Source organism: Cheilinus undulatus, linkage group 20 (assembly GCF_018320785.1).
Source record: "Cheilinus undulatus linkage group 20, ASM1832078v1, whole genome shotgun sequence".
In the NCBI taxonomy this organism is placed as follows: Eukaryota; Metazoa; Chordata; class Actinopteri; order Labriformes; family Labridae; genus Cheilinus; species Cheilinus undulatus.
In genome coordinates this window covers 40,977,230-41,049,318 of record NC_054884.1, presented here as the reverse complement: position 1 = coordinate 41,049,318, position 72,089 = coordinate 40,977,230, and the positions used below count along the sequence as shown (strand labels likewise).

Genomic DNA, 72,089 nt, shown 5'->3' with positions numbered 1-72,089 from the left:
CTAGCAAGTAATAAGTTGAAGGGCTGACAAATACATACACACAACCATTCACACTCACACACAAACCAGTTGTCAATTTTGAGATAAGTAATTTATTTGGAACTTTTGGAATTGAATTTGAAAATATCTTTTCCACTCACACTGACAATGTGATTCTCACATATGCGATAGAGCTCCTCGAGAGCTTCGCGGAGCAGTTGGTTTCATCTCTCTCGGCCCTTGCTCCTGAGTTACGACCCAAAATCCCTAGAGGTGAAGGCCCAAACGGGCCTTTCCAGCTACAGTCCCTTTTTGGCTCCTATTTCTTTTGTGCAGCACCTACAGACATGCAACCACCTCTAGGTCAAAGCCTATAACCCCAACAATCATGGGTAATTTTGGGGAGAATTTTGAAGCACAGCAAGTGCCTAAAAATGGAGGTCAAAATGTCAATCCCTATGAATAGACAGGAATTTGGAATCCTATGTGCTAAATAGGAATGTGGAATTTTGGAATTGACCTCATAACTCCTCAACCAATCAAGCTAGAAATTTCAGAAGGGTGCCGTTGTGCTCGGCACAACAAGGGCTACCACCTTCTTAGGATGCGTGCAAATTCGACCATCAGGAAGAGGGCTTAAAGGTCAAAGAGCGCCACCTGGTGGAGCTGACCATGTATGCTGGGCGTATGTCATAGCCCTTCAGCACAGCTTTCCGAAGGTGGGGGGTTCGTGTCCCTGGGTGCTTGCGCTACCAGTTACGGCCCTCAAAATCATGACATTTTCACATTGTGGCGCCCCCTGGCTCCTCACAGAAACACTGCAGGGCCTGGGTTCGGGCACGGCTGCGATCTGCTGATCCAGACCTTTCCGCTGACGCCCTGGTGGAAGCTCTGGGGCCTCAAATAGCAAAATATCGAGTTGGGCAGTTTCAACAGCTCAGGCCCTTAGAGTGTATGAGTCCACATGTCCTTTGGGCCTTGAACCTTCCCTGCTGGCACATCTGAAAAACACAGGCTAGAGAGCTGATTCTCACATATGCGATAGAGCTCCTCGAGAGCTTCGCGGAGCAGTTGGTTTCATCTCTCTCGGCCCTTGCGTTCCTGAGTTACGACCCAAAATCCCTAGAGGTGAAGGCCCAAACGGGCCTTTCCAGCAACAGTCCCTTTGGCTCCTATTTCTTTTGTGCAGCACCTACAGACATGCAACCACCTCTAGGTCAAAGCCTATAACCCCAACAATCATGGGTAATTTTGGGAGAATTTTGAAGCACAGCAAGTGCCTAAAAATGGAGGTCAAAATGTCAATCCCTATGAATAGACAGGAATTTGGAATCCTATGTGCTAAATAGGAATGTGGAATTTTGGAATTGACCTCATAACTCCTCAACCAATCAAGCTAGAAATTTCAGAAGGGTGCCGTTGTGCTCGGCACAACAAGGGCTACCACCTTCTTAGGATGCGTGCAAATTCGACCATCAGGAAGAGGGCTTAAAGGTCAAAGAGCGCCACCTGGTGGAGCTGACCATGTATGCTGGGCGTATGTCATAGCCCTTCAGCACAGCTTTCCGAAGGTGGGGGGTTCGTGTCCCTGGGTGCTTGCGTTTACCAGTTACGGGCCCTCAAAATCATGACATTTTCACATTGTGGCGCCCCCTGGCTCCTCACAGAAACACTGCAGGGCCTGGGTTCGGGCACGGCTGCGATCTGCTGATCCAGACCTTTCCGCTGACGCCCTGGTGGAAGCTCTGGGGCCTCAAATAGGCAAAATATCAAGTTGGGCAGTTTCAACAGCTCAGGCCTTTAGAGTGTATGAGTCCACATGTCCTTTGGGCCTTGAAACCTTCCCTGCTGGCACATCTGAAAAACACAGGCTAGAGAGCTGATTCTCACATATGCGATAGAGCTCCTCGAGAGCTTCATGAGCAGTTGGTTTCATCTCTCTCGGCCCTTGCGTTCCTGAGTTACGACCCAAAATCCCTAGAGGTGAAGGCCCAAACGGGGCCTTTCCAGCAACAGTCCCTTTTTGGCTCCTATTTCTTTTGTGCAGCACCTACAGACATGCAACCACCTCTAGGTCAAAGCCTATAACCCCAACAATCATGGGTAATTTTGGGGAGAATTTTGAAGCACAGCAAGTGCCTAAAAATGGAGGTCAAAATGTCAATCCCTATGAATAGACAGGAATTTGGAATCCTATGTGCTAAATAGGAATGTGGAATTTTGGAATTGACCTCATAACTCCTCAACCAATCAAGCTAGAAATTTCAGAAGGGTGCCGTTGTGCTCGGCACAACAAGGGCTACCACCTTCTTAGGATGCGTGCAAATTCGACCATCAGGAAGAGGGCTTAAAGGTCAAAGAGCGCCACCTGGTGGAGCTGACCATGTATGCTGGGCGTATGTCATAGCCCTTCAGCACAGCTTTCCGAAGGTGGGGGGTTCGTGTCCCTGGGTGCTTGCGTTTACCAGTTACGGGCCCTCAAAATCATGACATTTTCACATTGTGGCGCCCCCTGGCTCCTCACAGAAACACTGCAGGGCCTGGGTTCGGGCACGGCTGCGATCTGCTGATCCAGACCTTTCCGCTGACGCCCTGGTGGAAGCTCTGGGGCCTCAAATAGGCAAAATATCGAGTTGGGCAGTTTCAACAGCTCAGGCCTTTAGAGTGTATGAGTCCACATGTCCTTTGGGCCTTGAAACCTTCCCTGCTGGCACATCTGAAAAACACAGGCTAGAGAGCTGATTCTCACATATGCGATAGAGCTCCTCGAGAGCTTCGAGCAGTTGGTTTCATCTCTCTCGGCCCTTGCGTTCCTGAGTTCGACCCAAAATCCCTAGAGGTGAAGGCCCAAACGGGCCTTTCCAGCAACAGTCCCTTTTGGCTCCTATTTCTTTTGTGCAGCACCTACAGACATGCAACCACCTCTAGGTCAAAGCCTATAACCCCAACAATCATGGGTAATTTTGGGGAGAATTTTGAAGCACAGCAAGTGCCTAAAAATGGAGGTCAAAATGTCAATCCCTATGAATAGACAGGAATTTGGAATCCTATGTGCTAAATAGGAATGTGGAATTTTGGAATTGACCTCATAACTCCTCAACCAATCAAGCTAGAAATTTCAGAAGGGTGCCGTTGTGCTCGGCACAACAAGGGCTACCACCTTCTTAGGATGCGTGCAAATTCGACCATCAGGAAGAGGGCTTAAAGGTCAAAGAGCGCCACCTGGTGGAGCTGACCATGTATGCTGGGCGTATGTCATAGCCCTTCAGCACAGCTTTCGAAGGTGGGGTTCGTGTCCCTGGGTGCTTGCGTTTACCAGTTACGGGCCCTCAAAATCATGACATTTTCACATTGTGGCGCCCCCTGGCTCCTCACAGAAACACTGCAGGGCCTGGGTTCGGGCACGGCTGCGATCTGCTGATCCAGACCTTTCCGCTGACGCCCTGGTGGAAGCTCTGGGGCCTCAAATAGCAAAATATCGAGTTGGGCAGTTTCAACAGCTCAGGCCCTTAGAGTGTATGAGTCCACATGTCCTTTGGGCCTTGAAACCTTCCCTGCTGGCACATCTGAAAAACACAGGCTAGAGAGCTGATTCTCACATATGCGATAGAGCTCCTCGAGAGCTTCAGGAGCAGTTGGTTTCATCTCTCTCGGCCCTTGCGTTCCTGAGTTACGACCCAAAATCCCTAGAGGTGAAGGCCCAAACGGGCCTTTCCAGCAACAGTCCCTTTTTGGCTCCTATTTCTTTTGTGCAGCACCTACAGACATGCAACCACCTCTAGGTCAAAGCCTATAACCCCAACAATCATGGGTAATTTTGGGGAGAATTTTGAAGCACAGCAAGTGCCTAAAAATGGAGGTCAAAATGTCAATCCCTATGAATAGACAGGAATTTGGAATCCTATGTGCTAAATAGGAATGTGGAATTTTGGAATTGACCTCATAACTCCTCAACCAATCAAGCTAGAAATTTCAGAAGGGTGCCGTTGTGCTCGGCACAACAAGGGCTACCACCTTCTTAGGATGCGTGCAAATTCGACCATCAGGAAGAGGGCTTAAAGGTCAAAGAGCGCCACCTGGTGGAGCTGACCATGTATGCTGGGCGTATGTCATAGCCCTTCAGCACAGCTTTCCGAAGGTGGGGGGTTCGTGTCCCTGGGTGCTTGCGTTTACCAGTTACGGGCCCTCAAAATCATGACATTTTCACATTGTGGCGCCCCCTGGCTCCTCACAGAAACACTGCAGGGCCTGGGTTCGGGCACGGCTGCGATCTGCTGATCCAGACCTTTCCGCTGACGCCCTGGTGGAAGCTCTGGGGCCTCAAATAGCAAAATATCGAGTTGGGCAGTTTCAACAGCTCAGGCCCTTAGAGTGTATGAGTCCACATGTCCTTTGGGCCTTGAAACCTTCCCTGCTGGCACATCTGAAAAACACAGGCTAGAGAGCTGATTCTCACATATGCGATAGAGCTCCTCGAGAGCTTCGGAGCAGTTGGTTTCTCTCTCGGCCCTTGCTCCTGAGTTACGACCCAAAATCCCTAGAGGTGAAGGCCCAAACGGGGCCTTTCCAGCAACAGTCCCTTTGGCTCCTATTTCTTTTGTGCAGCACCTACAGACATGCAACCACCTCTAGGTCAAAGCCTATAACCCCAACAATCATGGGTAATTTTGGGAGAATTTTGAAGCACAGCAAGTGCCTAAAAATGGAGGTCAAAATGTCAATCCCTATGAATAGACAGGAATTTGGAATCCTATGTGCTAAATAGGAATGTGGAATTTTGGAATTGACCTCATAACTCCTCAACCAATCAAGCTAGAAATTTCAGAAGGGTGCCGTTGTGCTCGGCACAACAAGGGCTACCACCTTCTTAGGATGCGTGCAAATTCGACCATCAGGAAGAGGGCTTAAAGGTCAAAGAGCGCCACCTGGTGGAGCTGACCATGTATGCTGGGCGTATGTCATAGCCCTTCAGCACAGCTTTCCGAAGGTGGGGGGTTCGTGTCCCTGGGTGCTTGCGCTTTACCAGTTACGGGCCCTCAAAATCATGACATTTTCACATTGTGGCGCCCCCTGGCTCCTCACAGAAACACTGCAGGGCCTGGGTTCGGGCACGGCTGCGATCTGCTGATCCAGACCTTTCCGCTGACGCCCTGGTGGAAGCTCTGGGGCCTCAAATAGCAAAATATCGAGTTGGGCAGTTTCAACAGCTCAGGCCCTTAGAGTGTATGAGTCCACATGTCCTTTGGGCCTTGAAACCTTCCCTGCTGGCACATCTGAAAAACACATGCTAGAGAGCTGATTCTGACATACGCGATAGAGCTCCTCGAGAGCTTCGCGCAGCAGTTGGTTTCATCTCTCTCGGCCCTTGGGTTCCTGAGTTACGACCCAAAATACCTATAGGTGAAGGCCCAAACTGGGCCTTTCCAGCAACAGTACCTTTTTGGCTCCTATTTCTTTTGTGCAGCACCTACAGACATGCAACCACCTCTAGGTCAAAGCCTATAACCCCAACAATCATGGGTAATTTTGGGGAGAATTTTGAAGCACAGCAAGTGCCTAAAAATGGAGGTCAAAATGTCAATCCCTATGAATAGACAGGAATTTGGAATCCTATGTGCTAAATAGGAATGTGGAATTTTGGAATTGACCTCATAACTCCTCAACCAATCAAGCTAGAAATTTCAGAAGGGTGCCGTTGTGCTCGGCACAACAAGGGCTACCACCTTCTTAGGATGCGTGCAAATTCGACCATCAGGAAGAGGGCTTAAAGGTCAAAGAGCGCCACCTGGTGGAGCTGACCATGTATGCTGGGCGTATGTCATAGCCCTTCAGCACAGCTTTCCGAAGGTGGGGGGTTCGTGTCCCTGGGTGCTTGCGTTTACCAGTTACGGGCCCTCAAAATCATGACATTTTCACATTGTGGCGCCCCCTGGCTCCTCACAGAAACACTGCAGGGCCTGGGTTCGGGCACGGCTGCGATCTGCTGATCCAGACCTTTCCGCTGACGCCCTGGTGGAAGCTCTGGGGCCTCAAATAGGCAAAATATCGAGTTGGGCAGTTTCAACAGCTCAGGCCTTTAGAGTGTATGAGTCCACATGTCCTTTGGGCCTTGAAACCTTCCCTGCTGGCACATCTGAAAAACACAGGCTAGAGAGCTGATTCTCACATATGCGATAGAGCTCCTCGAGAGCTTCGCGGAGCAGTTGGTTTCATCTCTCTCGGCCCTTGCGTTCCTGAGTTACGACCCAAAATCCCTAGAGGTGAAGGCCCAAACGGGGCCTTTCCAGCAACAGTCCCTTTTTGGCTCCTATTTCTTTTGTGCAGCACCTACAGACATGCAACCACCTCTAGGTCAAAGCCTATAACCCCAACAATCATGGGTAATTTTGGGGAGAATTTTGAAGCACAGCAAGTGCCTAAAAATGGAGGTCAAAATGTCAATCCCTATGAATAGACAGGAATTTGGAATCCTATGTGCTAAATAGGAATGTGGAATTTTGGAATTGACCTCATAACTCCTCAACCAATCAAGCTAGAAATTTCAGAAGGGTGCCGTTGTGCTCGGCACAACAAGGGCTACCACCTTCTTAGGATGCGTGCAAATTCGACCATCAGGAAGAGGGCTTAAAGGTCAAAGAGCGCCACCTGGTGGAGCTGACCATGTATGCTGGGCGTATGTCATAGCCCTTCAGCACAGCTTTCCGAAGGTGGGGGGTTCGTGTCCCTGGGTGCTTGCGTTTACCAGTTACGGGCCCTCAAAATCATGACATTTTCACATTGTGGCGCCCCCTGGCTCCTCACAGAAACACTGCAGGGCCTGGGTTCGGGCACGGCTGCGATCTGCTGATCCAGACCTTTCCGCTGACGCCCTGGTGGAAGCTCTGGGGCCTCAAATAGCAAAATATCGAGTTGGGCAGTTTCAACAGCTCAGGCCCTTAGAGTGTATGAGTCCACATGTCCTTTGGGCCTTGAAACCTTCCCTGCTGGCACATCTGAAAAACACAGGCTAGAGAGCTGATTCTCACATATGCGATAGAGCTCCTCGAGAGCTTCGCGGAGCAGTTGGTTTCATCTCTCTCGGCCCTTGCGTTCCTGAGTTACGACCCAAAATCCCTAGAGGTGAAGGCCCAAACGGGGCCTTTCCAGCAACAGTCCCTTTTTGGCTCCTATTTCTTTTGTGCAGCACCTACAGACATGCAACCACCTCTAGGTCAAAGCCTATAACCCCAACAATCATGGGTAATTTTGGGAGAATTTTGAAGCACAGCAAGTGCCTAAAAATGGAGGTCAAAATGTCAATCCCTATGAATAGACAGGAATTTGGAATCCTATGTGCTAAATAGGAATGTGGAATTTTGGAATTGACCTCATAACTCCTCAACCAATCAAGCTAGAAATTTCAGAAGGGTGCCGTTGTGCTCGGCACAACAAGGGCTACCACCTTCTTAGGATGCGTGCAAATTCGACCATCAGGAAGAGGGCTTAAAGGTCAAAGAGCGCCACCTGGTGGAGCTGACCATGTATGCTGGGCGTATGTCATAGCCCTTCAGCACAGCTTTCCGAAGGTGGGGGGTTCGTGTCCCTGGGTGCTTGCGTTTACCAGTTACGGGCCCTCAAAATCATGACATTTTCACATTGTGGCGCCCCCTGGCTCCTCACAGAAACACTGCAGGGCCTGGGTTCGCACGGCTGCGATCTGCTGATCCAGACCTTTCCGCTGACGCCCTGGTGGAAGCTCTGGGGCCTCAAATAGCAAAATATCGAGTTGGGCAGTTTCAACAGCTCAGGCCCTTGGAGTGTATGAGTCCACATGTCCTTTGGGCCTTGAAACCTTCCCTGCTGGCACATCTGAAAAACACAGGCTAGAGAGCTGATTCTCACATATGCGATAGAGCTCCTCGAGAGCTTCGTGGAGCAGTTGGTTTCATCTCTCTCGGCCCTTGCGTTCCTGAGTTACGACCCAAAATCCCTAGAGGTGAAGGCCCAAACGGGGCCTTTCCAGCAACAGTCCCTTTTTGGCTCCTATTTCTTTTGTGCAGCACCTACAGACATGCAACCACCTCTAGGTCAAAGCCTATAACCCCAACAATCATGGGTAATTTTGGGGAGAATTTTGAAGCACAGCAAGTGCCTAAAAATGGAGGTCAAAATGTCAATCCCTATGAATAGACAGGAATTTGGAATCCTATGTGCTAAATAGGAATGTGGAATTTTGGAATTGACCTCATAACTCCTCAACCAATCAAGCTAGAAATTTCAGAAGGGTGCCGTTGTGCTCGGCACAACAAGGGCTACCACCTTCTTAGGATGCGTGCAAATTCGACCATCAGGAAGAGGGCTTAAAGGTCAAAGAGCGCCACCTGGTGGAGCTGACCATGTATGCTGGGCGTATGTCATAGCCCTTCAGCACAGCTTTCGAAGGTGGGGGTTCGTGTCCCTGGGTGCTTGCGTTTACCAGTTACGGGCCCTCAAAATCATGACATTTTCACATTGTGGCGCCCCTGGCTCCTCACAGAAACACTGCAGGGCCTGGGTTCGCACGGCTGCGATCTGCTGATCCAGACCTTTCCGCTGACGCCCTGGTGGAAGCTCTGGGGCCTCAAATAGCAAAATATCGAGTTGGGCAGGTTCAACAGCTCAGGCCCTTCGAGTGTATGAGTCCACATGTCCTTTGGGCCTTGAACCTTCCTGCTGGCACATCTGAAAAACACAGGCTAGAGAGCTGATTCTCACATATGCGATAGAGCTCCTCGAGAGCTTCAGCGGAGCAGTTGGTTTCATCTCTCTCGGCCCTTGCGCTCCTGAGTTACGACCCAAAATCCCTAGAGGTGAAGGCCCAAACGGGCCTTTCCAGCAACAGTCCCTTTTGGCTCCTATTTCTTTTGCAGCACCTACAGACATGCAACCACCTCTAGGTCAAAGCCTATAACCCCAACAATCATGGGTAATTTTGGGGAGAATTTTGAAGCACAGCAAGTGCCTAAAAATGGAGGTCAAAATGTCAATCCCTATGAATAGACAGGAATTTGGAATCCTATGTGCTAAATAGGAATGTGGAATTTTGGAATTGACCTCATAACTCCTCAACCAATCAAGCTAGAAATTTCAGAAGGGTGCCGTTGTGCTCGGCACAACAAGGGCTACCACCTTCTTAGGATGCGTGCAAATTCGACCATCAGGAAGAGGGCTTAAAGGTCAAAGAGCGCCACCTGGTGGAGCTGACCATGTATGCTGGGCGTATGTCATAGCCCTTCAGCACAGCTTTCCGAAGGTGGGGGGTTCGTGTCCCTGGGTGCTTGCGTTTACCAGTTACGGGCCCTCAAAATCATGACATTTTCACATTGTGGCGCCCCCTGGCTCCTCACAGAAACACTGCAGGGCCTGGGTTCGGGCACGGCTGCGATCTGCTGATCCAGACCTTTCCGCTGACGCCCTGGTGGAAGCTCTGGGGCCTCAAATAGCAAAATATCGAGTTGGGCAGTTTCAACAGCTCAGGCCCTTAGAGTGTACAAGTCCCCATGTCCTTTGGGCCTTGAAACCTTCCCTGCTGGCACATCTGAAAAACACAGGCTAGAGAGCTGATTCTCACATATGCGATAGAGCTCCTCGAGAGCTTCTCTGTGCAGTTGTTTTCATCTCTCTCGGCCCTTGCGTTCCTGAGTTACGACCCAAAATCCCTAGAGGTGAAGGCCCAAACGGGCCTTTCCAGCAACAGTCCCTTTTGGCTCCTATTTCTTTTGTGCAGCACCTACAGACATGCAACCACCTCTAGGTCAAAGCCTATAACCCCAACAATCATGGGTAATTTTGGGAGAATTTTGAAGCACAGCAAGTGCCTAAAATGGAGGTCAAAATGTCAATCCCTATGAATAGACAGGAATTTGGAATCCTATGTGCTAAATAGGAATGTGGAATTTTGGAATTGACCTCATAACTCCTCAACCAATCAAGCTAGAAATTTCAGAAGGGTGCCGTTGTGCTCGGCACAACAAGGGCTACCACCTTCTTAGGATGCGTGCAAATTCGACCATCAGGAAGAGGGCTTAAAGGTCAAAGAGCGCCACCTGGTGGAGCTGACCATGTATGCTGGGCGTATGTCATAGCCCTTCAGCACAGCTTTCCGAAGGTGGGGGGTTCGTGTCCCTGGGTGCTTGCGTTTACCAGTTACGGGCCCTCAAAATCATGACATTTTCACATTGTGGCGCCCCCTGGCTCCTCACAGAAACACTGCAGGGCCTGGGTTCGGGCACGGCTGCGATCTGCTGATCCAGACCTTTCCGCTGACGCCTGGTGGAAGCTCTGGGGCCTCAAATAGCAAAATATCGAGTTGGGCAGTTTCAACAGCTCAGGCCCTTAGAGTGTATGAGTCCACATGTCCTTTGGGCCTTGAACCTTCCCTGCTGGCACATCTGAAAAACACAGGCTAGAGAGCTGATTCTCACATATGCGATAGAGCTCCTCGAGAGCCAGCGGAGCAGTTGGTTTCATCTCTCTCGGCCCTTGCTCCTGAGTTACGACCCAAAATCCCTAGAGGTGAAGGCCCAAACGGGCCTTTCCAGCAACAGTCCCTTTTGGCTCCTATTTCTTTTGTGCAGCACCTACAGACATGCAACCACCTCTAGGTCAAAGCCTATAACCCCAACAATCATGGGTAATTTTGGGAGAATTTTGAAGCACAGCAAGTGCCTAAAATGGAGGTCAAAATGTCAATCCCTATGAATAGACAGGAATTTGGAATCCTATGTGCTAAATAGGAATGTGGAATTTTGGAATTGACCTCATAACTCCTCAACCAATCAAGCTAGAAATTTCAGAAGGGTGCCGTTGTGCTCGGCACAACAAGGGCTACCACCTTCTTAGGATGCGTGCAAATTCGACCATCAGGAAGAGGGCTTAAAGGTCAAAGAGCGCCACCTGGTGGAGCTGACCATGTATGCTGGGCGTATGTCATAGCCCTTCAGCACAGCTTTCCGAAGGTGGGGGGTTCGTGTCCCTGGGTGCTTGCGTTTACCAGTTACGGGCCCTCAAAATCATGACATTTTCACATTGTGGCGCCCCCTGGCTCCTCACAGAAACACTGCAGGGCCTGGGTTCGGGCACGGCTGCGATCTGCTGATCCAGACCTTTCCGATGATGTGTCTAATTTGGCCGTAGGACAAGAAATTCAAATCTTGACTCTTCTCCATCTCAAATGCCAACATTGTCCTTAACCCTTTGAGACAGTGAGGGCTTTGCCATGCACTTGCTTTCATTAGACATGGGGTTTTTTATTTGCATTCTTGTAGTACTCTTCCAGCCCGATCCAGAGCAGTTGTCCCCATCGTCCCAGGTGCTTCTGTTGCCTAGTTACGGGTCATTTTTCGTTGAAAAAGTTGATCATTTGAGGGGTCAGAACTCAGTCCCGAAGCAACGTAGGGGATCTGTTCAGAAATGTCTGTGCACAGTTTCAGACAGGCTTTCACGTGGCCTGGACCATCTGGGTATAACAGAACATCGTGTCAAAATGTGGGCAGCAGGCTGAAACCCTACTGGTCTGATAGAGGGGGCCAAGACGAGCGTGAAAAGGTCTCCGGTAGCTCCCTGTGTGCCTCGGTGACCGAGCTACAGAGGTTCAAAAGTCAGAAAAATGACATCTTTGATTGGTCAGAACTCGGTCCCGGAGCGACCTAGGGGACCTGTTCAGACATATCTGTGCACAGTTCCAGACAGGCTTTTACGTGGCCTGGGCCATCTGGGTATAACAGAACATTGTGTCAAAAATGTGGCCACAGCCAGCTGAAACCCTACTGGTCTGATAGAGGGGACCGAGACGAGCCGAGAAAGGTCTCCGGTAGCTCCCTGTGTGCCTTGGTGGCCGAGTTACAGAGGTTCAAAAGTGACCAAAATGACACTTTTGACGGGTCCTGACTTGGTAGCTGAGCAACTCCGGAAATCCATTGAGATATATATGTGCACTGTTTTACACAGGCTATTGCCTGACGTGGGTGCCTTTGCTCTGCCAGCACATTTCGCACAAAAGTTACAGCAGGTGGCTAGAACCTTGACCAGCCCTTAGAGGGGGCCGAGCCGAGCGCGACGATCTGCTTGCTGGCTCTCTGCATTGCCCGGTTCCCAAGTTATGCCTGGGCAAAGGTTCAGCTTAGTAATGCCAACGTGGCTCACGCCCCACTACAGGGGGCTAAAGACTTACTATGACAGGGGTGCCCACACAATTCCACAATCAAAATGGCTCAGGGGCCACTCACTGACATATGACGGGCAATAACCCATCAAAGGAATCATTTTGGGGTCATAAAACCACTCAGCAGTAGCTAAGGGCAAAGATAGGGCAGCACCCTAACCCATATTAAAGTTGGAATTTGGAAGTGGAAATTTGTGTTTTTCGACAGGCGGCAGCGCCCCCGGTGGTCATTGTTTGAATTTCATCTTAAAGTTGGAATTATGGAAGAGGAAGTTGCCGTTTTGGAAGAGGAAGTTGGAAATTTCCAAATTCCAACATTTCAAATTTGTATCTATCCCATTCATTTTGGCGACTGAAATCTGGAACCTGGAATCTCAATTCATTTTCAATGGGCTGTCCCTAACCCTAACCCTAACCCTAACCCTAACCCTAACCCTAACCCTAACCCTACCCTAACCCTAACCCTAACCCTAACCCTAACCCTACCCTAACCCTAACCCTAACCCTAACCCTAACCCTAACCCTAACCCTAACCCTAACCCTAACCCTAACCCTAACCCTAACCCTAACCCCTGAAGGGTCTTTGGACTGCATGCCTAACCCTAACCCTGGGACTTAGGGATTTTTGAGATAGGCCCTATCAAAGGGCCATGCCCTAACCTTGACCGCTTAGTGGCGGATGCGGACGGGGGGAGGGGGGGACCCTACTCGCTGGAGCCGCAATACAGTGCCTCAGGCCCAACCTCTGGGGAGGGAGTGTCCCGCTACTGATTACCGAACTATTCGGACCTGTAACCGGGCTTGGATCGTTGGAGGTATTATCTACCCCAAGGGCGTGCTAGCCTTGGGTGGAAAAGGTTGATACCCCAATGGGCTATCGGACTCCTATTAGGGCAGTTCACAGGTTACTCATCCGGAGGACCCTGAACCTGACCTGAGCGGGGTAACCGCTTACTCTGTCTGGGCTTCTGGTTGCATGAGACAAATGCATAGTGTCCGAACACGGGCCCCCCGGGGGGGGTAGGCCAGGAGCCACCAAGCGATGTGCGTTGGCCAGTGCCTTACCTTTGTCCCCTATACCAAACCACACTTGGCGATGGCCAAGGTGGGGGGGATGATTGCAAACTTAGTCCCTAACCCTAACCCTACCCTAACCCTAACCCTAACCCAGGAAGCGTTAAAAACTTAGAAATTAATTTATTTCAGGCCAATCTGGACACTCTTATTAACCTAAGAGGGTTAAAATCATGACTTTTCTTAAATTTTTATACATACACTAATTCAAAAATTCAATTTTTGGGGAAACAAACATTTCTAAATTCATATGGGATGTACAAGGGAAATAATAGGTTTGATTGAGACTAATCGGGACTTTTTAATTAGGTAAAAAGGTTAAAATCATTACAATTTACTTAACATTAATTTGAACAACTAATCCATAAAATTCACATTTTCAATTTTATTAAAAAACAATTTTTTTCTATTTATATGGGAAGTAAAGAATGACAACACACTTGATTAAGACAAATTCGAATATTTTAATGAAGTTAAAAAGTTTAAGATCATCAATTTTATAAAAAATCAATTCATAAAATGATTTATTAGGACACTTAAAATCAGAAACATTTTTTTAAATCAATTCATAGGAGGGTAATAGGGCTAAAAACTGAAAAAGAAACAAAACTGGACATGTCTAGACAAAGTGGCGAAGTCTGAGGGACAAAGTGAAACCTAGAAGGGAAAGTGAAACCTAAGGGGAGTATAAAAGCAGGAGTGGCAAAGAGCAGAGCTCTTTCTTACTTTGACTCTCAACGAGACAACATCTCTCCAGCCAGCGTAAAGACCCAGCTACCCAGCCTTTTTTTTCTTGTTTTTTCGTGTGCCAGGCCTGAGGAAGACCCAGACTGGGTCGAAACGTCACCCGTAGGCACACGTTGTTTAACTTGATTTCATTTAAGTACAATAAAAACACTTTAATTTATTTTATTTTATCTAAAAACACATTTTCATTTCATTTCCTTTCAGTACAGTACATATTTAAGTTTCATCAAACACATTCATAAATAAATACACACAAATTTCATTATATTAGCCATTTAATAAATAATAAAATCATAAATTATTGATTAAATAACAAAGGTGAACCCACAATAAATAAATACACACAAAACCATTATATTAAACCATTTAATAAATAATAAAATCATAAATTATTGTATAAATAACAAAGACAAACCCACAATAAATCAAAGCACCACAAACATGGTGCAATTTGAGGACGGTTGGCAGGAGGTGCGTTACAGGAGGAGGCGTCAACGCACCCGCCAACCAAATTGGGACCGTGTAGTTGAGGCGGGCCAGGGGACAGACCACGCACCTCCCGCACCCTTCAGGGCGCGGGCTCAGTTCCCCTACCCTAACCCTAACTCTAACCCTAAGATATTCAAATTTTTTGAGATGCACTAGTTTATATAAGAAGATGTAGAAATGGGATGTAGAGGGTGGGTTTATTTTGTGTCAAGGCAGAGCATCACAGCAGAAGACGGGCCAGAAAATGAGACACAAGAGAGGACAGGCTCAGATAATTGTGTTTTCTTTATTCAGGAAGATTTAAAATCACCAAAGATCATAAAACATTTTATTCATCAACAGTTTCCTTTAAGAAATTAGACAACTCACAATACCCACAATCCTCTCTGCTCACAAGACATTTTAGCTGATTCAGTTTCACATGTTTCTTCTTTTCAGGTCAATTATGGAGGCAAAGATTTCAAAATATGTCTGTACAAACATCATCAGAATATCTCTGTGGTATAAAAATAACTTCTAAGTGCTTCTCACACTTTAATACTGTCTCTGCTTCGGCGTGTTCACAGCTCAGGATGTCAGCATTGACTAGAACGCTCCAGAAACACTCAAAGAAACTACAAAACCATCTAAATCCAGTCCCACTGGATCCTTTTCTGCAGATGAGGCCACTAGGAGGCGCTGCTAATAAATAATGCAGTGTTTTTCTAATTTAAAGGTCCATTGTGAATTTAGAGTGTTAAAAAATTGTGTTGTTGCTGTAAATTAATGATGATATCTAACTGAAGTATAAAAGTTGCTTTGATTTAAGAAATTTAGTTGCCTTAACATGTTTTAATAATGTAGAAAATGTGAGTTAAATAAAGAGCAATAAAAAGAGACAATAAAGAGACAAAGAATGTAGTCGATTTGTTTCCCTAGATGTGATGAAGATGGTAAACCCTAGACTGGAATTTTACTTTCAATGGATTTTTGTTAGGGATGCATCGATTGATCAAGAATCAATCAGTACTGGTCAATTTTCATCAAGAATATGTGATCAATACATCAGAATTGATGCTTTAAATCACAACCAATCAGCTGTAGTCTGGCCCACAAACAGAACTCTCTTGGCCCCTGATAAACCCAGAAATTGGACCCTGATAATCCCAGAGAATGGACCCTGATAAACCAGAGAATGGACCCTGATAAACCAGAGACTGGACCCTGATAAACCCAGAGAATGGACTCTCCTCAGTTGTGATCTATTGATGATATCCATGTACAGTGCTTAACAAATGTTTTAGACCACCCTAACCCTAACCACAGTCAGGTTTCTGCCACAGCTGCCCTAAATTAACAGCATTGGTAATTACCAAAATCATCTTGATGTTTCTGCAATGGTTAATACACCAATATGTAGAAGCTCTTTAACCTAAATGAAATTTTTAATGCTAAAATACAATTATTATTGTTATCCATGAATTTTCAAATTTACAAATTTACAAAAAAACTGAAAAATAGTAAAGCACATTAATATTTCTGATTAATGTGTCAGATTATAGTTATTTACTGTCATTCCTGAACAGAAAAATGAGTTTTAGTCGTTGAATGTTATGCTTGATTCATTTCTGACTTCTCAGAGAAGCCCAGTGAGCCGGCTCACATTTGGGTGAATTCAGTTTGAAATTCCTCATTCCTGTTCAAAATGGTAAAACGTGGAGAGCTGACTGAAAATGAAAGAGTCCGCATTAAAGCACTTCATGATGCTGGATGGTCTCTGAGACAGAGATGACAGGTGGGCTAATACATTTGTTAAGGACTGTTTGTGTGTTGGATAAGTAACATAGGAGCTAGCATCCTGGCTAACAGGTTTCTCATCTTCAGTGTTGGGGTAACGCATTACAAAGCAATCTGTAGAGTACTCAGATTACTTTTTTGGAGTAACAAGTAACGAGCTACGTAACGTGTTAGTTTTATAATTCAAGTAATCCTGTTATTAGTTACATTTTCACAAAAGTAATCCGTTACTGAAAGAAAAATCCCAAATTTCTGCTCTCTTCCGTGGCTTCAAAAAGGGAGAAAGAAAAAATGAAGCTCCTTGAAGCATCTGCTCCATTCGTCCTTCTCTCTTCCTGTAGTCATGTTGGCACATACCAGCGGAAGGTAAACATTCTGTGCCATTATGCGCGCATTGTTAGCTTGTTGAGCCAGTGAGATGTCAAAGAGGACAGCAGGCCACAGTGGAATTATCCCCATTACGACGGATTTTTGAATGAAAGGGACAAAAACAGCATCCTGGTGAAACAGAAGTTTAAAAGCTCTGTTTGCTTTAATTGAATCAGCTGTTCCAATTACGCGCAGTTATTACGCACAGCATTGGAGTGATTCTGTCTGCCTCTGCTCAGCTTGTTGTCAAATTGTGAGCATGTTAAAGAGCTGTAAAGGTTTTCCTGTCCATTAGCAGTGCTCTCAGGCTTCAGACATACAGATTATGGCTGTAAATTACACTGTACTTTGGCATTACAGTCTGCATATTCAAATGCAGATGTGTAGTCATTTTCTGTCATTTTTACATCCGCCAAGTGGAACGAGTGGCTAAAGGATTTTAATATTTAGTGACGCAAAAGTACTCTAACGCTTTAGTTTTAGAAATAGGTAACGCAACAACGTGACACATTACTTTTCTCAGTATGTAACGCAGTAATCTAACGAGTTAGTTTCAAAAGTAACGCTACCCAACACTGATCATCTTAGAGCTCAAAATTTTGTGAAACTATGGGATGTTTGTGACCTCCAGCACTGGCTGGACTCCATTGTCTGGGCTACCATTGGTTCAGCCCCCACTGGCTGGGCTCTCATTGGCTCAGCGCCACTGTTTAAATCACTAAAAATCACAGCTGCAGCATAACACTGGAGAGAATTGGTATCAGCTGATCTCACTCAATTTAAAAAACAGTGGAGACATCCCTAACTCTTTAACATCCACTGAAATGTGTTTCTCCTTCTGAAAGAGAACTAAAGAGCAAAGATCTGCTATCTGCTGCTGCTTCAGGGCTTTAAAATAATCACAAAATGATGGATTTACCTGCACATCTACCTGTGCACACACTAGCACATGAGATCATGGCAGTATACCTCTTTCTCTGCTGGTTTCTCCACCAGTGCTGACCCAGCCTTTAACATCAAATACACCCGGCTTTAAAAAGACAGAACTAACTGAAAACTTCATTAAAGCATCAGTCTCATATATTAGAGAGAAAGGAAGAACAGTTTAAAAAACCTAAACATCCAGAAAAACTCCACATTTTCCACGTCTTTGTTATTCTCCAGAGCTTTGGAGGCTGACAGGAAAAACGGTTAAAATAACATCACAGTGTAAAACTAAAATGTGCATCTGTACAGCTACAAAAAATTCAGATATCTGAACACAGTTCACACCAAAGAGTTACAGCTCAGGGAGACCTACAGATGTCTGCAGCGCTGCATTCATGCTACACAGCCTGCATCACAATAACAGAGAGCAGAGAGAGCCCGGTACGGGGGAATTGTACTTTATTTTGAAACTGACCAGATCGTCTGCATCTTCATGTCTGTGTAGATCCTGTCTTAGATCTTCTCTGGGTTTATTCTGATGAAACATCCACAGACTCTGATGTCTGGATCCTCTTGTTTCTTTCAAAGTTTTGTGACAAAATAGGAGCTGCAGTCAGACAGAGTATCTTATTATCACTGTTCTCATTCATTTGCTGCAGCAGCAACACAGCTATGAGAGAGGTGTTGCCATGGGAACCCATCATCGTCTGCAGATGCTGTGGTGTGAACTGTGGTGTCTCCTTGAGTATTTATGGTGTGAAATGGGCTTCAGATTAGAAAAGGTCCTCTACCAGAAGAAGATGATTGACTTCATGAATATAGTAAACAACTAGAAACATGCAAACAACCTGAAAAGGCTGTAAAATAGATTTGAAGCATTCATTCACATATTCAGCCAATCACGGGCTGTTCCTTTATCGATCAATGATTTATCACAGAAGTTCAGATAAAAAACAATCACAGAGATACAAGTGACGATTTTGTGTCAGGACACCTGACGAGTCCGGACATTTTCCAGCAGCTTCTTAGAAAGTTTCTATTTGTGATGAGATCAAAATCGTTAACTGTCTATAAAGCTGGCTACACACCGACCATTAACACTCTTCACTGGAGAGAAACACATCTAAGACCACGGAGGAGAGGACGGACAAGCATCAGGGCCACTAGAGAAATATTCTAGACACCAACCTTTAAAAGTTCTCATAAAAACAAGAGGAACAAGAGGGAGGGTACTGAGGTTGAGGTGAGAATTCTGAGATTAAAGTCCAAATTTGGAGATTAAAATCAGAACTCTGAGGTAAAAGTCAGGATTGTGAGACTAAAGTCAGGATTTTGGGATTAATGTCAGGATTCTGAGATTGAAGTCAGGGTTGTGAGACTAAAGTTAAAGAAGCTGTGTTCCAAATGAATGCTTTTAGTGGTCTTAATCTGTTTCTGTTTGAAGGAGGGTTAAAATGATGACAGTCCTCCAATCACATGAGTTTAGAACACAACGGCTCTGTCTGATGAACATCCAGACACGCCTGAACTCGTCACATCAGGTCATTTTCCAGCCCTGGGAATTCTGTCAGAGGCAGATGGATCTGGAATGTTCTGATTCCAGATCAGGAAGGCTCTGACTCAGGCAGACTCTGTGATGGATTGAAGTGTAGAGTTCTCTTCAGCTATAGAGGGGCTGCTGTAAAGGGTCTAGTGTGTAGCCAGCCTTAGACATCCATGGCCAGCAGCATGAAGGCAGTTCAGACTAAACTGTTCCTGTTCCAGAGCGCCATCATCCAGGCTCAGTGATTAATGCTCGATCTAACCAATCAGGAAACACTTCTAACATGATCTCAGTGAAAACAGGCAGTTTAGTGTGAATGTGCCGATGTTCAGTTTTTTTTTCAGCTGCCCTAGAAAACGCCGTACCCGTCAGAGTGGCGTGCGGCCACAGCGAAGGCGGGGTATCCATCATAGGTGGTGTAGGCAGTCAGGTCTTGACCCAGAGACACGGCCTGCTTCAGCTGGGAGGCGACCGCAGACGACGCTGGGCCTGCCAAAGTGTAACCTGAGGAGAGACGAGGAGAGCTCAAAAACACGAGGAGCGACTGTACGACCAGCTGGTCCATGTGACATCACCAAGGTCAGCTCTGTGATGTGTGTGATGAAACCCAGGTGGTTCTGTTCTCTCCCTCTCATTGGACACATCAGTTTGATGACAACCAGCCCACTGAAGCAACCAAGAGTGAGACGTCAAGGAGCCACACTGATAAGAACTACGAGTCTGCTAGCCTCTACCATCGATAGACCGCTCTCTCACAAAGCTCACAACCCCTTTGTTTATTATTATTATTTTCTGTTTCAGCCTGATAATGCAGTCGAAATAAAAATGCATTTTTATTCTGAGTTGTCTACACTCAGTACTCCATCACGACAAGTAAAAGTGAAAACACCATTTTAGAAAATATCAAATATCAAAAATAAAAAAAAAACATAAATATCACATTAACATCAACATTCAGAGCCTTTCAAACAATACCATAGATTTAGCTCAGGTTCCTCCATTTCCCCAGTCTTTCTCTGACCAACCAGGACTCTTCTACAGCTGGTTGCCATTTGGAGAGAAAAAGGCCTTAGTGAGAGAGGAGAACAAGATCCTGATGGTCACTCTGACTGAGCTCCAGAGATCCAGGAGATGGGACAACGTTCGATTTGGAGTAAAGAAAACCATGAAAGACAGACTGTGAGAAACAAGATCCTCTGGTCATATAAAACCAAGATTGAACTGTTTGACCTCAGATATAATCTGCAGGAAACCAGGCACCACTTCACCTGCCCAACACCATCCCAACAGTGAAGCATGGTGGGGGCAGCATCATGCTGTGGGGATGTTTTTAAGTACAGAGATGTCCTCAGTAGAGCTTGTTGGGTCATATTCAAAAAGACTCAAGAATGAAATCACTGCCAGAGGAGATTCAACTAAGTACAGAGTAAAGGGTCTGAATACTGACGTCAGTGAGATATTTCAGTTTTTATTTTTCATACATCTGCAAAAATGTCTAAAATTCAGTTCAGTTCAAATGTCAATCTATTTCTCAGTGAGTTCTGAGACTTTTAATCGTGGACAGACCTCCTGCTGTCATTGATCAGCTGCAGCTGCACCTCTTTAAGATGGCGTCTGCGTGACGCATTCTCTCCAGGGAACTCTAGCAGTATCTATGCATACATATCTATGGTGTCTACAGCCAGTTGGTTGCTAACTGTAGCATGTGGCGTAGGTGTATGAGTATTTAACATGCTGTCACAGAGTCGGGGTTAAATTACCACATCAGAAAGACTTATTTATAAGGCTGTCAAAAGATTAACATTTGTAACTGGTTTTCTGACACTTTTAACATTTTTTGGCCATTTTTATAAAACCTTTTTGAAAAATTTGGCACTTTAACCCATTTTTGGCTCATTTTATGCCATTTTCAATTCCTTTTCTTCCAATTTTAACATTTGTGTTTGCCTTTTCTTAACACTGTTTCACAACTTGTAACACAATTTTTGTGATTTTTTTTTGTATTTTCTGTAATATTCAGCACTAACCCTAACCCTAACCCTAACCAATTGTCTGCCACTTTTTATATGGATCACCACTTTTTTCCTCCTTGACCCATTTTCACATGTTTTTGTCCACTTTAAACCAGCTTCGGTCAATTTTTCCCACTTTTAATTCAATTTCTGCCATATTTAACCTGTTTTTATAGCCACTTTTGCCATTTTCTGTCTCTTTGTATGTTAATGTATTTGCCACTTTTGCCTCTTTAATCCATTTTCACAACTTTTTTCCCACTTTAAGACAAATTTTCCCACTTGTAATTAGGGCTGTCAAAAGATTAAAATTTTTATTGTGATTAATCTCATATTTTCTGTTGTTAATTTTGATTGATCGCACCCTTTCTACTGAATTTTAAAAATTCCACTATTTTGCATTTAAATCAAGCGTAAGTGACTTCCTGTTTGGATACAGAGCTGCTTTTAGAGGTAGATCAACAGGGACTAAGCCATGGAAAGAGGAACTTGTTCTGATTGAAAATGAAATATGAGACTATGAAAAAGGTTCAGATGGCTCTGACTCGTCCTCTGAGCTGTCAGTGGGTTTTAAAACTGAAATGAGACATTAAGATGCAGTAGTGGGCTTATTTTACATTGCTGTAACTGCAGGGAGTTGCTGACACATGATAACTAAGGGGCAATAAAGCCTGTGATTAATTGTGATTTAAAAAATTAGTGCACTAATTTAAGATCTTCATTATCAATTAATCTTGACAGCCCTACTGATTTATGATGTGCTAGTTGAGTTTGGCTCAAATAAGACTGTAACTACTCACACAGGTCATGATGTGGCTTGTTTCTCTGTTTTGGGGTTACGCTTCAGTTCAACAGGAGAAAAACCACCAGGAAGCCACATACTGAGTGTGTGGGGGAGGGGGGTTGTTAGTAGTAGAGTTGTAGAGTGAAGAGTTAGTCGGCTTTGGGTACGGACCTTCACATACCTGGGAAGGCTACTGAGGCCACAGTGGCAGCAGTAGCACAGCCGGCCTCTGCGGCGCCCTCTGCCTGCAGGCCAAGCGTCTGCAGAGTGTGCTCGGCGGCGTGGACTTTGGCTTCATCAACAGCTGCACACAGTTTAGCGGGGGTGAAGGGATGGCTGCAGAGGACGAGACCAAAGAAACAGAACCTCAAAACTCTACCTACTTCTGCTGAAAATATGTAGACATAAAAATATATAAATATATATATAGATATATATAGATATATAGATATATATGAACATTTAAATCAATCAATCAATCAATGAACCTTTACTTTAACTTGAGAAATCATTGAGGGTTTGGATCCTAATTTACAATGATGTCGAGTCAATTACAGAAGAAATTCTGAGACTAAAAAAACAATAGAAACAGAGGAGAGACACGCTAAATACAGAAATACATATAAAAATTAATAAATCTATAAATATCCAAATCTATAAATGAGTTAATATGAAAACATATAGGTATATAAATATATAAATAAATAAACATATATGAATACATTAATATAAACATATGTAAATATATAAATATAAAATAAATCCTGGCTAGATAAAACAATGTAAACAACCATGTGTAGTTTTTAAAAATGAATAGTCAACTCTCTGGGTTTTTTTTTTTTTTCTTTTCTTTCAAAAAATAAACCTCCAGTGTAAATAAATGTGTTCTCTAGTTTATCAGGGTCCATTCTCTGGGTTTATCAGGGTCCATCCTCTGGTTTATCAGGGTCCAGTCTCTGGGTTTATCAGGGTCCATCCTCTGGTTTATCAGGGTCCAGTCTCTGGGTATATCAGGGTCTAGTCTCTGGGTTTATCAGGGTCCATCCTCTGGTTTATCAGGGTCCAGTCTCTGGGTATATCAGGGTCTAGTCTCTGGGTTTATCAGGGTCCATCCTCTGGTTTATCAGGGTCCATTCTCTGGGTTTATCAGGGTCCAGTCTCTGGGTTTATCAGGGTCCAGTCTCTGGGTTTGTCAGGGTCCATTCTCTGGGTTTATCAGGGTCCATTCTCTGGGTTTATCAGGGTCCAGTCTCTGGGTTTATCAGGGTCCAGTCTCTGGGGTTATCAGGGTCCATCCTCTGGTTTATCAGGGTCCAGTCTCTGGGTTTATCAGGGTCCATCCTCTGGTTTATCAGGGTCCATTCTCTGGGTTTATCAGGGTCCAGTCTCTGGGTTTATCAGGGTCCATTATCTGGTTTATCAGGGTCCATACTCTGGTTTATCAGGGTCCATTCTCTGGGTTTATCAGGGTCCAGTCTCTGGATTTATCAGGGTCCAGTGTCTGGGTTTATCAGGGTCCAGTCTCTGGGTTTATCAGGGTCCAGTCTCTGGGTTTATCAGGGTCCATCCTCTGGTTTATCAGGGTCCATCCTCTGGTTTATCAGGGTCCATCCTCTGGTTTATCAGGGTCCAGTCTCGTGGCAGGCCTGTGTTAACGTTGTATCCCAGGAATGTTTTAAAACATTTCTTTCAGGCGCATGTTCACCCTGACCCCAAGGTCAGGTCAAAGGTCACTGTCCCTGTGCCTCACTTCCCCTTTTCTTTTCAGGTGTTTTTTTTTTTTTTTTTTTTTAATTTAAGGGGGGGTATTATACTTTTCCGATTTTTAAAACATAAATATAACATCACAATTATTGGTGTCCATACTCCATGTATGCAAATCTTTAAACCGTGAGATAAACGTATGTGGCAGAAATCTTGGAATTGGCGTGAAAACTGATGAAAACGGTCGAGAGACGAGATTTCGATGGAGTGAACGGGGACCACACTGATGAGGTCATCCCAATATCATCTCCTGACTGGTTCATGGTTTGTCCATGCTGCCGGCAAAGCAGAACAGACCACCCCCACAAGGCCTCTTAGCCATTTAGCCATTGAAACACAGTAATTAAACACTCACCAAACAGATCTGTCCTGCTCTATCCTTCACTGCTGCTGCTTTTCTTCCCCCCCCTCTCCAAACTATCAGGGTCAGACTCCGGGTCTAACACGTACGGACGGATATCAAAATTCGCCATATTTTACTCAGTGAGAGCGGTTCATTCAAAGTTTTCAACTACTAGCAAAAATAACATTAGCCACATTGGAGGGGCGGGCACAAAACATTGAGTCCTGCTGCCGGCCAGCCTCTGGAAAATCGGCCAATTGGAGGAAAGCAGGTCCGTGGAGCGGGAGGTGTCAGACGGAGGTTAAAATAAGGGTTTTTCAGGACGCCATGTGAGAAACATGAGGAGTTTTTTTAAACTGTAAACCATGTAATGCTACTACGTGGGTATCAGAGAGACGGTGTAAAGCCTTGAAAAAAGGCATAATACCCCCACTTCAAACAGATTTTCTCCAAACTTGGTACAGTGTTCATGAAGATTCTGAGTTGAACTAATTAGACTTTGGGGTGAAAGTGTAATGATCACCTTTCGGTGTACTGTTTCTTTAAATGCTTTTGGTTACTAAGGTGACGCACAGCGTTGTGAGGACGTAACCTGTACACTTTGCGGTCAGACTGGAGTTGCTCCCGGAACCAATACTTTGCTTTTGTTGGTAAGTTGGGACTCTCAAACCATTTCTTTTGCTTTTTCCTTCACATACGTGTGCTTATGCAACCCTGCAAACATTAAACGTGCAGTGTGACAGTAAAGAGCTGTTTCGAGTCATGTTTTCAACTCTTGTGACTCGTGGAGACCTCCCTGACCACTACAAAGGTCAAAGGTAAAAATCATGACATTTCTTGGCCAGCCCTTGCTTCTATGATTAGTAGCTGTGTCTTGACCCAGACTCCTCCTTTGGCTGTCCAGTACTCTGAAACCTGTGGCCGTGTTAAATCAGTGGTTGTGTTAGAATCATTGGTTTTCTTACACGTTGGGGTACTGTGTGGCCAGAGCCGGGATGGTAATCTTATAGAGGAAGAGCTGTCTCTGGTCAGGGCCGATGGCAGAGTGGAGCTGATAAAGGGGCTGACCCCAGTTATTCTTCTGACACAGCTCCTCCAGAACCTAAAGGATGGAAATGGACAGAAAAAAAACAGACCTTTTAGTTTGAACCTGAAGAGATAAACACACCTGTATTTAGACTCCTGTGTCTTTGGTTCAGTGTTTCTGATTATAATATTCTATACAAAATAGAAACCAAAGAAATCTAAACAGATTTGGTGTTAGGTTGTGACAGATAAAGAAAGATTGACTAAACGAGGAGAGGGCGATGCAGATGGGAGAAGAAAGACATGCAGAAAAGAGGGGAGAGGACTGAATGGGAGAGAGAAGGGAGAGGAAGCAAATGCAGACAGGGTTAAGAGAAAACAAGATATGGAAGAGAAAAGCAAAGTACAATGCAGAAATGGAGAAGACAGATGTAGAAAGGGAGAAGACAGAGATGCAGGAAGGAAGTAGATGGAGATGGGGAAGAACAGTGGAGGAAGATGGAGACATTGAACAGTGAGAGATGCAAAAAGAGATGAGGCAGATTCAGAGGGAGAGATCTTATTGTTACAATATAGAGATTTTCATCAGGGGCTGCAAACAAACCCTACTTTGCTTGTTTGTTTTTGACATGTTGCATTCTTGGAGGCCCTGGTTTACCCTCCTAATGTCTGTGTTTCTAGCACATCTTTGGATTCTTGGAGGGTGACTGAGTTGTTCTTGAAAAAATGCTGCTGCTGTGTTTTCTTCTCCTGTAGTTCCCCTCCAGAGCAGTTGTAGCAGTAACAACCCCCAAGATGGTTTACCAAACACTCTGAACACTAGAAGAAACAGATGTGCGTGTCGTTTTTGTTACCTGTGGCGCAGGTTTGATGGCGGCAGCCTTGAGGCTCATGGCGGCGGGATTCATCGGGGTCAGCTCCATTCCTGGCAGCAGGTCGTACAGCTTCTCCTCTGCCTGCTTGTCCACCTTAAGGCCGTAGGAGGCGCCACTGCTCCCGCCTCGACCCACCGCTCCGACCCCGGAAGCGTAGGCCAGGTATCCCCGCCCACCCAGCCCCCGCACCCCGGCAGCCCCTACAGGTACAGTCATGTAAATTTCTACAGGAGACCGAAAAGGCAGTGAAATCAATCAAATCACCGGAAATCAACCGGGAAGAAGAATCAGAAAATCAGACAATTAACCAATCAGTGAGCAGGAAGAGTGACCGTTAACAAGGACTGCACAGGTCTGCATCTGTACATAACTCAGACCAGATTTAACTCCTGATTTACTGCACAGGTCAGATTTAACTCTTAATTTACTGCCCAGTTCTTCATCTTTACGCCACTCAGACCAGATTTAGCTCGTCATTTTTCAAAAGTTTCACTTTTGATTCAGTTCTTTATATCTGATTGGGAGTTTCACTAAAACAATTTAAATATTTTCATTTTCATTTGAGAGAACTTCATTCGTAAAAGTTCCCCTGGATTTTATAGGAGCTTAAAGCAGAGCATGATTCATTTCTATAATAATATGAAATGTCTTTTACAGCAAACAGTGAAGGTTTTAATCAGATGATGGCATTTAGCTAGACATTTCTAAAGAAGGAAACAGTTTACAACAGAACATGTGAGAGGAGCTCAGACGTGCACACCAACATATCAACTATCAGCTTAAAAAGTCCATAAAGGAAGCCAGTGTCAGACTGGCTTTAATCAGTGGTTCTTCTTGTCTTTCTCTGATTCATTAAAAACAAACAACTTCAGTTCAACCAAAGTGTCAGTGATCTGTGTCCTCCAAAACTGAGGTAGGACGTGAACCCTGATGTCTGTGAAACTTAAATGTTGGCGTGTGAAAGAACACAGGTGAGCCAAGACTACTGATATTTTTCTGCGGTAGTAAAAGATATATATGGTGCAATTATTACTTTATTATGGCAGCAGAAATTGACCTATAGTCACTGTATATCTATACCTTTAGTGGCTGTAAACATTGGCTTAAATTTGCTGTTAAAGTTGGCCTATATTTAGTGTAAATATCAGCCTAAATTGGCTGATTGGTTTGAATTGAATACATTTTGTAGGAACCAGGTCAAAAAGAGCCCTGGCCCATCCTGACACACCTCTGTCCTCCCTCTGCCTCGCAGTTATAAACACCGTTGAGGCATTAAGGTCACAAGCAGACGTTCTGGTGTGAATCTGAGCTCTCCTCACCTCAGTTTTCATTCAGCCAATGAAGAAGATTCACCGTTATTTTCTACTGTTTTTGATTGGAAGTCAGATAAAGTCTGCATCCCCTTACCTCTGACAGACGGCGTCCTGATAAAACCTCGACCTCCAACATGAGCTTTGGCGGTAGGGAAGCGAAACTGACCTGGTAGAGCAGCGTAGGCCTGGGGGGCGTAGAACACAGGCGCACCCAGATACGCTGCTGAGGGGTCATACACCTGGAGGAACAGGTAATAGAGAGTCAGGAAAAACAGCATTGACTGGCATATCAGCCGTAAATATCGGGGATGTGTAACCCTAAAGACGTTAGTGGAGTCAGAACCAACAGGCCTGCGTCAGCTGACGTCTCCTCTTTTCATCCTATAAGTGACAATAAAATCTGCCAACATCATCCATGACACGCTCAATAAATCACCTGCTCACTCTGAACTTCAGCACGTCGTCTCCACCAAGTCTACATGCGTTGGTTTCTGCCATGTGATTGGCTGATTAGATATTCATGTTAATGAGTAGTTTAGGTGTACCTAAAGAAGTGGCAGTGAGAGAATAGAGAACTGCAGAAATCCCTCCTCTACCTCATTGCAGTGTAATGATGTAAACAGCCCACTAGATGGTCCCATTTGTCCTCTGATGTGTCCTGATTGACTGTCCATGTTTGTTAACGTGATGTTCTTGAATATTCCATCATAACTGATTCAATCAGGAAGTCTCTCCATGTAAACGGACTCTCCCTCCTCCTGCAGGACTCGCCTGAACCAGGGGAAATGGTCGAAGTGCATTAAGGAGCCTACCTGTCCTAGAGTGTAGGCAGCGTAGTCGGTCTGCAGCAGAGACCCTCCCCGCCCCCCCGTCCCTCTGGTGTATCTGACGTAGCTGTCTTTGTCCACCGGCTTGGCTAAAGTCACCTCGATAGGTGAGCCGTCCACCACCTGGAGGGAGGGAGGGGAGAGAAAACATGATAAAACACTTCCTGTCATACTGTATCTCACTGCTGTAATTAGCAGCGTGTCTGTCCGTCTGCTTTGATTTGCACACCAAGCTGTTGCTCTGTTTGTCGTGATCCCCCTCAGAAGACTTCTTGGGTGTACTGGTTAGAAACTGGTGCCATAAAGAGGATGTAACTGGGGGTACTGGGGCTATCTCCAACTTACAGCATTAGAATTCCAAGTTCAGGGTTCAGAATTTCTGAGCTCCAAGATTAGATGGAAAGCACCCTCACCCTGCCAAAGACAACCTTCACTCTCAAACGCACACCAAAAGACAAAAACTACAGCAGACTCGTGACTCTGTTTTTCTTAATAACAGAGAGAAAGTGACAGAGCTGGAAGACAGATGGACTTTCCACCTGCTCCATGATCCCTGATTAAAGTCAGCTCTCTCTGCAGCTCTTATCAACGATAACGCAGGAGAAGAGTCACACATTGGTCTTAGAGATCACCATTTATCTGCTATTTGTCTGTTATTGTTGGTGGTGCTGCATAAACATGTCTGTCTCTGTGCAGCCAAACCATGTGATTCTTTGTTACAGCTCCACAATAAAATGTGAGCTCTAAAACTGTGTAAATAAGTCAGAATGCAGAGCGTTAATGCTCCTCTTATGTTGTTGTTGGTCTATGATTGCACATATGTACTGGTGTGCAGAGACACTGAGGCCATTCTGCAGATATTTGGGGAAAAACACTCCTAGACATTCAAACTGTCCAAGCAGCTAATGCTGAGGTTAGTAACAGCATGGCATAAATAAAGATTATTCTGCTGTCTGTGAAAACAGCTGGAAGTATGTTGCATTTTTTATAATGCCAAACTTTCCAGAGATCAGGAAACAATTCCTCCTCTGTATGGCTTTAAAATAAATGATGATAAATAATTTGTAAATAACATTACAATGACAATGCCACCACTAAGCCACTACCAGTCAGTCTGACGCTCTCAGCTGCTTTTATATCTCTGTTAAAGAAATATTTGGTGACAGGCAAAGAACTGAGAAATGCTTATAAGAACAGAGAAATCCAACATCTTCTGTTTATTTGGAATTTCTTGACAAGCGGAAAGAAGTGAAAATAAAAAAACCCTTTCTGCAAAAACAACAAAAAGTGAAAAAACCAAAAAAATATCGAACACAGAAATGATTCAAGAAGTCCAAATATATTCAACAAAAGGTCTGTGCGCATTTCTTAAAAAAAAAAACAAAAACAAAAAAAAACAATTTTTTTATGAAACACAAAAATCAGAACACACAGAAACATTTTGTGGTATTAGAAAAATCATGAAGGTGGAAAAAAAGGAAATGCAAAATTAATTTTTGAACATTTGGAAGACAATAAGGACCATTGGAAAAAAGAAATTAGAATTCTGACTTTATTGCTAAAATTTAAAAAAGATGCATTAATACATATATGTTTAGTTTTTTTGCATTTCATAAATGTCTCAGATTTCATATATATATATATATATATATATATATACACACACAAACACATATACATATATATGTATTTATATATATGTATAGATGAGTATATATTCATATTTATTTATATATATGTAAATATATATGTATATCATTTATATATATATATATATATATATATATATATATATATATATACAGTGCTAAACAAATGTATTAGCCCACCTGTCATCTCTGTCTCAGAGACCATCCAGCATCATGAAGTGCTTTAATGCGGACTCTTTCATTTTCAGTCAGCTCTCCACGTTTTACCATTTTGAACAGGAATGAGGAATTTCAAACTGAATTCACCCAAATGTGAGCCGGCTCACTGGGCTTCTCTGAGAAGTCAGAAATGAATCAAGCATAACATTCAACCACTAAAACTCATTTTTCTCTTCTGGAATGACAGTAAATAACTATAATCTGACACATTAATCAGAAATAATGTGCTTTACTATTTTTTCAGTTTTTTGTAAATTTGTAAATTTGAAAATTCATGGATAACAATAATAATTGTATTTTAGCATTAAAAATATCATTTGGGTTAAAGAGCTTCTACATATTGGTGTATTAACCATTGCAGAAACATCAAATGATTTTGGTAATTACCAATGCTGTTAATTTAGGGCAGCTGTGGCAGAAACCTGACTTTGGGTCGTGGTCTAATAAATTTGTTAAGCACTGTATATATATATATATATATATATACAGTGCTATATACAGTACATATATGTATATATATATATATATACAGTGCTATATACAGTATATATATATATATATATATATATATATATATATATATATATATATATATGTACATATGAGCATATATTCATATTTATATATATACATATATATACTCTTCCACTATGTGCATGTGTATAATATTAGGGGTGTAACATCATAGATAAATTTTGGTTCGGCACATATTTTGGTTTTGAAGTCACAGTTCGTTACATTTTCAGTACGGTAATTGAAGCTAATAAATAAAATTTAATTTGATTTTTTTTTATTAAATTCTATTACAATAAATACGCTTAATAAATTACATTTAAATTTTTGATAATGCTGCGACCTCCTTCCAAAAGTTCTTCATAATTGAACCTATTCATAAATAAATCCATTTTTGAATTACTAGGTTATTTTAATTGATATATTGACATATTTATACCTATTCTTTAAACACTAAAATTTCCCAGCCAACCTGAACACATCATCATACAACCCCAAGTAAGCTTGTTAAGTATGCTAATTAGCGTCTTTCCTGCTGATTTCAACACAGACTTCAGCACTGGATTATTTTTTTAACCAATGGGACCTACGACAGAGTCTGGGAGAACTTTTCACAGCCTATCTTGGTGGATAAAGAGGTTAGAGCCGTGAAATCTGAGGATAACTTTATCTATGACATAGCTACAGACATGATGGAGACCCCTCTCCCCTTCCTCTGAGGCTGATAGTTGAAGGTAGAATAAATGTGATTCACAGAGCCAGAGCACCAGGGTTAGAATAAAAACGATCTTAAATAACCTTGTTGTTGGTCCTTCTCATTACAGCAACGTTCTTGTTTGAGTGGAGCCTTTTCAAATGCTCTGATTGGTCCACTGGACGACGTGCTGTCAGCGACTCAGCTGCTGAATAATGTCAGCGCTACTGTTGTTGTCTTTGTCCACTGTTGTATTTTACTGGGAAACAAAGAGTTCCTAAACAGGACACTTTTATCAGGGAATATTAAGGTTGTTGCTGTCTGTATGTGAGCTTCTTTCCACATGTATTCATTCGGTACACGTCTGTACCATACACACGTACCTTAACACTCCTTATGTGTTATATATATATATATATAGATAGATAGATAGATAGATAGATAGATATAGATATAGATATATATGACAAAAAATTGTTAATATGCAAGAATGTCAAAAAAAAGCAAAAAGCAAAAATACAGGAAATAATACATTTTAAACAGCAGAGACCAAAATATTAGGTTTTAATGCAACAAATGGCGGCACTGAGTAGAGAGTTTTGTTTGTTCAACAGAGTGTTAGTGTAAATAAAGTTTTGGTCTGTTTTCCTGATTTTAAAATTGAATTCCTTAAAATGACGTCTTTTTCAGTCTTAAGTTTTCCTTTCTTAAATGCTGCTGACAGGTATGATCTGAATGCTGAGTAAATCAATGCTGGCTGAGTTTTACCTTCCCGTTGAGGGTGTTCATGGCTGTGATGGCGTCTTCTCTCTGCTTGAAATGGACAAATGCGTAGTCTCGGATCTTCTTCACCCGCTCCACTGCACCTGAAAGACCAGACACTTGATCTGAGTTTGGATCTTTGTTTGGACTTCTTGAGCCTCGATGTTTAAATTTTTAAAGACATTTCTGCTCCTGGTCATTTCTCTAATGAACAAACAGAACAAACTCATCTGCTAGCAGAGATCATGGAATCAAAGATATCTTTGAGAAAAGTATATAATGTAATAATATGTATGTGATACTTATAAATATGTCATTCAGGAATTAGACTTCAAATGTAATCTTCATGTTGAAAATGCAGTGAGCTGTGGGTAAATGTAATAGAGTTAAAGTTGCGTTCAGTGCAGCACGAAGGAAAACTTTTAAAAAACGAGCTTAGATTTAAAGAATTTGCTTCAGCATGATGGACAAAAACATGAAGTGAACTTTAACAAAGTCTCTGATCCTTCTTCTTCTTCCACTTCATATTTTTACTTTGATTTCAGACCTTGTAGAAGGACTGACCATGTGATCATGTCTGTGGTGGATTACAGTGGTATGACTGAGCAGCACTGACCTGTTCACAGATCTACAGACCAGTGAAAGGAACCAAACAACAAAGGTCCTGAAACCTCTACATGTTCTTTAAACTGCTTTACCCACCCGAACTCATCAAATCCAATAAAACCTGACAAATTATTTTAATCTCCCTGCAGATCTGTAATCATCTGAGTTATTATCCCTGTTGTTGCATTCAAGGACCCTACGACTTTGGGGTTTTCCAGGACTCTAAAGTCACCTGTGCTGCATTCAGGTACCTGGTCTGAGGCTGTTAAACTCCTTCTCGATGGTCTCCTCCGTGGTCTGCAGCATCAGGTTCCTGACATACAGGATCTTGACGGTTGCCATGGTGTCTTCGTCCACCTCCACCTCAGGCTCCGCCCAGTCCACAGCAATGGCGTGACCCCAAAGCTGAATACGACCTTAGAGACACCAGAGGAAGAGTCTTTAAGTTTATTCATGTTCCAGGGTGGTTTCATGGATTTGAGAAACTGGTTAAACTGGTCAGTGATCCCAGTCCACAGCTGTATCAAATCTTCACTGACACACATTGGTCTTTTTTCTAAATCTAAAATTTAAACCCATCACTGACCTACAATCTTACCAATGACATCATGACAGGCCTAACCACAGAGACCTAAACCCAGAGAATGGACCCTGAGAAACCCAGAGAATGGACCCTGATAAACCAGAGACTGGACCCTGATAAACCCAGAGAATGGACCCTGATGAACCAGAGACTGGACCCTGATAAACCCAGAGAATGGACCCTGATGAACCAGAGACTGGACCCTGATAAACCCAGAGAATGGACCCTGATGAACCAGAGACTGGACCCTGATAAACCCAGAGACTAGGCTCTGAAAGAAAAACCAGAGAATGGACCCTGATAAACCCAGAGACTAGGCTCTGAAAGAAAAACCAGAGACTGGACCCTGATAAACCCAGAGAATGGACCCTGATAAACCCAGAGACTGGACCCTGATAAACCCAGAGACTGGACCCTGATAAACCCAGAGACTGGACCCTGATAAACCCAGAGACTGGACTCTGATAAACCCAGAGACTTGACCCTGATAAACCCAGAGACTGGACCCTGATAAACCCAGAGACTGGACCCTGATAAACCCAGAGACTGGACCCTGATAAACCCAGAGACTGGACTCTGATAAACCCAGAGACTGGACCCTGATAAACCCAGAGACTTGACCCTGATAAACCCAGAGACTGGACCCTGATAAACCCAGAGACTGGACCCTGATAAACCCAGAGACTGGACCCTGATAAACCCAGAGACTGGACCCTGATAAACCCAGAGAATGGACCTTGATAAGGGCTAGTGTGATCAATAGAAACCGAGATCATTTTGATCCTGGTCTGATTTAGTTCTCTCTGAGCCACCATGACTCAGCAGGTACAGTTGACTCATCACCAGTCTATGTTATCAATAGCGTGATCAGTAAGAATGATCAGCTCTCAGTCAGACTACTGATCAGCCCGGTTGAGTGACAGTCACCTCCTGAACAACAGAAACACAGAGGTCTAATGGTGTTTATGGTTCTTCCTCTTAGCTGAGGTCACTCCCTCCACACTGACGTTATCTCATCAATCCTCCCATCAGAGCTCCTCTCCTATTGGACGCTGACACAGTGACCTGAAGTGTGATTGGCTGCTGATAACACAGCCTCAAAGTCAGTCATGAGACTTTGACTTATTTTATGGTGTTGTTTTTTCTTTTGTGAGGCGATGATGATTCTTTAAAATACCAGAATCATGACAGCTACATGTGTTTAAGTCATTACTGCAGAAGAGCAATGAATGCTGGGTAATGAAATACCATGAAATACATTAACAAAGCCATGGTCTTTAGCAGAAACAAGACAATTATATAAAGTTCTTTTCAATAATAAGGGTTTGACAAGGATCTATAACTCCACTTCAAGAAAAGTTGGGACGCTGTGTAAAATGAAAATTTAAAAAAATTGTCAAATCTCATGAACCCATATTTAATCAAAACATAATTCAAACATTAAATCAGAGATTAAAACTGAGACATTTTACCATTTCAGGAAAATATTAGCTCATTATGACCTCCATCCATCCATCCATCCATCTATCAATCATCCATTCATCCATCCATGATCCATCCAACATCCATCCATGCATGCATCCATCCATCCATCCACCTATGCATCCATCCATCATCTATCATCCATCCATCCATCCATCATCCATCCACCTATGCATCCATCCTACCTTGTGTTTCACTAAGGGGAGCATAGAGTCTGGTAAGTTTCCATGTTGTCTGTTTAACTCAGAAAGTGAAATACAGAGTGGAATGTTATGAAAAGCGTCTTCCTCTCTTCCATCACTGATAGTCCTGACACCTCCTGGCCCTTGGTCCATCAGTACTCCGTGTTTGTTCCCTACCTGGCAGAAGTTTTCGACGGGCCATAGCAGCAGCTCGATGGCTCTTGTACTCAACGAAGGCGAAGCCTCGGTTCTTTGATTTGTCTGCGGCGCTGGGGTACACGATGACATCCACCACCCCGTCAGTGACCTTCCTCATCTCAGACAGGATCTCCTCACGCTTCTTCGTTTTAGGAATTCCACCCACAAACAGACGGCAGTTATCCACGCTGGCACAGACTCCGAGCAGACGGCCATTTCTGCAGAACGGAGGAGAATGAAAATGAAACACACATATAAAAAAAACAAACCAACGATGCTACAGTGTCAGCTCACAGATAAAATAGAGGAGTGTGCTGTTGACCTGATCTCGTAGTTGTTGAGCTGCTTCATAGCTGCTTTAGCCTCCTGTTTGGTGCTGAAGGTGACAAAGGCATAGCCTCTGTTGTTCCCGTTAAAGTCCATCATCATCCTCACCTCGTAGATCTTACCAAACTGCCGACAGAACGAGAGAAAGGGCCAAACCATGAGACAGAGGTGCAGCTGTGAATAACAGATTTAACCCTTTCTCACTCCCGCTCACCTTTTCACACAGCGGAACCAGTTCATCTTCAAATAAATCTCTCGGTAGTTTACCCACAAAGATCTCGCTGCCTCTCTCTGGCGGTGGGCCTTCCCAGCTGGGCGGAGGGCCACCATAACGCCTCTGACCATTCTCCTGAAAAACATCTCCAAGTCATATGTGAATCTTCCACCGTTACTCTAAAGAAAACGCTAAAGCCTGTTAGCTGGAAGCGTAAAAGTCAATCAGACTTCAGTAAATTTAGTGTATAAAATAAATGATTCATAAATAAATGTTTCAGGTGTGGAGCTCCTTTACCTGTAGCAGTTGGTATCCTGTGCGTTGCGTGAGCGCCCGCAGTGCCGCCTCCTTCTGCGTCCCCGCCAGTCCATCCATGCCTGCTTTCTGATTGGATTCCATTGGGTGTGATTGACAGCGATACAACAATCAGGTAAATTAGGGGTGCTCACTGAAAACGAGGAAAGACAGAAAAGAAAAACAACCCACAAATGGCTTTTAAGCAGCTTTTCTTTGTTTTTGGTAACTTTATATGCAGAAGATATCGTACTGTTTTATGTTTAACAGGATATAGACAGTTGCGTCTCAAGGAGATCTATTAAGAACACTTTGAGCTATTTTCTATAAACTTCGCATATATTTTCACTCTCACTCAAGGATGTACTGATTAGATTTTGGAGGTCAGAGGTCAAAGTCATTGGGCCTGATGGTCAACCCTAGCTTAAAACATTTATATAACAGAAAATACCAAAGCTGTCCTTCCTCAGCCACCACTTTAATAGGGAATAGGGAACCACCACCAGGCTGTACTTCTCATTAAATAATTCACTGGAGAAGATAGACATAAGGTTTCCAGACCACATCAGGCCCAAAATCATCTGGTGTGAGATCATAATTGCCAAAGGGAAATTTGTTCCAATAAATGACCCATTTTCATTCATCCATCTTCTTCCACTTATCTGAGAGAAAAATCATGCGCAGTAAGGTAGCCCAGAAACCCCTCTCCCCGCCACTACCAATTCCTCCTGAGAGACTCTGAGGTCCCAGTTAGACAAGCCCAGAGGACCTCCAAAGGGAAGCGACCAGGAGGCATCCTGACCAGATGCAACCTTAATCTGGCTCCTTTTGATGCAAAGGAGCGGCAGCTCTACTTCTGATCTCCTCACCCTTTCTCCAAGGCTGAGCTGGACTTCCTCCTGAGGAATCTCATTTCAGTGGCTTATATCTGGGATCTCATTCCCAGTACAGAGTAAGATCCCCTAAGGAGATCGCAGCAGAGCTCAAAAGGGTTTAAAACAAAGTCTGAGTCTTTTAACTATTGCATCAGAATAATAGGAGTTTTAAACCCAGTGGTGTTGGTACCTGTGGGTCTGCCTTGCTTCATTGTCAGAAGAAGCTTGGACCAGCAGAAACTAATGTGTACTTTCTGATGCATAGAAACAGGCAGAGGGTCGATGGAGCCTTATCACACTACTGAATGGACTCAAATGTGGCGGAGGGTTTATAACTTCTGTTTTTCTCCAAATGCAGAGATCTGGTGAGTTTATCTGAAGTCCGAATACCTATCCAGCACGGTGAGTCTGTGTGATCATGCATTAAAGCTGACAGTAGGTCTGAGAGTGTTTAGAAGCTGCAGCAGTGAGGTCAAGGTCTATCCTGTAATCATTAACAGAGACTCTGACAGGCTGCAGCCTGGCCTCCTTTCTCACTGCAAACATGACTTTATGTGGGAAACATGAGAAGCACATGAGAGACACCAGACTGAGGTAAAATAACCACACACGTTAAAAACCAGGCCAGAGACTAAGAGTGGGAATCTCCTCAGATGCTCTGAGCTGAGCAGAGGCCTTCACAGAGAAACTAGCCCACTCTTTCATCTACTCAGAGATAACACACTGACTCCTGTCTCAACTCTGTCAAAGGTTAGTCCACTTCACGGCAGATTTCAGAGTTTTTGTGGATGGATATAATAATTAATTTCTTTATAATCAATCACTAATGCAGCTTTACCCAGGTAGTGGAGTTATGACAACAACATGAGTGTCTACAATCCATTATAGAGGCTAATGGGGAATAATCATTTACCGCTAAAATCATGGTTTCCCTTTGTCATCATGGAGAACTGAGCGCAGATTAGTGAGAATAAAAAAGAATTTAAATGACTGCAGCATCAGAATGAAACAACAAAAGAGAAGGGGTCTGACTAATTTCTGAAGGAACTGTTAACAGATCCACAGATATACACAACAGTCCAAAAATGTCTAAATTACTACTGCTGGTGGAAGGAAAGTCCAATTTAAGGAGGAATAGGGCCACTTGGTATAATGAAAATAAAAAGAAAAGAAAAATTAAAAATAAAAGAAAATTATAAATGTTATTACTTTTTTCATGATACTAAAAATAATGATATTATTATTATTATTATTGTTATTATAAATTATAATTATTGTTATTATTATTTTTATATTGTTGTTTTTTTTTTCATTTCTATTTTAACCACCATTTCTATAATAACAATATTACTATTATTATTATTATTATTACTATTATTATTATTATTATTAATAATAATCATAATAAATTAAAGAATGAATTTGAGGGGGGAAAAAGCTGTATACAAATCAAATAAATGTGTAAAACTTCAGACCTCTGTTCCTTCAGACACATTTCTGAGGCAGAGAATAAAATGTTTAGTAGATTCAGGGATAACAGTGAGCGATACGATGCATAATTTATTTATTTAGATTTAAATGTATGTAGGAGGAAACCCCCTCTGAGATTAAGAATCTCATTTCTAAGAGCCAAAGACATGAAAACCAGAGCAAACACAGATACTAAATTGAGTCACAGAGCAGAAGGTCATCGGTCTAAACATCTACACACCTATGCATCCTCCTCAAACACCTTTAATCCACATTTAAAACTATCTACAGAGACATGGACAGACACTGCCCTGCAGGAGCAGCCAACCTGAAGCTCCTTTAAGCATCTACAGACGGACGTTAGGTAATCAGTACAGACTGGAGGCACTGAGAAGATGATGCATGTACCCAACGTCAACATGACTAATTTCTAAATAATCAATCAATCAATCAATCAAACTTTATTTATAAAGCGCTTTTCATACATGACATGTAACTCAAAGTGCTGTACATGGACAAATTAAAAACATTCCCTCAAACCCACCCACCCCCACCTTTTGCGTAATATAGACAATTAGAGTCATTAAATAAACGCAGTAAAGGCTCTAACTTCTTCACAAGTCGGTCAAAATGAAGCTGAAACATCAGAGAAACATTGATTAGAAATCCCAGATATCTATAAGAAGACTGGGACTGCTGAGGAGAGGGGGTTCTTTAGTCTGAGAGGATGAGATGTCTGGAGCTCAGAGTTAGAAACAACAGCTGATCAGAGCTGCAGAGTTTAGAACATCAGATTTATCCTGATTTTACAACCAGACCTTTAAATAAACCCAGGGCTAGATCTCCATTGCCTTTATTTGCATTTTTTTTGGTATTTTTTATCACATTTTTACTGTTTCAAGCCCATTTTTGACACTTTTATCCTACTTTTTGCATTTTTTTTTGCCCCTTTTGCTTTTTCCCCCCACTTTTCAACTGCCTTTTGTAGTTAAATGCAACTTATTTCCCATTTTGCCACTCTTTGAAGCTTTTTGCCCATTTCCCCACCTTTATGCTGATTTTTGCCCATTTAAGTCACTTTTCATTCATTTCTTGCCACATTTTTGCTACTTTTTTACCTTTTTTTAAACTTTTCTCCCCTTGCCACTTTTGCCCATTTTTTTGCCACTTCTTTTTGTCACTTTTCAGCCACTTTTATCCTCCTTTTTGCAATTAAAGAGTTCATTTGCAAAAACAGTTAAACACCATTGTGATCAACAATGAGCTGAGAGTTAAAATTAATACTTTCAATTGAGCTGTCTTCTGATCTAAAATCTTAAAAAATCATTAATTAATTAAAATTATTATAATTAAACTCAATCAACTTCAGTCTGATATTATAATTAAAAACATTTTAAAACAATTTATAAAAACAGAGTTATCTGTTTTGCAAATGAACTCTTCAATTTCAATTTTTGCCTATTTTTGCCACGTCTTGCCCATATAAGCAGCCTTTTGCAATTAAATACCACTTTTGCCCAGTTTTGCCACCTTTTCTCTTATTTTTGCCAATTTTAGTCACTTTCCACTCATTTTTGCCATGTTTATGCCACTTTTGGACCATTTTTACCAACTTTTACTCATTTTTTGATCACTCCCCCCCCATTTTTGCCATTTTTCTTCGTGTTTGCCTTTAACTTATACTTATTGACACTTTTCAACACTTAGATTGTGGCTCTTGCAAATGTATTTTTTAACAATTTGGCTCTTTGGTTGAGTAACACTGCTAGAAATCAACCTCCAGACCTGAGAGAAAAAAGGTTTAAACAATCAGAATAAAGATCCAATGGCTTTGTCTCCGTCTGATTCAGAGAAACTCAGAGTTGAGAAGATCTGGGCTTTCACATCAGAGAGGTCGGAGGTCATTCACTGATTACAGCTCCATTAGATTAGATTAAAACAGCTCTAAACAGCAGAGATCCTGCTGTCGTCAGTGTTCTTCAGGATAATTTCAACAATATTTCCAGCGTCTCTGTGCTGCTGTGGGTTATTAACACGCAAACATGTCTGATAAATCTGCGTGTGACAAAAACACGCCAGGCTTCAGGTTTAAAGCTAACAACAGAATCAAACAGCAATCCTGGAGGCTGAACAGAGAAGAGGAAATGTTTGACAGACCTGATTAAAGGTGAGCAGGTTCAGGTGACCTGAGCCGCTTTACTGAAATCAGCCAATCAATACGGCTGATAGAGGGGCGTCTGCAGACGCTTTGATCAGACAACCCTAATAATCGATCAATCAGCTGATCCTTCAGTTATCTATCAATACATTCATCCAGAAACATCTCTGTCTACCTCAGTCAGACTAAATCCACTGCTGCTTTATGGTTCCTCTAATGAAGAGGCTCAAAGCTATGGAGGCCCACGAGGGTCAAAACAAGAAAAGGACAAAGGTCACTCATAGAAAGCCAACCTCAGACTTTCATCAAGAACGTTTGAACATAACACAGGATTATGGGAAATATGACCAGCTCTGCTCTTCAGTCCAGTAACGGATTATTCAGAGTGTGAACGGTTTCATTAAGACAGTCGTCATTTCTGCTGTTGGTTTTACATTTACTGGTCCAGACTGTCTGTTAAAAACAACAACATGAATCTGAAATATCAGGACAATTTGCTGCTAGATTTAGAAGAATTTTCAGAGGGTAGAGGGATTTTCCTTTAAGAATATTTTGGTGACGTTCGTTTATTTTGGAAAAGGTTTTCAGGAAATTTGCGTTAAATGTTTTTCATGGAAATTTGGTAAATGTATTTGTATTTTTTTGAAAAGGGGGAATGCTTTTAAATTTTCACTAATTTTTACAGAAATTTTAGGATATTTGTTTGGATTGGGGGGGGTAATGGATTTGTAAATTACCGGGTATTTGACAGGTAATTTTTGGAGAATTGCCTGAAAATTTTCATGAATTTTCATGGAATGTGGGTGGAAGTGTTTATTGGAATCTTTAGGCTGTATGATAAAATTTCACTGAAACATTTGGGAAATATTTCAAACTTTTTTTTTCACATAAACAAGAAGAATTTTCACTGAAATCTTCTTCTGAAAATGTGACATTTTATCAGTCAGTCTGTATTTGTACAGGACTTTTCACACAAAACAACATAGCACAAAGTTCCCTACACACAATGGACGAAAACTCAAAAGATTTTAGTCTAGTTTTAGTCATCACAGATCTATTTTTGTTAGTCTCAGTCTAGTTTTAGTCATCACAGATCTATTTTTGTTAGTCTCAGTCTAGTTTTAGTCATCACAGATCTATTTTTGTTAGTCTCAGTCTAGTTTTAGTCATCACACATCTATTTTTGTTAGTCTCAGTCTAGTTTTAGTCATCACAGATCTATTTTTGTTAGTCTAGTTTTAGTCATCACAGATCTATTTTTGTTAGTCTCAGTCTAGTTTTAGTCATCACAGATCTATTTTTGTTAGTCTCAGTCTAGTTTTAGTCATCACAGATCTATTTTTGTTAGTCTCAGTCTAGTTTTAGTCATCACAGATCTATTTCTGTTAGTCTAGTTTTAGTCATCACAGATCTATTTTTGTTAGTCTAGTTTTAGTCATCACAGATCTATTTTTGTTAGTCTAGTTTTAGTCATCACAGATCTATTTTTGTTAGTCTAGTTTTAGTCATCACAGATCTATTTTTGTTAGTCTAGTTTTAGTCATCACAGATCTATTTTTGTTAGTCTAGTTTTAGTCATCACAGATCTATTTTTGTTAGTCTCAGTCTAGTTTTAGTCATCACAGATCTATTTTTGTTAGTCTCAGTCTAGTTTTAGTCATCACAGATCTATTTTTGTTAGTCTCAGTCTAGTTTTAGTCATCACAGATCTATTTTTGTTAGTCTCAGTCTAGTTTTAGTCATCACAGATCTTTTTTTGTTAGTCTCAGTCTAGTTCTAGTCATTAAAAAAAAAAGGCTTTTGACGAACATTTTTAGTCAGAGTTTTAGTCGACAAAATGAACACTGGTCTGAATGGAGTAAAGACTAGATGAATGTTCTGGAGGTCTAGTCAATGTCTGGACTTAGATCTGACTGAGATGCTGTGGCATGACCTTAAACAGAGTGTTCATCCTGGAAAACCCTCCAATGTGGCTGAACGAAAACTATTCAGCTGACATGAGTGGGACAACATTCCTCCACAGTGATGAGAAAGACTCACTGACAGTTAACGAGGATGGGACATCCAGTTATCAGGTTTAGGAGACAGTGACTGTTTCACAGAGGACCAGCTAGGTTTGAATGGATTTACCCTGAATAATGAAATCATCACTTAAACACTGACAGTAGTATTTAGTCAGGTTATCTGAGTCTGATATCAACATAGTCTGATGATCTGGAACATTAAAGTGACAAATATGCAGAAAATGAGAACACTGGACAGATCAGGTCTGTAAAAATCTCAGACAGTTTTTGAAATAAAGGAAAAAAATGTTACAGTTAAAAATATTGACATTTTTTAGTCCACATCAAAAGTGATTTAAAATCATTGATCATCATGATTTCAGCTGTGATTGATAAATCATTGATCATCATGATTTCAGCTGTGATTGATAAATCATTGATCATCATGGTTTCAGCTGTGATTGATAAATCATTGATCATCATGATTTCAGCTGTGATTGATAAATCATTGATCATCATGGTTTCAGCTGTGATTGATAAATCATTGATCATGGTTTCAGCTGTGATTGATAAATCATTGACCATGGTTTCAGCTGTGATTGATAAATTATTGATCATCATGACTTCAGCTGTGATTGATAAATTATTGATCATCATGACTTCAGCTGTGATTGATAAATCATTGATCATTATGACTTCAGCTGTGATTGATAAATCATTGACCATGGTTTCAGCTGTGATTGATAAATTATTGATCATCATGACTTCAGCTGTGATTGATAAATTATTGATCATCATGACTTCAGCTGTGATTGATAAATCATTGATCATCATGATTTCAGCTGTGATTGATAAATCATTGATCATCATGGTTTCAGCTGTGATTGATAAATCATTGATCATCATGGTTTCAGCTGTGATTGATAAATCATTGATCATCATGGTTTCAGCTGTGATTGATAAATCATTGATCATGGTTTCAGCTGTGATTGATAAATCATTGATCATCATGACTTTAGCTGTGATTGATAAATCATTGATCATCATGGTTTCAGCTGTGATTGATAAATTATTGATCATGGTTTCAGCTGTGATTGATAAATTATTGATCATCATGACTTCAGCTGTGATTGATAAATCATTGATCATCATGACTTCAGCTGTGATTGATAAATCATTGACCATGGTTTCAGCTGTGATTGATAAATTATTGATCATCATGACTTCAGCTGTGATTGATAAATCATTGATCATCATGGTTTCAGCTGTGATTGATAAATCATTGATCATCATGGTTTCAGCTGTGATTGATAAATCATTGATCATTATGACTTCAGCTGTGATTGATAAATCATTGACCATGGTTTCAGCTGTGATTGATAAATTATTGATCATCATGACTTCAGCTGTGATTGATAAATCATTGATCATCACGACTTCAGCTGTGATTGATAAATCATTGACCATGGTTTCAGCTGTGATTGATAAATCATTGACCATGGTTTCAGCTGTGATTGATAAATCATTGCTGATCAGAAATGACCTTTATCGTCTCAGCGCTGTTATCGGTGTTAGTGCTTCATCATCAAACCTCTCAGTCATGTTTAAGAGCTAACGGTGAGGTTTCAGGTATAACTGCTCTATTCATGAACTCAGATCTGACAACAGAGTTTTACATCCCCACTCTCCTGTGGTCGAGCTACATCCATCCTCACTCTCTCTCTCTCTTTTCCGCCACGTTAGCCCGGGCCTGTTTGTTCAGTTAGCTGTGAGAAGCTCCTCTGACTGCTACCGTTCATAAGACACCACAGAAGAAGAGGAGAAGGCGATCATTACTCACTAATACTCTCCCTCTCTCTCTCTTTGTGTCTTTAAATGCCATAAAAAATCCTTCAACTCAACCAAAAACAGAGAAACTCACCTGAGCAATTTCAGAGATCACCTCCCTGGGATCAGAGCCGTGTCATTCTGAGGGCTCGTGTGTGATCACATCATATCAAACTCCAAAGGTTCAGTGTCTCCGTGTTAGCTTTACGAGGCGGCAGGCGTTAATGTTTAACCCGCTGCTATCTGTGCACGCACACACATGCAAATACACGCTAAAACACACAGCTCTGAGCTGGACAGGAGGCCTTTGACCCACGGGGACTATCAGTATCAGAGCCGAGGGACCCTCACCTACCTACACAGACAGGGCAGCCCGTGAGGGGGAAAGGGGGACCTCTAGGGCTCAGACAACTGGGGGGTCCACGGAGGTCAGCAAAGCCATGATCCATCTGTGATTAGCTTATTTAGATTTAACCTGAATAATCAGCTCTCTGATCACAGCTACAAACATGAACTGGGGTATAACACAGCCTGGTTAGCATGGAAAGCCCTTTCTTAAACTGGAACCCCCTTTTTTTTACTAATGTTAATAATGATAATAATTATATAGTACTAATAATGTTAATAAAACAACTACAATGACTTAATAAGAGACAAATAAAGAAATGACTGGAGAACTAAAAGGCAAAAAAGTGTGTAGAGATGCCAAATGGGTAAAGAAAAGCAAAAAGGGGCAAAAACTGTGTTATGGTACACACTGGTATATTAATAGATCACAACACACACTCTGATGATACGAGCACGGGAAACATGGCAGCTGTTTGGTTCTATACACAACTTTGTCAATGTCTGACTTTTAAATAAAGCTTCCACCCAATAAAAACCCTTCAAACAGACGTGACCTTCCCCAGACTGAGCATGTCCGTAGAAGGACGTCAGCCTGGCTTCTCGACATCATGATAACGGATAATTGTCCCGAATGTCCGTTAATGTTAAAGTGAAACAATTAAAATGTTGGGAGTTTGCTTCCAAATGTTCAAAACTTTATAAGAACATTAAGAGGATATGTTTTAAGTTTAGGGGAGATTTATGGAGAGTTTCACTGGAAGTCTGGGGGATATTTGATTTCTATTTGTTTATTTATTTATTTATTTTCATTTGGGAAATTCATCTAAATATATATATGAGAGGTAGAAGACAAACAGACAGACAGAGAGAGACAGAAATTAAACAGAGGAGGAAATGGCAGTGGTAGAGTTTCTGACACACTCCACACCAGTAGGTGGCAGCAATGCTTCATTCTGTTGTTTGCCAACCACCAATAAACCTCAGTGAACTGAAGTTTATTTTAACAAAAAAAAAAAAAAAAAACTAGGAAAGCACTTGGAGAGCGCAGACCTCCGCCATTAGCCCTATCTCCCGATAGTACAGAATCCTTTAAAAAATCCCTGGATCCAGATGGTGATCCGGATCAATCCCAAAATCTAATCAGTTCTTTCTCATGCCATTTCTGACATTTCCTGAAAATTTCATCAAAATCCATCAATAACTTTTGATTTTTGTTGCTAAAAACACAAAAACAAAGTAACAAACCCAGCCAATCACATAAACCTCTTTGACAGGGGTGACAAGGAAAACAGGGTCAGAGACCTGCAGAAGACCATCAGTACCTGGAGAAAGAGAAATGAAAGAAAACAGGGTCAGAGACCTGCAGAAGACCATCAGTACCTGGAGAAAGAGAAATGAAAGAAAACAGGGTCAGAGACCTGCAGAAGACTATCAGTACCTGGAGAAAGAGAAATGAAAGAAAACAGGGTCAGAGACCTGCAGAAGACTATCAGTACCTGGAGAAAGAGAAATGAAAGAAAACAAGGTCAACAGGACGACATGGAGGAAAAGAAAGTATGAACTTATTTCATCTGAACATTGTCCATAAATGACCACATCCCACATTAAACTCTCACAAAAATATCATTCTATATAACTTTAACACTGTTCCATAATAATATCATTCTATATAACTGTAACTCTGTTCCATAATAATATCATTCTATATAACTGTAACTCTGTTCCATAATAATATCATTCTATATAACTTTAACACTGTTCCATAATAATATCATTCTATATAACTTTAACACTGTTCCATAATAATATCATTCTATATAACTGTAACTCTGTTCCATAATAATATCATTCTATATAACTGTAACTCTGTTCCATAATAATATCATTCTATATAACTGTAACTCTGTTCCATAATAATATCATTCTATATAACTTTAACACTGTTCCATAATAATATCATTCTATATAACTTTAACACTGTTCCATAATAATATCATTCTATATAACTGTAACTCTGTTCCATAATAATATCATTCTATATAACTGTAACTCTGTTCCATAATAATATCATTCTATATAACTGTAACTCTGTTCCATAATAATATCATTCTATATAACTGTAACACTGTTCCATAATAATATCATTCTATATAACTGTAACACTGTTCCATAATAATATCATTCTATATAACTTTAACACTGTTCCATAATAATATCATTCTATATAACTTTAACACTGTTCCATAATATTATCATTCTATATAACTTTAACACTGTTCCATAATAATATCATTCTATATAACTGTAACTCTGTTCCATAATAATATCATTCTATATAACTGTAACTCTGTTCCATAATAATATCATTCTATATAACTTTAACACTTTTCTCTAATAATATCATTATATATAACTTTAACACTGTTCCATAATATTATCATTCTATATAACTTTAACACTTTTCCATAATATTATCATTCTATATAACTTTAACACTTTTCCATAATATTATCATTCTATATAACTTTAACACTTTTCCATAATATTATCATTCTATATAACTTTAACACTTTTCTCTAATAATATCATTATATATAACTTTAACACTGTTCCACGTATACAACTAGCTGATGTGTGGGATGTAAACTATAGACATGGCAACACTGAAGCAGGTTACTGTCAGGTTGATTCAGAGCTCAGAGCAGGGATAATCATGGCTGTGTCGCCGTTTCCTTCTACGTCTTGTGTCACTTTTATCTGGGACTACATCAGCTGACTGTGTCCATAGACGTGCTCGTTACAGCAGCTGTTTCACTCTGACAGAGTCTTCATCAATATCTCTCTGTTTAGCCTTTCATTACAATGTCAGAGATACTGATCACTTCAAAACACCTTGAGGTTCCTCCTGGAAACCATCAGGTTTTTATTACAGTTTTTCACAAAATAAAAACAATATTTCTTAAATTTCGATTAAGTACAATTGCGCTTTGAATGCGTTTCCACTGACGGGAGTTTTGGACATAGGCTTTGCAATTCTTGTAAAATCTCATCTCGCGTGAATCTGCTGCAGGGAAGTTTGATGCTCAAAACCCTGTTGCGTGTTTGTATGGTTTTGGTTACATCTACGGCGGTTGGTTTGATAATTTTGAACAAAAGACAAAGGAAACTGATGATAGTTCAGAGGTAAAGTCAGTATGTACGGCAAACACCACATATAAGGGTAGAAGTGTGATATTAAGAAAAGTCTCGTCTCTTCTTCTGCCCACATGTACCGTGCCATGTTGTCTCAGAGTGACTGGTCATGTGACACCGTACGTCACGTCCCGTGACTTGTAAATGCGGTAAAAGTGTTTCCATTACACTTTTGTGATATATTTCTATATCAAAACGCCTGAAAAACCTCCTCATGAAAGCGTAAAAACTTTTTAGCGATATTTTAGGGTTTTTTCAAAATCCGGCTGTTTCCATTATCAGTTTTTTACTGCGTTATTTCGATTTTGTGCATTTCCAAGTGTAATGGAAACCCAGCTACTGATTGTCTTGTTTTAGCTAACTAACCTCCATCCTGTCCTCCAGGTGTTCCAGAGGAGGATGAACGGCTCGCTGAACTTCTATAGACCCTGGGATCAGTATAAGATGGGCTTTGGGAGCGCTGCTGAAGAGTACTGGCTCGGTAAGACAGAAAAACCAGAAAGTCCAGAGATGACTGATGAAACTAGGACGTTTAGAATCTGACCTAATGAAGGGGAACTCATCCTCTCCTTCATGTTTCTGTGTTTGATTTCTCAGGTCTTGAAAATATTTTCCATCTGACTCTGAGGAGGAAGTACGAGCTGCTGGTGGACATGGAGGACTTTGATGGAAACACGGTGTCTGCTCGTTACACCTCCTTCTCCATCGACTCTGAGACAGACGGATACACCCTGCATGTTTCTGGATTCAAGGATGGAGGCGCCGATGAGTCAGAAGTTCTCTTTGGTTTCAGGACGACCTGTGAGGATGTCTGTTCTTGTTTTTATAGTGATGAAGGAGAAGATGTGTTTACTGTTGGTGACTCTGATGGTTTGTTTGGTCTTCATGTCTGCAGTAATGTCTAAAATCCTGTTGTTCTGGTGTTTCTCTAGGAGACTCTCTGACCCTTCACAATGGAATGAAGTTCTCCACCTTTGACAAAGACCAGGACAGATGGCATGCCAATTGTGCCAGATCATTCTAGGGGGGCGTTCTGGTATAATGGCTGTCATCACATCAATCCAAACAGGGTTTATCGCTGGGGGGCCGATGGCACTCTTGATGATGTAGGAGGGGACTGGAAACACTGGAAAGGCTATAACTACTCCCTGAAGAGATTCAGCATGAAGATCCGTCCTGTTCAGTAGACCACCAGGACCAATCAGCTGATCATCAACATGATCTCTTTAGATGGTAAACACCAGCCTCTCTGATCATGTAGAAGGAGCTCCACAAGGAGACCACAAGGTTTTCTAAATCCAGTCTGGTTGAGCTCTGAACACCTGTTGGTTCTTACCTGATGAGAATAAATGAGCAGAAACTGTCCATCTCTCTCCTGTCCTGATTCTTTAAGAGCAAAAAACTCAGAATGAACCCAGAATCAGCAACAACACTCTGATGTCTTTATCTAAGCTCAGAACAACACACACAGCTGGAAACCTCACTGCACCAACATTTAGACACAAACACATGTTAGTAAATGTGAAGAAGCTTTAGAAAGACCTGAAGGGTCTAAACCAGGAAAGACTTCAGAAACTATGAAACTCTGCTGTCTCCTCTGGTTCAGTCCAGGTTAAAGAGCCACTTATGCAGCAAAGACTGGACTGTAAAAAGTCAGGGCTTTCAGAGCGCCTGCATGTGTGCCATGACTCACTTTTCCATGTGTGGTTCTGGACCACAATAGACAGGAATATGATAAATGGATGGCCATATTAACTCTGATGTAGCACGTGCACATCTACATCAGTAGGATATGTCTACAGGGTGTTGGCCACCCTAAAGAAGGCCACAAGCTTAAAAGCTCCTGTTTAACCCCTGAGAATTCTGGGTAAAATGAGCCAAAAACTCTGGCAAGCTGGCAAAGACTAGAAACAGGTTAAAAAACATAATTGAAAATGTGTTGATGGGAATCTGTGGCCGTTACTGTCATCAGTGTTCTAGGTCACATTGATTACAGTCATTATCGTTGGATGACATATTCTAACATCAATAAAGAGCTTGGGTGAGTCTCAGAAGGACTAATTATCTGATCAGATCCTCTTCAGACTTAAACAAATGTAGGTGTGTGTACAGGTAGTTATTCTGAGTTTATCTAATAAGGATGAAAAGGTGGCACCACACCCTGATCAACAGTGAGAGCTCATCTCTGGTGGGTTAAAAAAAAATACAAATATGAGGTCAATAATTTCAGGCATTTAACAATCATACTATTTTAAATGTGTTTTGTACTTAAAAAAGTGGCTAACAGGGGTCTTTAAAGCCTTGTCTATGCCCTTGTGTCATATTTTATCTTTAAGATTCACAGTTTTAAATTTTAAGTCATATTCTTATGTTTTCCACTCATTATTTTACATTTATATCATATTTTGACGTTTTAGACTCACAATCTTAAATTTAAGTCATATTTGTTAACCTTTTAAGTTATTATTTTGAATTTTAGTTCATTTTCTACATTTGAAATTCATCATTGCTACTTTTTATATTATATTTTGACATTTAAGGCTCACAATTTTAAATTTAGGTCGTATATTTTATCTTTTTAAGTCATTATTTTGAATTTTAGCTCATTTTTGACATTTTAAATTCATCATTGCTCCTTTTTATATCATATTTTGACATTTAATGCTCACAGTTTTAATATCAAGTCATATTTGTTAACCTTTTAAGTTATGAGATTGAATATTAGCTCATTTTCTACATTAAAATTCATCATTGCTACATTTTATATCATATTTTGACATTTAAGACTCACAATTTTAAATTTAGGCCTAAGGTTTAACTTTATAAGTCACTATATTGAATTTTAGCTCATTTTCTACATTTTAAATGCATCATTGCTACTCTTTATATTATAATTTGACATTATAGACTCACAGTTTTAAATTTAAGTCGTATGTTTCAACTTTTTAAGTAATTATTTTGGATTTTAGCTCAAATTTTGACATTTTCAACCCCGAACTTTGGCTTTTTAATCCCATTTTTAGAAATTTTAAGTCTTATTTTGACCTGTCAAACATTTGCTTTCAACTTTCTACTCATACATTTGTTTTTCTAATTTTAGTAGTGTATTTTAGAATTGTGTTCTGACCTTTGAAACTAGTAAGCTGGACTTTGTATCTCAGATTCTGAGTCTTTAAACTTATTGTTTTTTTCTTTTTGGGGTTTCCAAATGATTCAGCATCAGTGCTGTTTTTCATGTTTTATTACTGGTGAAGATGAGGTCGGCAGTTGAAGGTTGGGTTGACCCTGGTAGGCTCTCAGGTTAGACCTCAGTCCAGAATCCGGCCCCTGCTGTGACTGAGTTCGACACCCTTGTTTTAGAGGTTTTAGGATGTGTTTCAGTACTCTATATTTCACAGCAAGCTGGCAAAGACTAGAAACAGGTTAAAAAACATAATTGAAAATATGTTGATGGGAATCTGTGGCCGTTACTGTCATCAGTGTTCTAGGTCACATTGATTACAGTCATTATCATTGGATGACATATTCTAACATCAATAAAGAGCTTGGGCGAGTCTCAGAAGGACTAATTATCTGATCAGATCCTCTTCAGACTTAAACAAATGTAGGTGTGTGTACAGGTAGTTATTCTGAGTTTATCTAATAAGGATGAGAAGGTGGCACCACACCCTGATCAACAGTGAGAGCTCATCTCTGGTGGGTTAAAAAAATACAAATATGAGGTCAATAATTTCAGGCATTTAACAATCTTACTACTTTAAATGTGTTTTGTACTTGGAAGAAGTGGCTAACAGGGGTCTTTAAAGCCTTGTCTCTATCTAGGAGGGGACGTCCTACATTTGATGAGCATATTTTGAAAACAGATGAAGCCTCACATTAAAGCAGTGGGAATCCTGATCCCCAATGAGAAGTAGTCCTCTGATCAAAGCCAGGGTTGGACCATCTCACTCCTGGAGGAGGAGAGAAAGATGTTTTTTAGTATCATGGCAGAGGCTTTCTATTCATTCAGACAGGAATAGTTTAATAGACACTACAGGACAGAAGCAGGGATCTTCGGTTTGTAGGATTTATAGAAGACACAATTATTTGTAGATTTAGTCTATGCATTTGGGTCAATGTGTCAGTGACCTGAAGGGTTTAATTTCGTTAGATTACCAGGCCTATATTTAGTGAAAACATAATTCAGAAGTATTAGGATGTACATTAGTACTGAAGTTTCCCAGCAGGCTGGTAAAGTCTAGATGTAAGTATAATAGAAAGACATAGAAGAGTCTGCTGGCAGGAATCTGAGACTGTCTGAGGCCACAATATTGAAGCAGATGGAGTCTGGGTTTAGTTGGGGTGGTAGGCAGAGCTTACTCTGATAAAATAATTCTTATATCTTATAACCCAACAGTTCTAAATGTTCCTTCAAACAAGCAATGACAGCCCCAGACAAAGTCAGCAGTTCCCCATCCCTGCTGAGAACAGCCTGAGAGGAGCCCTGCCCCCCCTCCCTGAGTTGTCGGACAGTTTGCCAGAACAACCTTGTGGCCACCTGAAAGTCCTTCTCCATTGCTTCCCTGAACTCCTCCCACACAAGAGCTTTAGTTTCTGTCATCACTGAAGCTGCAGCCCTTCAAACACCCAGTACCTGTCAGCTGCTTCCAGAGACCCCCAGGCCCACCAAGCCTGAAAGGTCTCTATTCAGCCTGACCACCTCCCTCACTGTTGGTGTCCACCAGCAGGTTCTTAGGTTGCTGCCATGACAGGCACCGATGGTCTTCTGGCCACAGCTGCTAGCAGCCGCTTCTACAATGGAGGCTTTGAACGTAGACCAATCATACATGACCCCAACCTCCTCTGGGATGTAAAAGAAGTTCTTCCAGAAGTGGGAGTTGAAGACCTCGGGGACAGGGCATTCCTACTTGTCCTGTGTCCAAAACATACGGCGACAGACCTGCTGAACGGCAACGAAGTCAATCATAAATCTTTGGGCTTGGGCGCTCTGGTACCAGGTCCACTGATGAGCATCCCTACATTCAAACATGGTGTTTGTTATGAGATTATTAGATATGCTACAGAGTGGTACATGAATGTTTACCATGACTGAATAAAATCAGTATTCAGGGTTCACTTATGCTGAGGTCTTTGTGTTTGGATGGGTAACCAGGTCTGTCATGTTTGGTTTTTATTAGGTTTTCTTTTTAATGACATTTTCAAAACTGCCAAGAAGGAAATGACCTACATGCAGCTGCTGTCACATGAAGTATGTCAAGGGAGGGGTCAACAAAAGAGAGTATAAATGACCTCACAGAATCTCACACTTCAAGCTTCGATCAGAAGTCACGAAGACTCACGAAGATTCAGGAAAACTTGAGAAGACTCACGAAGACTCCAGAATACTCTAGAAGACTTCAGTACACTCACGAAGACTCAGGTGAGCTGCAGAACTCCATCAGGTGAGGACAAACATAGAGATGGAGGTAGAGGGGAGAAAAGCATTAATGATGGAGATTCAGGCTCTTTTTCTGAGATTGGATGAGACGCTTTCTGCTCCTTTTCATTTAGCACTACTTCATGGTTAAATCAGTCAGATTTAGTAATGGTTTAACTAAATATAAGTTGGTGTAAAAAGGTGAGGAGACCGCTGCATAAACATGGTTTTCTTCTGACTATGGGGGTTAGGGAACTAGGGAGTAAAAACACCAGTATTTTATTGATGGGAATGTCTGCTCCTTCCAGCCCCAAACAACTCTGTGTGCAGTACCATGTTGGTTTCATTATATCAACCAAGTACCACGGTGTTTTAACCTAAGACTGGTTTACTGCTTGGGTGTGCCTATGGCACAGCAGTTCAGAGAACAGAAACCATTTTATTCTATCATGCCATGAAGGTTAACAAAAGGAGGGAAAAAAGCTCTCTGAAGTCGGCCTCCATGGTTCTTAAAAGAGCCAGTACATAGAGATGGATCGTTCATGAACCAAACCATGATTCATAAAAGAGAGTTTTATCCTGATATGGTTAATATGGCCAGAATCCTGAGAATCAGAGTTTTCTGCAGGTGTTTATCATGTTATATTTACTTTTTGTAAACACCAAAATAGATCCAAAAAATCTGCCAACCCAGATGCCAATGGGCCCTCTGATTTTAATGGGTTTAGTTTTAAAGATGGTGCTGATTGACCAGCAGCTTTTACAGCAGCTCTGAGGACTCTCCAGAGTTTTTCCTTCTTTATTCGTGTTTTGTGTTTCTGTCGCCAATGGCCTGCTTTGTCTAAGATACTTCTGCTGCTGTGAATTGGAATTTCCCCTTGTGGGACTAATAAAGGAATATCTTATCTTACAAATTACAACGTTTAGGTCCCTTCAAGGAGCCTTGTTCATATTTAATGATGGAATACTCAACATGACCCCTGACCTCCTCAGGGGCTCAAATGTAGTGGACAGGTTTGATCTTTCAGACGACCCCTGTCAGGTAACTTGAACATCATGGGTGCTCAGCTGTTCTTGATGGTCTCTCTGACATTCCCAGCCTCACTCACACCACAGCTGGTTGTGTCTTTGCTGACGTGCTTGTGATGCTGCTGCAGACAGATCAGCTGCTGCCCCTGAGAAGGTCAGGGGTCATGCTGACGTCACACCAACGTGGTTCAAAGTACTGCTCCCATTCACACACCTGAATCCAATCACCTGGAGCCCTGGCTTCATGCACAGTCTAGGCCAAGACTCCTCCTACTGTTCAGGAGTGGAATTACATTTCCTAGACCAAATCAAACTTGTACCAAAGTTTCTGGAAACAACAATGAGAGAGGAGTTCCTCCAGGTTGGTGTGTGTGTGGCTCAGCTATGCTTAATTATTTGTATTTTAGGGTTACCCTAACCTACCCTAACCCTTTCATTTGCTGCTGTCTAATGTATAAAGGACTCAGACTCATCACTGCTTTCTCTTCTACAGTCTGATCTTCATCAGCTCGCTTCAGCACAAACTCCACCATGAAGGTAGGTAGAGAGCTAACTGTTAGAGGCTGTTTTAGGATGATAGTCCTGTAATATAAAACAGAACTGTCTGAATAATTCTCTCCTTTGCTATTATCATGTAGAACCAAACATGTAGAGCTGCTGTCAGTGTGTTTGTTGGACTCTGTTGGTCTCTCTGGGTTCTTTAAATAGATCTGCAGACCAACAAAAACTTTAAAGATTAAAACTTTAAACTGATTCAAGAAACTTTCCCTGTCCTGTCTCAGATAAACCAAAGATGTGTTTTTCTGTGTTTTCTTGTGACAGACCAGCAGGGTTTTGTGTTACCTTGACTGGTTGGACTGCTGAGTTCCTGCAGTCCTCTTCAGAAAAGGACCGTAAAATAAAAATGTGACCCTTTATTCCAGCTGGTTCCAGTCCTCGTCTGTCTCCTGGCTCCTCAGCTCATCAGCTGTTTGCCCTTACTGCCATTTGACTGCAGTGATATCCATAAAGATACCAGCCAACCCAGCGGAGTGTACACCATCTACCCCATCGGATCTGCGTCTGCTGTCCAGGAACACCTCTGCCTCTCCAAGCTGCAGGTTAGAGTGGTGGTTCCCAGTCTTTAATCTTACTGACCAGAAGCAGACAGAGCCATGTACTAGGGGACACACCTTGCCCAAAGAGGGAAACCAGGACACTCCTGGAGGCAGACCTGGGGTGGGGGGTGGGGGACTAGAGGGATACATGCACCTGTGGGCCTACTACCGGCAGGGTACAGCTCTGGATCCAGAACCCCACTCCTGGAGAGGGGCTGGACACCGTTTAACTCTGGAGTTGCTCAGGGTGAGAGGTGCTGGATGGGTGTGGGGATTCTCACAAGCCCCCAGCTGGTAGCCTCTATGTTGGACTTTTCCCCGGTGGACCAGAGGGTCATCTCGTAGCGACTGCAGGTTTCAGAGGACAAGACTCTGACTGTTGTTGGTGCTCATGCACCAGCTTGAAGTACCCGGCCTTCTTGGAGTCTCACAGTGGGGTCTTGTAAGGCTGCTGCCCAGGGAGTCCATCGTCCTTCTAACAGTCTTCAATGCCCATGTGGGAAACGATGGAGACACCTGGAGGGAGTGATTGAGGGGAACAGCCTGACTAATCTGAACCCAGGTGGTGCTTTGGCATTGGACCTCTGTGTTAGTCATGGTCTGTCCAGAACAAACACCATGTTCTAACATAGGGATGCTCAGAAGTGGACCTGGGACCCTAAGCCATTATCTAGGACTGTTGATAGTCTAGGGTACCAGACCACTAACTGAATATTTAACATTATTTAATATCTAACATGTTCATGAAAATGGAACAATATTATCCTCTCTCTCCAATGGCTACATGTAGTTTAACAGCTTTATATCCATCTGTAAAAAGTGCACTTCTTTGCTCTGGACCCTAGGGGGCATCGTCTGTTTATTTACAGATAATTGAACACCAGTGGAAACCAGGCATCAGACCCCAGCAGTACTGATCAGTGTGTTGATCCTAACTGTGCTTGTGTTTCCAGGTGTACTGTGACATGGACTCAGAGGGAGGAGGATGGACGGTGAGTGTCAACTCAATCCTTCACACTTTAATCCAAGCTCTAATGAGCATTATGAAAGAGCAGTCAGATTCCCTAATCACCACTGCTCTCCTTTCATATCCTCTCACTCCCACCTTTCCTTGACCCTGAGACGTTTTTCACCAGGGTTAAGGAGAAGTGGAGAGGAAAGGCCTCAGGAGGTCATTTTTTTGGACTTTTTGAACAGACCCCTTGTCTTTTAGCTAACTAACCTCCATCCTGTCCTCCAGGTGTTCCAGAGGAGGATGAACGGCTCGCTGAACTTCTATAGACCCTGGGATCAGTATAAGATGGGCTTTGGGAGCGCTGCTGAAGAGTACTGGCTCGGTAAGACAGAAAAACCAGGAAGTCCAGAGATGATTGATGAAACTAGGACGTTTAGAATCTGACCTAATGAAGGGGAACTCATCCTCTCCTTCATGTTTCTGTGTTTGATTTCTCAGGTCTTGAAAATATTTTCCATCTGACTCTGAGGAGGAAGTACGAGCTGCTGGTGGACATGGAGGACTTCGATGGAAACATGGTGTCTGCTCGTTACACCTCCTTCTCCATCGACTCTGAGACAGACGGATACACCCTGCATGTTTCTGGATTCAAGGATGGAGGCGCCGGTGAGTCAGAAGTTCTCTTTGGTTTCAGGACGACCTGTGAGGATGTCTGTTTTTGTTTTTATAGTAATGAAGGAGAAGATGTGTTTACTGTTGGTGACTCTGATGGTTTGTTTGGTCTTCATGTCTGCAGTAATGTCTAAAATCCTGATGTTCTGGTGTTTCTCTAGGAGACTCTCTGACCTTTCACAATGGAATGAAGTTCTCCACCTTTGACAAAGACCAGGACTCATCATCTGGCAGCTGTGCCAAAACATACTTGGGGGCGTTCTGGTATAATGGCTGTCATCACACCAATCCAAACGGGGTTTATCGCTGGGGGGCCGATGGCACTCTTGATGCTGTAGGAGTGGAGTGGAAACACTGGAAAGGCTATAACTACTCTCTGAAGAGCATCAGCATGAAGATCCGTCCTGTTCAGTAGACCACCAGGACCAATCAGCTGATCATCAACATGATCTCTTTAGATGGTAAACACCAGCCTCTCTGATCATGTAGAAGGAGCTCCACAAGGAGACCACAAGGTTTTCTAAATCCAGTCTGGTTGAGCTCTGAACACCTGTTGGTTCTTACCTGATGAGAATAAATGAGCAGAAACTGTCCATCTCTCTCCTGTCCTGATTCTTTAAGAGCAAAAAACTCAGAATGAACCCAGAATCAGCAACAACACTCTGATGTCTTTATCTAAGCTCAGAACAACACACACAGCTGGAAACCTCACTGCACCAACATTTAGACACAAACACAGACACAACAGAAACCTCAGACACACCCCATAAAAATGTCTCTTTACAGCAGAAATAAACATGTTGATGCTTTACTAGAGCTATATCCCAGCTAACCACAGTACAGTGGAGGCAGCCATTGCTAACGGCTTTGAGTACAACTAAACCTCACCTGAAGGGGTTTGAAAAGTTCAGAGTTCAGTTTTAGTCTGACAAATCCAGATGAGTCTGTGTTCAATGTCAGTCTGTTACTACCCGGGGAGGTTCATAGAGTGTGGGTCTTATCTGGATCTGAACGAGGGAATCAGCCAATCAGACGTCCTCTGGGGCGGGGCATACAGCTGGCACTGGGCTCGCCTTCACAAACGCCATCTACATCCTGGTTCAAAAACCAAACAACACAAATAGAGCAGAAATGTCAGTGATCTGGTTTACTTCTCTTCTTCACATCAGACTTCGTTCTAATTTCCCCTGATCTTCTTGTGTTTAACCATCAACCAAAGAAATGCATCAAAATGGCATGAACTGCACTGCCAAGAATTTTAACAGTACATTTAAAAAAAACAAAAACATGAATTTCTCATCATAAGTTACCATAAGTCAAAGTGTTTTATACAAATAAATGAAATATTTCTCTTTTAAACCACTTCATTTCTTTATATCTCCCTTTTAAAAACATTTTCTGGCTAATTGTAATGAATTAAATCATAAAACATGGAAATAAACGCAATAATTGCTTCAGATTAGCTTCACAGTTACATTAGTATTAAAATGAATCATCTTAATGTCACTTAAAACCATTAAAGTGGGCTGATGACACCAAAACAAAAATAGGTGAAATGCCCTTTAAGGCTCACTGCTGTCTGGGCTGCTGCACTAGCCAGGATTAGCAACTAGCATCGCGATTAGCATTTGTTAGCTTCAAAACAGAGTTACGCATCATACAACTCAACACAAACACTACGGATTAGCATCAGGCGTTAGCGGTTAGAGTTTTAGTTTTACATCTAAATTACAAAACAGCGATTAGCATGGCGTGCTAGCTCTTAGCATCACGTGCTAACAATTAGTGTTTCCAGTCTCTAGAGCAGTGGTTCTCAAACGGTGTGCCTTAAGGCAGGTCCAGATGTGCCGTGGGAATTTGTACGATAAGTTATTACTACAACTATGTAGCAAGTACAGTAACCAGGCCTGCCCACAGATCTGGACCCCTGAAAACCCAGAGATGGACCGTCCCAGGTGGGATTTATTGATGATGTCAGTGTGTGTGTGTTGGATCAGTAGCTTTGGTGCTAGCATCCTGGCTAACTGTTGCTTCATTTAGAGCTGAAAAGCAGGCCAGCTTTTATCGGGTTAAATTGGTGTTAAAATTAATCATTTTACTTTTAACCAAGTTAACCCGTTCAACCCATTTTTGTTACTTCTTATGACAACTTCAACCATTTTGCTGCTTTTTGTAGCATTTTTGTCACTTCTTATTACTACTTTTGAACCTTTTTTTCCACTTTTTTGGAACTTCTTGCCACATTTAACTCATTTTTGATACCCTTTTTGCCATTACTCACCCAATTTTGTTGTTGTTTAGCCAATGTACCATCACTTTTAACCCATTTTACCACCTTTTAGCAAATTTAACTCCTTTTTTTCCACTTTTCTGCCACTTGGGATCTGTATTTGCCACCTTTTTGACACTTTCAGAAAGTTTTTCCCATTTCGACTCATTGTTTGGCCACTTTTTTCCAATTTTTGCCCAATTTTGCCATGTTTCACATCACTTTTTAATCTATTTTTGCCACCTTTTGCCCACTTGTACCATCTTTATGATCCCCCAGTTGGCTGGGCTCCAGGAGGCTCTCCCCTTATAGACCACCCTGACTGTAACATTATTTAAAAAGTCTATTTGAACTGATTTAAATATGGTGTGCCTTTGGCGAAAAAAGTTTGAGAACCACGGCTCTAGAGCATCAAATACACAGAAAACACCAGAGAACCATGTTTAACATGGCAGGCTAATGACAGGCTAACGACAGGCTAACAACAGGCTAATGACAGGCTAATGACAGGCTAATGCTAAGCTAAAAACAGGCTAAAGACAGGCTAACAACAGGCTAATGACAGGCTAACAACAGGCTAACAACAGGCTAACAACAGGCTAATGACAGGCTAACAACAGGCTAATGCTAGGCTAACGACAGGCTAACAACAGGCTAACAACAGGCTAATGACAGGCTAACAACAGACTAACAACAGGCTAATGACAGGCTAACAACAGGCTAATGCTAGGCTAACAACAGGCTAACAACAGGCTAACAACAGACTAATGACAGGCTAACAACAGGCTAACAACAGGCTAATGACAGGCTAACAACAGGCTAATGCTAGGCTAACGACAGGCTAACAACAGGCTAACAACAGACTAATGACAGGCTAACAACAGGCTAACAACAGGCTAATGACAGGCTAACAACAGGCTAATGCTAGGCTAACGACAGGCTAACAACAGGCTAATGACAGGCTAAAATAACGCTAACAACAGGCCAATGTTAAGCTAACAACAGGCTAACGTTGAGCTAACAACAGGCTAACGTTGAGCTAACATAAAGCTAACAACAGGCTAACGTTAAGCTAACAACAGGCCAATGTTAAGCTAACGACAGGCTAACATCAAGCTAACAACAGGCTAACGTTAAGCTAACATCAAGCTAACAACAGGCTAACGTTAAGCTAACAACAGGCCAATGTTAAGCTAACGACAGGCTAACAACAGGCTAAAATAACGCTAACAACAGGCCAATGTTAAGCTAACAACAGGCTAACATTAAGCTAACAACAGGCCAAGGTTATGCTAACATAAAGCTAACAACAGGCTAACATCAAGCTAACAACAGGCTAACATTAAGCTAACATCAAGCTAACAACAGGCTAACATAAAGCTAACAACAGGCTAACGTTAAGCTAACAACAGGCCAATGTTAAGCTAACGACAGGCTAACATCAAGCTAACAACAGGCTAACGTTAAGCTAACAACAGGCCAATGTTAAGCTAACGACAGGCTAACATCAAGCTAACAACAGGCTAACGTTAAGCTAACAACAGGCCAATGTTAAGCTAACGACAGGCTAACATCAAGCTAACAACAGGCTAACGTTAAGCTAACATCAAGCTAACAACAGGCTAACATAAAGCTAACAACAGGCTAACATTAAGCTAACAACAGGCTAACGTTAAGCTAACATAAAGCTAACAACAGGCTAACGTTAAGCTAACAACAGGCCAATGTTAAGCTAACGACAGGCTAACATCAAGCTAACAACAGGCTAACAAAGCTGTGAACTCAGCAGAGGTTCATAAAGATAGTTTAACAGAATTTTTCCCCTGCAGCTCATGGTTGATGTTTCTGTGAAAAGAATAAATCTGTTCATACCTCTACATGTGTTTTTAGGGGAATAATCAGGTTTAACAGCCATTTATGGCCGTTTTTTACCAGAATGCTCAGACAGCTCTTCAGTGTGTTGATCTGCAGATAGATATCTCTAGTAGATGCTGAGTTCAGGTTTCTCAGGTGTGTCACACGGGCACCATATGTGAAATGGCGAGTCACCGCTGTCTATTAACATAAAGGCCTTTACACACTGAGGACGTGGAAATAAGCGGCACAAAAATGTAAATAATTCAGAGGTAAATTCTGTCGTGAGTTTCTATGAAGAGCAACCAGTCTGAGGTTGAGCGGCCATCTTTAAAGGGAGAGAGGTCAGAAAATAGAATCTAGAGCTTCTGTTGTTCTGCTGATGGAGACATGAACTAAAATAAATACATGATATAGGTGTAGCTGTTTATTAATTAATATGGACGTGACAGTAGCTGTAGCTGTACTAAGAGTTAAATCCAGCAGAGGGCGCTGCAGCACAGCAGAATGCTGGTATCACATTCATGAAACCAGCTGACAGCTCTGTTTCTGACCTCTGGTGGAGATTAGAGAGCCTCCTCCTCCTCAGATAGCCTCTGTCTCTACTTTAAAGTGTTGGATCCTGAGTCCTGTCACAATAAAAGTCTGGGCGGTATATATTTTTTTATATTAAAGCCTCATTGTTTCAGTGGTTTCTTGTATTTTCTAAATGTTTAATCTCTTTATTTTTGCTCCTGATTCTCTTGGTGTTGCAGAGCTTTGAGCTGTGGTTGAATGAGGTTTATTATAAAGCTGTCTAATCGCCGTCATTGGAAACCTCACTAAGCTGCACAGTACACAGTTCTGGGTCAAAGGATCAAGAGAAGTTTTATTCTGTCTGTTGATACTGCTGGAGACTGGACTGGCTTTGTACGGTGGCCCTACAGGTCAAACACAACAAGATTTCACTGCATGCCAAAAAAAAAAGATGGATAAATAAAAAGACTGATTAAAATTATGAAGGTATATTTCTTAAAGAGAAATAACTTTTTTTTTTTTTACACAAAACCAAATCATCAGTTTTAATATTTTTTAGTGAAATGTAAATAAAACATTTGGTGAAATATAAAACCATTCATGCAACAAAAACGCATTTCACTGCATACACATAACAGATGAATGAATTTTAAAAAATAGAAATGGATAAACAGACAAATGATCCAATAACAGACAAAAATAAACAGATAAATAAACAAACAATGACAGTAATGCCTCACAACATGAGAATCAGTGAGACAGGATGCTGAACCCTGAGCCTGAAGGCATCAATTCCTCAACATAAAAATGCTCTAAAATGTTTAAACCAGGGCCATCAGATTAATTTTTTTAATCGTGATTAATCTCACAATGTCTGTCAAACACAATTAATCGCACCTTTTGGTTGCATTTCTAAATTCCTCTATCTTGCATTTTAAACAGTGTTTTGTCACATTTTGGATTTTGTCTCTTTATTTGACTTCCTGTTTGCATTCAAACCTGCACTAAAAAAGCAACACAGTAACTGTGGACCTTAGTTAATCTTAGTTAATCAGTTAATGAGTTAATGCTGACAGCCTGAGCAGAAACAGAACAACTAAAAAATTTTGAAAAAGCATTTTAAAAATAAATCTAAGATTTTCAAATATTTAACAAAACAGAAGTAATTAATCACTAAAATTACTTTAAAAAATCAGTAAAAAAATTTCCTTAAATATAAAAATCGTTAATTGAAGACTAAAACACTTTCAAGCATATTAAAGCATTTAGTGAAATTTAAAAAAAAAAAATTTTGTAAACTGTAAAAGAATTTCATAAAATGTTGAAAAAAATCAAAACAAAAACAGAACATTTGATAAGAAAAAAAACTTTCTTTAAAAGTACAAATTATTTTCCTTAAGAGATGAAAATAATGTTTAAAAAATGTATTAAACATTTATCATAAAATGTAAAAAGTTCCACAAAAGTTGAAACAGTTGAACAATAACATTTTTTTAGTAAAAACATTTGCAGAAACATTCGTCAAACTTTCCTTAATTTCATTAAATGATTCTTTGTGACGTCACATTTAAAAATATGACTGTTGACTTCAGTGAAATGTTTTGTGGTTGCCCTTTAAGGCCACCGTACTTTTATATCTGATGTGAAACTATGAAGGTTTTTACTCTGGGCCTAAATAAACGTTCACAGCTGGTTTTTAGTTTGTGTTTAAAAACTTTCTCAGCAAAGTGGAGCTCAATGACTGGATGAGAGGAGAACAGAGGATGAGGAGGAGGAGGAGGAAGATGAACTTTGGGACGCAGCCTCGGTCTCCCAGTTCCTCTCCCAGTTCCTCTCCCATTATTGTGCTGCTGCTCGCTGCTAACCAGATTAAACTTGATGAGTTTAATTAAAACGGAGCAGACCTGCAACTCCTCATCCTCTCCTCCTCCTACTCCTCCTCTTCCTCCTCCAGGATCTCTGCAGCTTTCTGTTTGCCTTCTCTCTGCTTCGTAGTGGTGGGAAGTTTGGCTTTTTTTAGTGATCTGGATCATTTGGCTCAGCTCAGCCCTAAAGTGTCTAACATTACTTTCCTAATGGTTTAGTCCAGTGTGCACATCCACAATGATAAAATAAACAATAAAAAGTTAGAAATGTTAAATTGTACCACAGCATTTGTTGCTTTGAGGTGAGTCGTTATTCGGGTTAATTTCTAAATATTGTCACAGCTGAACTTTACAGTGGACCAGGATTTTGCTGACCTCCACAGACAGCTCTTCCGTTGATCCGCTCTTATGGGTGGCCCTCACTGCTGTCCTGTCAGCGGTTTAATGTGATATCCTGCTAACAACAAAACTGTAAAGGGGTGAAAACGGCTCTGTTCGGTCACAGAAAAGAACTGGCTCTTTGCACCGACTCGTCCGTGAACACCTCATCACTACCGCTTCTCCTCCGCCTCTGACACACATGTGAGCACCGATCGGGCTTCGTCTTCGCTCCAAACCGGAATATCCTCCAGGTAAAGTCCCCTCTGGTGGTTTTCCTGCTGGTTTTTAAGGCGGGCTGGTTTTTGGTTCAGGTTTTTTCGTGTTTGAAGGTTTTTTCGGCTCACTTTCACTCCGAAGCTCTGCGGATTTTAGACTCGTTTTCCACTTTTGTGTTCGTCTCGTGTCTGAGGCAGACCAGAGGATGTTGACTGGGATTTAGATGTTTCAGAGCTCTCAGATCTGGACTAAAGAGGAGGATTTTACCGCACTAAATTCATCTTTACGGGATTAACCCGTTTCCTTCTCCCTGCCCACTCTGAGGACCTGAAACCTGGATGGAGAGATATTTTACTTTTTTCTGGATTTCCTGATTTTCCTGGACTCTGTGGACTCGCTGTCAACTTTGTTTTACTGACTTTCCCTCTGAATCCCATTCCCCCTGAGGCTGGAGCCAAACCTGCTCATTTTCTGCTTTGCCTTCATTTCGATGATTTTAATCCCAGGAAGGAGCAGCTGTTTCTCCTGCTTTTATTCCCTCATCAAGGATGGAGCTCAGAGCCGTAGGAACCATGGGGATTTAGAGGACTGCTGCGTGAGGAACCCTGGGGAACCTTGAGGAGCGTCAAACTCACAGGAGAACCTGTTGAATCATTAAGGAAACTTCTGGATAATTCTTTTTAATGTGTCAGGTCCAAGGAGATGACTGAAAACCCTCCAGGGAAGCTCCATAGAGTCCTGAAGAGAGGACTAAACAGCCAATAGGAGGCTCTGAAAATCCTGAGTTTTGTTTCCAGCTCTTTAGAAAGTTTAAAAATGCCAAACATCCCAACAGCATTGAAGGTCATCGTGGTAGCGATGACCTGAGCTGCCTGATGCTCCGCTGCAGCAGAATGAAGACGACGTTCATCAGACGCGTTCTAGAGTGAGGTGGGCAGGTAATCAGAGTGTAACTCTGTTCAGTAATAATTAGGCAGCAGCTGATTCTGTTCAAAAAGAACTTAAAGACTGTTGAAAGTCTGACGTCCTCATTATCACGAATACTGACTTTAAAGACCACAACTTAGACCCAAACCATACCGCCGCCATCCCATACGCGTTAAAACAGTTGCCCGCTTTGTTTTAATTGAACAACGCCACGCCGGTGGCGGCTAGACGTGCGTGAACGTGTCGCTCTGCAGCACCTTACGCCACTGCTCCATTCTCTGTGCTGCCAGTCGCGACTGGTGGAGCGTTTTCCTGAGAGAGCAGCAGTTATGTCCATCTGGGCTGCCGTAGTAGCAGCTCAGTTTGACAGCACAGAGAAAGAATTTTAGCGCCATCTGGTGAAACTCCTGCTACTATTGGTTTTTACTTACCCGGGGAGGCGAGACCTGAGGGGACTCTCGGGTCTGGTATCGAACATCCAGCCCAGCTGTCAGTGGTGCAGAGTTTAACTGTTGAGGTGCTGCTGCAGCTGTGTGCAAACCCCCTAACCCTAACCCTAACCCTAACCCTAACATGAGGGCTTCAGTCTAGACCTCCATCAGCACACAGGCAACCAAACAAGATTAGTGAGTTCCCTTTAGAGGCTCTAGTCTACCCAGAAAGGGTCTCCACAGTCCAAATCCAGGAGAAGATTCCATCCAAACAGGACTTCCATGAACACAGATTTTTTTGATTTACTGGAGTGTCTAACCCCCGGTAGGGTCAGCAGCACACCACAATAAAAGCTCCAAACACAGACACGGGATTTTGGCTGGTTTAAAGTACAGGTCATCTTTGGTCCACCTCACCATGAAGGAGCAGGGTTTGGATCCTTCTTTCTTACATTAACATATCAGTGACATTAACAGAATGCTAATTTAATGTGATTCAGAGGTTTTGATCGTCTCACTTATGAATTAAGACAGTCTAATCTTACATAATCAAAAACTGGACACTGATAATGTACACATTAAAGGATTTAAGCCCAGCTCTGGTTTCAGTTGTTGCAGATAGTCCTCCAGGCAGGACTACCCTTTAAAAGATCTTTTTAAAAAATCTAAATGCAAAGATGTGGACTACGTCCACTTTCCATTTACACAAAAAACATCATCGAACTTTAATTCATCACACCCCTATCAGCCAAAAACCTAAACCCTGACAGAAACACTACTGACCCCAACAGCACCACCCTAGAACCAGGAAACTGCTGTCAAATCACCATAAAGATACCCTGGAGTTTGGCTCTTAACATAAATTTAAAAACTTCTGTAGGACCCTTAGAAGATTCCTGTAGACCCCTGAGAACCTTGGAAGACCTTCTTAAAAAGTACCCAAAGGAAACCAGTAGAACCTTGAGGAGTACTGGGACTTAACAGAAGACTCAGATGAATGTCAGGTCCCCTGAAAGAGACCCACGAGAACAGGATGAGACTCTAACGTTGCCAGATGACGCTACAAAGTTGAAGTTTTGATCGCAAAATGTTGAAGACCCCAAAAGTCTTAGATAACCCTTTGGAAATAATTTAGGCACCTCAACCCTTAAAGAAATTAAGGTAGACCAAGTAGAACCAACGGGACTCCAGAAGAATTAGTAAAGCTCTCCAGGTACCTCAGAGACCCAACCAGACCTGACCAGAGAACTTGGAGTCTGGGGCTGCTGAGTATGTGAAGCCAGAGAACCAGAAACATCTTTCAGAACCAGAAACAGAAGCAGAGCCAGATTTTTTTAGAGCTGCAAAGGGTGTAGGGAGTTTTGTGCACCTGGAGTGCCACTGAAGTTCCATTGGAGGAACCGAGGAAGACCAGTAAAAGTACCCAGGAGGATATGACTAAATTCCAAAGTAGCTGGATGACTCGAAGAAGTCTCAAAAATCTCTGAACACTCCCTGAACCTTCCTCCAAAAGTCCAGATGTTGCAGGTGACTCCAGACTCTTCAAGAAATTAAGAAAAACCAAGTCGTACCCAAATATCCAAAGGACTAAGGCAAAACCACCAAGAACTCAGGCAGTGCTAAAGGAACTCTTAAGAGCCCAAACACCAGAGGGAATCCTGAGATCCACATAAAGTCTGGAGCTGCATCCTATCTGAAGCCAGAGCCAGACTCTTTGAGAAGCCCTACACTATATTTCCCAAGAGCCTTAGGGGATTTAGCGGGTTCCTTGCACATGGGGGTGTCAAAAAAAGTTAAATTCAGGTGAACACCAAGGATCTTTAAAAAAGCATACTTAGAGGAATGCAGAAGAGTCCCTGAACAAGGCCTATGAGAGTCTTAAAGAAGCTTTGGGAGAATGCTCAGAATCTTGCCTTTATCAGTCCAAAAGAATTCTTAAGACCATGGAAGAAGAGTTCTTCCGCTTCTAGGTTCATGGACAGCCTCGCTATAAGTGACACAAAAATCTCCTGGATCAGTAAGCACCCGGAATTCTTGTTGGGAATGTTGGCGATCTAAGGGACACCAGAAAAGAAAGCACAGGACCCTTTAGGTATCTCTTAGGACTGCTTTGGATCCAGGAGCTACCCTGACTCGTCCCCTGAGGAAGACCAAAAGGACTACAAAGCCCTGAAAATGTAGTTTTCAAGAACAAACTACAGTCTCTTTTAAACTGAGAGTCTTTACAAATTAATGGTGCATCTTAAGGAGTGCAGAGAGATCTTGATCCGAAATAAAACTGTTTGAAGTCAAGCATCTGAGGAGTTGTTTACTCCGAGGAACCCTGTGAGGATCCTGAACTCCTGAGAAGATCATAGAAGAACCTATACAGGAACCCTGAGACCCTTTTGGGTTAGTGATGGGCACCTTGCGGGACCTCCAGTACGCCCTGCAGGAGAAAATCGAGGAGCTTCGGCAGCGGGACACACTGATCGACGAACTGGAGCTAGAGCTGGATCAAAAGGATGAGCTGATCCAGAGGTTACAGAACGAGCTCGATAAGTACCGCTCTGTTCTCCGACCCGCAACCGCCCAGCAGGTCCAGGCCCAGCAGCAGAACCTGGTCCTGCAGCCGGACCAGCATCGCAGCAAACGACAGGCCATCTCTGCCGAGCCCACCGCCTGTGACATCAGCGACTTGAGCCACGTGACCCTGCCCTTCTACCCCAAGAGTCCACAGTAAGTCCGCTTCATGTGTGTCGGTTAAACTCAAAGTACTGTGGAAGACCAGCGCTGTGTGGTTCAGTTAGCTCAGCTGCTGTCTAGTTTGAACATGGGTTCTTATGGGGGAGTGAGAAAGTTCCAACGTAGGCAGAAGTTAAGCTCCTAGTCGGCGTGACGTCTTCTGTTAAAGTGGAGGTGTTTGAAAAGTGAGCTACCTCATAGATGAGGAGAAACAGTTTAACCCATCTGCCCTCCTCAGGCATTTTTGGCCATTTTTCTCAAGTTTTTTTTTTAATTTGTGATCATTTTGGCAGTTTTACGGCTTGTGGCATTCACTTTTGCATGAAATTTTATTTCTAGTTAAATGTTTGAAATCCAGCGTGTTTTATTCTTACATGTCGTTTTAGTCTATTGATGTATTTTCTACCCTCTGGACACCTTTGAGGCAAAAATGTACACATACAAAAAAAAACTGCCATTAAATCAGCATACATCAATTTATTTTCTATTTTTTTCATAAACCTTTTAAACAACTTCAAACCTGCTCAAAACTACCAAACATTCAATAATCCTCAGAATTTTAACCCTTTAAATGCCAGTTTGATTATCTGAAATATTTTATTTTTTCCTGCAAAAAAAAAAAACACAAAAAGTGAATTATTCTCCATATAATAAATAATAGAAAAATGGGGCTTTGGGGGTGATAAGAGTCTTGGATGGGTGAAAGATTAGTGATAAAACTGATTTGATTGCATTAGTATCTTTTACGTAGTGTCAGAAATACCCTCTGGACACCTTCGAGGCATAAATGCCCCGTTGACTTCCATTAAAACCAGGTTTTTTTAATCTCACTGTCATCGCAGTATAAAATCATGCATCCTTTAATGTCAGCATTTCAATGTGAAGAAGTCTAGTGAAATTTAACATTTTAACCATATTCCACCAGATTCAACCATTTACTCATTGTAGGACCATGCACCAGATTCTTCTATTTTTGCCCGTATATTATGGAGAGTTTTTGTGTGTGTGAGTATGGCTGGGTGTGTGTGCATGGGTGTGTGTGTGAGAGAGAGAGTGTGTGAATCTGTAAGCATGCACTGATCATTTCAGGGGTGAAAAAGGGGAATCTTTAAACATGCAGCTTGACTGAGGAGTCATTTCATTTGAAGGAGAAAGACCTGGAGCAAAGAGAAGCAGCACAAATAAAGAGGCATTGGAGGGGTTCTCTCTGGGTACTCCACATCCTCCCACAGTCCAAAGATTACAGAAAGTGGTCCAGGTCCTTGTCCAGACCATCACACTACCACCACTGTGTTTGACTGTTGGGCTGATGGAATTTTTTCCCAGAAGTCTTTGGGATCATCAGGATGTTTTTAGTCAAATGTGAGAAGAGTCTTTGTGTTGTTTTTGCGCAGCAGTGGTTTGGGCCTTGGAACTCTCCCATGATGCATTGTTGCCCAGTGTCTTTCTGATTGTTGAATCATGAACTCTGACCTTAACTGAGTCAGTGAGGCCTGCAGGTCTTTAGATGTTGTTCTGGGACCTCGTGGATAAGTCGTCCATGTGCTCTTGGAGTCATGTTGGTAGGCCGGCCACTCCTGAGAAGGTTCACCACTGTTCAGTTTTCCCCATTTGTGGCCAACGGCTCTCTGGAGTCCCATAGCCTTTAAAATGTCTTTGTAACCCACTTTGTTTCCAGACTGATAGATGCCAATGGCCAGGGAGATTTGGATGGTTTTTATTCCCTTAACAAATGAAATCATTGTTTAAAACGGACTTTTGTATTTACTCGGTTATCTTTGTCTGATATGAAACCCTGTTTGATCATCGCAGAGGCTCAAAACTGAAGTTTGAAGTAAAAACCAAAAAGACAGGAGACAAATGAAAGTCTACATCAGCTGTGTGAGGTGTATTATCCAGTGTCACCTTCTTTCTTCCTGTAATCTCCTCTGTCTGTGTTCAGACGGTCCTAGTGAGCTCAGCTTTGACTGCCAGGCTGCGTTCACTGACTCCGCTCTTGTCTCAATGTTTGAACTCGGCTGGGGTGGGAGTCTGATTAAACGTTGTCAGATGAGCGGGGGCAGCCTGCTGAAGTCCTGTGAGCCTGGAGGCAGATTTAAAACTTTCAAACATTAATGTTCCCCCTGCTGAACGGAACGCTCCTATCTCAGCTCAGGTGGAGGGAAGGAGACGTCTCTATCCTCCAAGAGAAGAGATTTCCTCTCCTCTCTGCAGCCATAGCTCTGCTGTCAGACACACTCAGGCTTATTTGATCAGGTTTAAACATTTCTGCATAAGCTCCAACACAAAACGGACAGTTTTGGTCTGCTGCTCAAGGAAATACTCTAAAAACTCAACCATGATTTATTTTATTAAAGTCTGTTTCTACTGAAACCCTGATGGCTCTGATGAAGGAGGCTTTATTGACAGATTTCACTCTTTGATTCAGCAGATTCTCTGCCTTCTGACTGAACTTTGAGCTGCTTTTAACAGGGGAAGGCCCCTGATAAACCCAGAGACTAGACCCTGATAAACCAGAGAATGACCCTGTTAAACCAGAGGATGGACCCTGATAAACCCAGAGACTAGACCCTGATAAACCAGAGAATGACCCTGTTAAACCAGAGGATGGACCCTGATAAACCCAGAGACTGGACCCTGATAAACCAGAGACTGGACCCTGATAAACCAGAGGATGGACCCTGATTAACCCAGAGACTAGACCCTGATAAACCCAGAGAATGGACCCTGATAAACCAGAGAATGGACCCTGATAAACCAGAGACTGGACCCTGATAAACCAGAGACTGGACCCTGATAAACCCAAAGAATGGACCCTGATAAACCAGAGACTGGACCCTGATAAACCAGAGAATGGACCCTGACAAACCAGAGGCTGGACCCTGATAAACCAGAGACTGGACCCTGATAAACCAGAGAATGGACCCTGATAAACCAGAGAATGGACCCTGATAATCCAGAGGCTGGACCCTGATAAACCAGAGACTGGACCCTGATAAACCAGAGAATGGACCCTGATAAACCAGAGAATGGACCCTGATAAACCCAGAGAATGGACCCTGATAAACCAGAGACTGGACCCTGATAAACCAGAGACTGAACCCTGATAAACCCAGAGACTGGACCCTGATAAACCAGAGACTGGACCCTGATAAACCCAAAGAATGGACCCTGATAAACCAGAGACTGGACCCTGATAAACCCAGAGAATGGACCCTGATAAACCCAGAGAATGGACCCTGATAAACCAGAGACTGGACCCTGATAAACCAGAGAATGGACCCTGATAAACCAGAGAATGGACCCTGATAATCCAGAGGCTGGACCCTTATAAACCAGAGACTGGACCCTGATAAACCAGAGAATGGACCCTGATAAACCAGAGAATGGACCCTGATAAACCCAGAGAATGGACCCTGATAAACCAGAGGCTGGACCCTGATAAACCCAGAGAATGGACCCTGATAAACCCAGAGAATGGACCCTGATAAACCAGAGACTGGACCCTGATAAACCAGAGAATGGACCCTGATAAACCAGAGAATGGACCCTGATAATCCAGAGGCTGGACCCTGATAAACCAGAGACTGGACCCTGATAAACCAGAGAATGGACCCTGATAAACCAGAGACTGGACCCTGATAAACCCAGAGAATGGACCCTGATAAACCAGAGACTGGACCCTGATAAACCAGAGAATGGACCCTGATAAACCAGAGAATGGACCCTGATAAACCAGAGAATGGACCCTGATAAACCCAGAGAATGGACCCTGATAAACCAGAGACTGGACCCTGATAAACCCAGAGAATGGACCCTGATAAACCCAGAGAATGGACCCTGATAAACCAGAGACTGGACCCTGATAAACCCAGAGAATGGACCCTGATAAACCCAGAGAATGGACCCTGATAAACCCAGAGAATGGACCCTGATAAACCAGAGACTGGACCCTGATAAACCAGAGAATGGACCCTGATAAACCCAGAGAATGGACCCCGATAAACCAGAGACTGGACCCTGATAAACCCAGAGAATGGACCCTGATAAACCCAGAGAATGGACCCTGATAAACCCAGAGAATGGACCCTGATAAACCAGAGACTGGACCC

The 72,089-nt window shown here is 42.2% G+C and overlaps 3 protein-coding genes and 1 pseudogene across 3 annotated transcripts in view; 3 read left to right on the top strand and 1 right to left on the bottom strand.

The window, feature by feature from the left end:
• Positions 1-16,144: 16,144 nt before the first annotated feature.
• a1cf (apobec1 complementation factor) lies at positions 16,145-44,249 on the bottom strand. The gene is made up of 13 exons (XM_041816548.1): positions 44,180-44,249; positions 35,756-35,906; positions 35,459-35,593; positions 35,240-35,370; positions 34,897-35,135; positions 32,724-32,888; positions 31,873-31,970; positions 28,015-28,152; positions 27,297-27,441; positions 25,869-26,113; positions 24,954-25,090; positions 22,063-22,217; positions 16,145-19,589 (listed from the first exon to the last, which is right to left on the bottom strand). The coding sequence occupies exons 2-13, from the start codon at positions 35,855-35,857 to the stop codon at positions 19,435-19,437; spliced, it is 1,845 nt and encodes a 614-aa protein (XP_041672482.1). The 5' UTR covers positions 35,858-35,906; positions 44,180-44,249; the 3' UTR covers positions 16,145-19,434.
• Positions 44,250-47,087: 2,838 nt separating this feature from the next.
• On the top strand, positions 47,088-49,084 carry LOC121528046 (annotated as a pseudogene).
• A 3,285-nt stretch (positions 49,085-52,369) lies between these two features.
• Positions 52,370-57,481, top strand: LOC121528045 (microfibril-associated glycoprotein 4-like). Its single transcript, XM_041815151.1, has 6 exons — positions 52,370-52,615; positions 54,994-55,170; positions 56,121-56,159; positions 56,408-56,504; positions 56,621-56,788; positions 56,956-57,481. The coding sequence occupies exons 1-6, from the start codon at positions 52,370-52,372 to the stop codon at positions 57,207-57,209; spliced, it is 981 nt and encodes a 326-aa protein (XP_041671085.1). The 3' UTR covers positions 57,210-57,481.
• A 9,814-nt stretch (positions 57,482-67,295) lies between these two features.
• LOC121528278 (cGMP-dependent protein kinase 1-like) overlaps positions 67,296-72,089 on the top strand; it is a 138,429-nt gene continuing 133,635 nt past the window's right edge. The window contains exon 1 of the mRNA XM_041815637.1: positions 67,296-67,971. Coding sequence (XP_041671571.1) covers positions 67,652-67,971 — 320 coding nt within the window. The 5' untranslated portion in view covers positions 67,296-67,651. The remainder of the gene's footprint in view (positions 67,972-72,089) is intronic.

Coding starts and splice junctions, on each gene's coding strand:
- a1cf (XM_041816548.1), bottom strand. CDS start 35,857: ATGGAATCCAATCAGAAAGCAGGCATGGATGGACTGGCGGGGACGCAG. Junction 27,442..28,014: donor CTGCCTACACTCTAGGACAG/GTAGGCTCCTTA, acceptor CTGTTCCTCCAG/GTGTATGACCCCTCAGCAGC. Junction 19,590..22,062: donor GGCCTCAGTAGCCTTCCCAG/GTATGTGAAGGT, acceptor GTCTCTCCTCAG/GTTACACTTTGGCAGGCCCA.
- LOC121528045 (XM_041815151.1), top strand. CDS start 52,370: ATGACAGGCACCGATGGTCTTCTGGCCACAGCTGCTAGCAGCCGCTTC. Junction 56,505..56,620: donor TGCTGAAGAGTACTGGCTCG/GTAAGACAGAAA, acceptor TTGATTTCTCAG/GTCTTGAAAATATTTTCCAT. Junction 56,789..56,955: donor ATTCAAGGATGGAGGCGCCG/GTGAGTCAGAAG, acceptor GTGTTTCTCTAG/GAGACTCTCTGACCTTTCAC.